We start from the raw sequence: 57,700 nt of genomic DNA on the forward strand, positions 1-57,700 counted from the left end.
CGCGAGCCCCTCGCTAGCGACGGGCGCTAACTGGAGGATAAGCGGCAGCTTTACGGCAAGCGACCACGAAGCAATATTGTGCTCAATTGGTAGCCCTCAAGAACGACCGAGGGAACCGAACAGAGGGAACCAAGGCTACAGAGTCGGTACGCTCCAGGCGAGGAACTTCACCGAGGCAGCACGTGACATCGGCAACGTCCCACCAAGCGGAGCCAACGAAATGGCTGACACCCTTGCAGCTAAGCTTGAGGCAGCGTGCATGGCGAGCATGCAGCGGAGAAGCCGCTACCGCAGAAACCACGCTCCTGTTTACTGGTGGAGCGAGGAGATTGGCTCCATCCGAGCTGAGTGCGTGAGAGCAAGGAGGCTTATGCAGCGAGCGAGAGGCAGCGACGCCTTTGAGGAGCGGCATCAAGCCTTCAAGGACCGGCGCAAAGCATTGAAGGTGGCCATCCGAGATAGTAAAAGGAAATGCTTCCTGGAGTTGTGTGACTCAGCGGAGGAAAATCCATGGGGCAACGCGTACCGGATAGTGGTGAATAGGCTGCGCGCAGGAAACCAGTCCCCCACGGACCCGAACGTGCTAAGGACCATAGTGCAAGCACTGTTTCCAGCCGGCAACCAGGTCACCCAGCTTCCCACCCCCCCAGCAGACAATGAAGCGACAGAGGAGGTAACGGAAGAGGAAGTACTGGCCATAGGGAGAGGCCTGGGCCCGAACAAAGCACCCGGCCCGGACTCGGTTCCTAACCGAGCCCTGAAGCTGGCTCTAGCTCTGCAGCCGGGCAGCTTTGCGGAGCTCTACAATAAATGTATCCGCGAAGGCACTTTTCCCACCAGGTGGAAGGTACAGAAGCTCCTGCTGCTCCTAAAACCAGGGAAACAAAGGGAGGAGGCGTCGTCCTATAGGCCAATCTGCCTGCTGGACACAACGGGCAAGGTCTTCGAGAGGGTGATCGCGGCGAGGCTCGAAGCTGCCATAGAGGAGGCGGGAGGGCTGTCCCCCAAGCAGTATGGGTTCCGGAAGGGAAGGTCAACGGTGGATGTCATAGCAGAGGTGGTCGGCATTGCTCGCAACGCAATAGCGGGAACCAGGTGGAAAGGTGGCTCCAAGCAATACTGCCTGATAGTCACCCTGGACATCAGGAACGCCTTCAACACGGCGGACTGGAGCAAAACACTGGCAGCCCTACGACGGTTCAACGTTCCCAGTGCCATAATGAACGTTGTCAGTAGCTACTTTAGCTGCAGAGTGCTACTGGTCGACACGGACGTTACGGCGGGTGTGCCCCAAGGATCGGTCCTAGGACCGCTGCTGTGGAACGCCATGTACGACGGAATCCTGAGGCTGCAGCTCCCAGCGGGATGCGACGTCGTCGGCTTCGCAGACGACGTAGCGTTGGTGATAGTGGCCAAGCACAGGGAGGAAGCGGAGAGAGCGGCGAACAAGGCTATCGAGACAATGGAGTTGTGGCTCCAAAATGCCGGTCTAAGCCTAGCCCCGCAAAAGACCGAAGCGGTGCTGGTCAGCAGCCGCAAGGTGCTGGAAACGGCGACAATCCGGGTTGGTGGTGTGGCCATAACCTCCCAGCGGGCCATAAAGTACCTGGGCGTGATGATCGACGCCCGGCTCTCCTTCCGCGAGCACCTTGATTATATCCAGGACAAGGCTGCAGCCACTACCAGAGGCCTTGCCAGGATCCTTCTAAACACCAGAGGCCCCAAGCAGAACAGGAGAAGGCTCCTCGTGAGCGTTGCCTCGGCGCAAATTTTGTATGCAGCACCCATCTGGGCTGAGGCGATGAATACGCCCAGCTACAGGAGAGGGGTAGATGCAGTGTACAGGCTGGGTGCTATAAGAGTCGCGTCCGGCTTCAGGACAGTCTCCGACGACGCCATTCTGGTCATTGCGGGGATGGTCCCGCTGAAGGAGCGCGCTCGTGAGCTCAAGGAGCTAAAGGAAACCCGTGCTCGCAATGAGGGTGCCGGCGGCACCCCCAATACAGCTGCAAAGGAGGACGCCAAGGAGAGGTCGCTCACAGCCTGGCAGGATTGCTGGGACGCGTCGACGAAGGGACGATGGACACACACCCTCATTCCTAACCTTAGAAGGTGGGTGCTGCGAAGCCACGGGCAGGTCGACTTTTACCTGACCCAGGTCCTGAGTGGACATGGCTGCTTCCGGCAATACCTGAAGCGTTTTGGCCACACGGAGGATGACTGGTGCCCGGAGTGCGGGAGTTCGATAATCGAGGACGCCAGGCACGTTGTCTTTGAGTGCCGCCGGTTTGCACGAGAGCGCCACCGACTGGAGACGACGGCGGGCCGATCAATCCACCCGGGAAACCTAGTGGAGGTAATGCTGGAGAACCAGATGCTGTGGGACGCAGTAGCAACTTTTGCTGCAGCTTTAATGCAGAGGCTCAGGAGCATCGAGCAGGAGAGGCGGTAGGGTGGAGAGTTGGGGCCTGTGGCGGGCGAAGCAATGCCTAGCGGTCGTCCCGCCCGCTCTCAAGCCCTCACTATCCATCATCCATGAACAACCACCTTTCCCCCCCCCCCCTTATTATTATTATTATGGTTATATTAAGTATGTTAATTGTTGTTGAGATTAATAAAACAAAGTATATAAAAAAATACTCACGTTCGGCACAGTAACCTTACCAAAAAGATTATGGATAGGCTACGAGAGCGTACAAGTATGACCATACATCCCCCCCTCCATATGACCATACAATACAGATAACACAAGCACAGACGAAGATTTAGAGCTATAAATTTTACCCACTCCTTATTCAATCATCACCATGCTCAAAATAATTCAGTGAAACATGGACGGATACATAAACAATTATAGCCAATTACAAATCCTCATTAAAAATCACTGTCCCAAGATAATATCTATTCAAGAAACACACCTATACTGCACTAAAACTAAACCTATACCGATCAACTATACGCTATATCACGAAAACACTTCCACCAACAGTTTTGGGGGTGTCTCTCTCCTCATCCACAACTCACTGCAACAACAAAATGAACCAATTAACTCCTTTTACTTTGACTCAATAGCAGTATCAATTCAGTCCAAAATAGGGTTGTTGGTTTTTGAAAAAATATCGTATTGATGATATTTGCTTTGAAAAAAATATCAATCGATAATATTCAGAAATATCACCCAAAAAAATCGATATATCGAGTATTTTCGATATTTTTTATAGTCAGCTAAATTTGAAAAAAGGTTATTTTTAAATTTAAAAAAAGGTTTTAATATGTGTTTTCATCCGCCATGAACTGCAAATAAGACATATTTTTTTATTTAAAAAGTGAATTGAAAAAACAACAAATATTTATACCCACTCTCAAGCAACTTTTATTTAAGTTCTTTGAAATAAAAAATAACAAAATTATTAAGGACATTGTATTCAAATTTTTTTTTAAAAAAAAACTTAATACAAAAAAAAATGTTTCATGGAATTCATGGAATATGTACTTAATAATTCTAATTACTTAATTCTCTTATTTAATACTCTTAATTACTCTTAATTACAAAATAAATCTTTCTTCAATGATTTAAAAAAAACTCTTTCGGTTATATGCTGGTCTGTCATTCGACTACGGGAGTCACAGACAATACATTTAATGGCAGAAGCCAACCGTTCAGATGGAACCGAACTTCCAGGCGTGATAAGAAAACTTAAAGCAACCTTCGCTAGCATCGGCATCGTTGAAATTTGTGAGTTCCAGAATTCCAACGGATTTGTCTCCCAACTACAAAATGGCATACTCAAGTAAACCTGCATTTCCTTTCTTTCGCAACAAATATCGGAGAACACCAACTCAAAAATATTATTATCGACTATTTTTGCTCAAAAAATATCACGATAATAATATTTTTTTAAGAGAAAATATATCGATATATCGATATTTTGATATATTTCCGACATCCCTAGTCCAAAACTAAATTCACGATAGTATCTTCATACATACCACCCAACAAAAACTACAAAATACAAAACCTAAGAAACATATACGACAATTTAAGATCTCCCCTACTTATTACTGGCGACTTTAATAGCTTGCACAGAAGCTGGGGCGCACCAACCAACAATAAAAGGGGTAAAATTTTATTTGAATACATCAATCAATCTTCGCTCACAACTCTAAACAATGGCTCAGCCACCCACTTCACCACCCATCACATATTCACGCACATAGATCTCTCAATTGCATCTCCACCTTTTAATCTGAGCTCCAAATGGTATACGGATGATATACCTCCCTATCAGGCAGCGACCATTATCCAATCCATATCGAAATGTTTAACGAACATAGAGTAAACAACCCCACTGAAAGAGCAAGATTCAATCTAAAAAAGACAAACCGGCCACTCTTCCAGGAAATCGCAGATAAACTATCCGCCGAAAAACCCCCCAGCGCTAATATAAACAAAGAAACCGCCAATATAACCAAGATAATAATCCAATCTGCCAACGAATCCATTCCCCAATCACACCCTTCTAACAAAAAGAGGAACGTACCATGGTGGGACCAAACTCTCAAAAAACAACAAAATGAAAAACAAATTGCTTGGACAAATCTAAACAGATACATTGAAACCACAAACATACTAATTTACAAAAAAGCCAACGCTAAATTCAAACGGGAAATAAAAATTAGAAAAAAGAAATCCATGGAAAACCTCACTGCGCAAATCAACCCAAATTCTCCAATCGGAGAAATATGGTCCAATATCAACCGTTTCTGCGGCCTGAAAACCAGACACACCATCCACTGCCTTACCAATCCCATTGACACAAAAAGCATTCTAGACAATAATGAAATAGCCAATAACCTCTGCACACACTGGTCAAATGCATCACTCGACAGCAACTTCCACGAAAATTTCATTCAACGAAAAAAAACCCAACCCAAAAAAACCTAACACACACATTCCGTCACCCACAGCACTTGAGATCGAAAAAGAAATAACGCTTATAGAACTACAGGCTGCACTCAACCAACTCAAGGGAAAAACTCCTGGCAGAGACCGCATAAGCTATCCAATGCTGAAGTACTCACCCACTAATCTAAAAATTAGACTTCTTAATCTCTTCAACAACATCCTCCGATCAAATATCCCCCAGCAATTTAAAGTAAGCAGTGTAATTCCCATACTCAAACCAAATAATGACAAAACCAACATTAACTCATACCGACCCATCTCGCTTAACCCCTGCATTTCACTCGATAAAATAATAGCAAAACGGCTATGGTGGCTAGCTCTAAATGGCAAGCTTCTTGATAACCGTCAAATAGGATTTAGAAAGGGAAAATCGGTTTCTGACCCTCTAGCTCTGCTATATTATCAGATAACTACGGCCCTTTCCAGAAAAAACCACATTTCGATCATCTCATTAGATTTCGCCAAAGCTTTTGACAGAATAGGCCTCCACAGCATCGTCGACGAACTTCACACCTGGAAAATAGGACCAACTATCCTAAACTACATAATAATCTTCCTCACCAACAGAAAAATCACAGTCCTAGCAAACAAATCGTACTCCAATCCGAAACCACTACACAACGGAATACCGCAAGGATCTCCCTTATCTGTGATACTCTTTGCAATCGACTTTAACCAACTAAATAAAATAATAGCTAAACATAAAAAAATTGAATTCACTGGATACGCTGACGACTTCACGTTAACCTACATGAATGTGCTCATTTGTGACATAACAGATCTGTACAGTAGTGTTGTGCTTTAAAAACACTGCACTCATTCTATACTGTACAGTGTACTCTATAGGTCGGAACAAAGTAGCACAACATTTTTAGTATACTCACTTGGAGTGAGTACAGTATATCGTTGTACTTGTCGTTACCTGTACTCATTAATAGCTGTACAACTATAGAATGAGTGTGAAAACTGTCAAATAAAACAAAAAATACTACCCTACTCATTCACACCCAAATATACTGTGCTGAAAAAAAGTGTGCCAACTTTTAGAATAATGCCCACTAATAGAAGAATTTGTCATTTTGGATACATTCAAGCAGAAGTCTAATACAGATCAACGAATTAAATAAAGTAATTGATGCAATTAATAAAGGAATAGAAAAAGTCAATCGTTTAACTAAAAACCAAAGGTTAGCAATCCTTATTTTCAATTTACAAGAATTTACAGAATACATAGAAGACATTGAATTAGGAATGCAATGTACAAGATTAGGCATATTCAACCCAAAGCTCCTAAAACATGACCCGCTTAAACATATTAATTCAGAAAAATTGTTAAATATCAAAACATCTACTTGATTACAAGCTAATACTAACGAAATATTCATAATTTCCCATATTCCTCGTACTATTATTAAAACCCCCATTTATAAAATCTTACCGTATCCGGATCAGAATCAGAAAATAATAATCGAAACATTGCATGATGAATATTAAATAAAAAATCAGCAAGTCTTTAAAGTAAAAATAAAAGAAATAGTAAATAATAAATGTATAAAAGGTCTCTTGAGACAAACAAATACAGAATGTAGATATACAAAAATTTAATAGAACTTCGAATTAAATTATATTGAACCCAACATTATAATAACATGGAATTTGACAAAAACTTTGTTAAATCAGAATTGTATAAATAAAGATCTAATAGCAGAAGGAAACATTATAATAAAACATTCAACTGTTCTATACAAATAGAAGATGTAATAATAACAAATACTATGCTTGATTACACCCGAACTATTTATGTAAACAACAACATGACTAAACTCGAACCTTTAACCTATATCGTAGCCAAAGAAATATTCCACAACCATTCAAAACAATATTTTACAACCCAAACAATTTTATTAATACTACTAGCAATAATAATTATTATTATAATCATATATTTGATTTATAAATTTAAGAAAAACCCAAAATGGATAATAATTAATTGTAAAAAACAAAAGGTTATTAGTCCCGAAGAAAAAACTAAAAGTTCAGAAAATAAAGAACATGACCTACAGTTATACCCCAAACTAACCGCCTGGGGTCACTATCGAAGTGACTAAGAGTCACTTCAGATTGAAAACCAAAACCATATTTGGGTAAACAGGAATCCCGACTCAAATCTTTCTCACTCCTTTTAAGTGAATTAAAACTAAACAGCTCAAACCATTCTTAAATGGGAATCCACTTCACAGGAAATTTCACATTTTCTTGTCACCTCGATTAATTGAGACCCAAAGCCTTCCAAGTCAACTGACACCTCATGTAAAAGTTCCGACTCAATCTATTTTCTTCAGAAAACAAAGCCTTTCAAACAAAGGTTCAGCAAGGGTAGCTATAAAAAGGACTTAGAGCCCCAAAGATAAGTTGGTTCTGAAATTCTAACATTTTAAACAGTTGTTCTGAAATTCTAAGCAGTTTTAAAGAATCACACTGTATCAAAACCGGAACTCAATTAAAAATATATTTTTTCAAACTATTTTGAAGAAGGTATTTAATTATATATATATTTAACAATATTCAAATGAAAATAATTACTAGTTTAACCACTGCTGTTTATATATATAAGTGAATCTCGTTAATTTACGTTTTTGATTGATCTGATTGGGTTTTACTGGGTTTTCCCAATTCTTTGCAGCAAATGCTGGATCAGAAAAGAAAAAGACCCCAGACAAGAAAAAGAAAAGAAAAATAAAAGAAAAAGAAAAAAAAAACTATAACCAGTTGAATATGCAAGTTAAATTGTTTGTAGTTCGGTGAATTAAAAAAATGAAAATTTTTTTTTTTAATTTCACAACTTGGTGTTAAACCTTTATTTATTAAACGCAAAAATTACAAGACACTTTTGATTTTTCTTAAATATTTTTGTCAACCATTCGCGGTCTCGGTCAAAATAGGACTGACTTCTTAATTCTAAATCTGATCCAAAGAACCTCGGCCATCAGTTGTGTTTAGATTAGAGGCTTAAGATGAAACTGTCGCATCTTATTGTGAAATTCGATTAAGCTGATCGATGCAATTTGGTGGGTACTTGAAACGCAAAAGGCGTAATTGATTGGGCTTCGGAGGGAAGCTGATGTTTACTTTTGATTTTGATTTGTTTATGGGGAACCGAGATCGGACCTCAGAGCCAAAGACAAAGCCGAAGGCAAATACAGAGTTTGAAAATATTGTTTATAAAATTCATAAGTGGAAAGCCATAAGTGGCCTGGATTTATGGGTTGGATAATTGAGCCAAAGGTCAAGCCAAAGGCAAATGCAGAGATTGAAAATATTGTTTATAAAAGCCATAAGTGGCCTGTATTTAGGGGTTGGATAACTCTCCCCCTTCTAAAATGGATCGTCCCGATTCAATATGAAATTCGTTTAAATGATCTCTTAATTCTTAATTCTAAAAAAATTTCTTGGTTAATAGATTTTTCTGGTTCAGGCCGATGTTTTTTGGTTACAAATAATATAGCATTTTTGTATTTTATAATAAGTGAAAGAATCAAATATATAATGATTAAAATTAATAATATAAAAGTAAGTGATATTTTAGTTTTCTTAATTTTAACGAATGGGTTTAAAATGTTTATATTATCTAAAGAAAGATCAGAGTTATTTGATAATATGTAATCGGATATTTCATAATTTTTAAAGTGGTTCGTAGTTACGTATTCAAGAATTTTATTTTCCAAATTGGTATATGAGATATTATTAATTTTAGTTGTACCATTAAATGTTATTAAAAACGAACCGTTTAAATGGGAGTTGTTAACAATATTGTTCCCATTTATAAGAATGGCACCATCTTGTAAGATGTCTATTTTTTATTTTTTTCTCTTATTTTTTTACAGGTTGATTTCTCACCATTTAATAATCGGGTAAAACAAGTTTTTTTGTTACTTAGAGTGCAATAATTATTAAAAAGTTCGTTCTTAAAATTAGACATTTCGTAAAAAATATTTTCGCATTTTGCGACTTGATTGCTTAATACTAGTTTTCCATCGATTTGGGAAATCGCTCTAGCGTGATATATTTCACATCTGTTTTTTATTATAGGGTATTTTATATAAATTATTAAAAGTTCTTTATGCAATGCGATTTTAAAAGAAGAGATGTCCATTAAATCAGCTATAATTACTGGTTTTTGTTTATGTTTGAATATTTCCAAGATGTCATCATTGTTTAAAATTTTGGTATTAAAAACGTCTATTTTTGCTAGAGTGATTGTGTCAATTAAATTTTGCAGATCAAATGTTAATAATCGCAAGCGATGTTTTCGAAGTGGTAGATCTTGATTAATAAATACTTTTTTAAAATCATCGGAAAGAGATTTCATTTCTTTGAATAATCGGGAATTGATAATAGACTGCTTATTATTGTTTTCAATTAATTCATTAATTTTATTCTGATCTGTAATAAAATCATCATGGTCCGGAGTTCCATCTAACTATTCCACACGGTGCCTAACTCATTTATCCCTCTTTTTGATCTAGTTGTAATATATTAATTGTGATAAACAATATTAATTGTGATAAAATTAGTTCTACTACTTTTATGTCATATTTAATTTCCCATTGTGACCTTTTATTAGTATCCCTTTTAATAATTTCTGAATGTAAATTTATTATTTTTTTATAAAAGCTTAAGTTAGTTACATGGAATAAATCTGCGTATGAATCGTACGTCAATACGTCTTTATTGTCCTTAAATAGAAGATATTCGTGACTTGTATAGTCAATTATTTCTGATTTTGTTAATAAAATAAGGTGTAGTATGAGCACCTGATAAAACATTTTCTGGGAAAGGAAAGAAAAAAAGGATAATATATAAATACTTAGAATTTTATATTATCTTTGTAAATAGTTATATTTCTATTGTTGATTATTATTTTGTTGGGTAAATTTTCCTTAACTATTTGTTTTTTATATCTGGTTTTAAGTTTATTTCTTTCCCCGTGTTTCTTTTCATAGACTACCTGTCCTACATGATATTCTTTTCTGTTTTCATTATGTGTTTCCAACATTTTCTCTTGAGTATTTTTCAAAAGTTCAGGAATGTTATCGTGCTCTATTTTATTATATAATACGTCAAAAGGTTTTTGGTTCGTTGTAGAATGAATGCTCTGATTATATTCTTGAGCGGCTCTTATTATTATTTCGGAATAGTCAGTTAAATTAAATGCATCGAGCTAATTCTGTTAATGTAGAATGTGCCCTTTCAACCTGTCCGTTTGACGTGCTGTGCCTCGGGTCTGCGTAATGTAAAGTTAAATTGCACCTTTGTGCGAAAGATTTAAATTGGGCCGAGGTAAAGCTCGGTTCATTATCGGTCATTATTACTTTTGCTTGTGGAAAATGCTGAAGAAGTTCCATTACTTTATTTTCGATATTTAATTTATTTTGGATTTCTTTTACTACTAGAAATTTTGAGTAAGCGTCAATACAAGTTATGAAAGTAAGACCTTGCGCGTAATATATATCAATGTGTAAATTTTCTCCTTCTTTACTTGGAATTGGGGCTTCCCCAATTGGAATTTTTATTGGGTGCCTGTTATATTTATTTTCGTTACAAATCACGCAATTTTTAATATATTCTTTTAATTTTTTAAAACAGTTTGGCCAATAATATAATTTACTGATCTGTTTGTAATTCTCTTCTAGCCCCCTATGAGCACGGCTGTGCTTTTCTTCTATTATTATAGCTTTATCTTCCTCGTTTTCCACGTCTTGTAGAAAGATTCTTGTAAAAAGGAATGTGTTTGTGAAATTATTTTTTAAAGGTAATTGAATTTGAAATAAGTCCTCTAAGGTACAATAAATTCCTACCGTAATGTTAGGTGGAATATACTCTCTTAATATAGTTATTAAATTTTCTGGAGTGTCATATTCAATTAAATGTCGTGTCCTGTCAAAAATTTTCAGTAACTTATGTATTGTATACCTCCCCGTTGTTAATAACAGTTGTTGTTTAAATTGATTTAACGGTTTACGGGTCTCTTGTATTACATTTTCAAAACTACTTTCAGCTGAATGCTGTGTGTTCTGATCTGAGTCTGACTGGTCTGTTTGTTCTATATCGCTGTCAGTAATATTATTTATCTGAATTCGAGATAATGCGTCTGCAACTACATTTGTTGCACCGGGCTTAAATGTTATTTTCGGTGTAAAACTTTGTATGAAAGAATACCATCCTTTCATATCTACATTGGGATTTTTGTCCGAAATTGTGTAAGATAAAGTTTGATGGTCGGTTTGAATTTCAATTCCAATTACTGCGTATAAGTAATTTCTTAGATTTTTAAGAGCCCATACTATCGCTAAAAGTTCCTTCTTATTAGTCGCATAAGCTTGTTCTGTTTTAGACAAGGTTTTTGAAATAAAAGTAATTGGTTTTCCTTCTTGAGATAATACTGCACCAATTGCGACGTCTGAAGCGTCGGTGGTCAAGGTAAATTTTTTTATTATAGTCCGGTTGAACTAGTTCTACTTGAGCAATGAGATTTTCTTTCAGCTCGTTAAAAGCTTTAATTGCTGGTTCATCCAGCTGAATCAATATTTTTGTTGACATTCTTTTTGAGATTTTGCCATTATGACCTCCAAGATATTTTGTTAGAGGTTTGGCTATGTAGGCGTAGTTTGAAACAAATTTTCTATAATAGCCCGTAAAACCTAGGAAACTTCTTAGTTCCCGAATATTTTCTGGAAGCGGATATTTTCTAATGGTTTAAATTTTCTCTGGGTCTGTCTTGATGACGTTATAGGATACCATGTATCCTAGAAAACGGGTTTCGCGTTTAAAAAACTTAGATTTTTCTAAAAAGATTTTCATGTTTGCCCTTAATAATATATTTATAATTTTGTTTAGATCTGTATAGTGTTGTTCAATTGAGTTTGAGAATATTATAATGTCGTCCATATAGACATGACATGTTTTCCGTATTTGTTCTCTTAGAATATCGTCCATTGCTCTCTGAAAGATTCTTGGTGCATTTGTTAATCCGAATGGCATTCTTAAAAATTCGTATTTTCCATTATTTATTGAAAAGGCTGCTTTTTCGACATTAGATTCTTTCATTAGTATCTGATGAAATCCTGACTCTAAATCTATTGTTGAAAATTATCTTGCTTTTCCCAAATTTGATAGAATTACTGATGGGTTTTGCATTGGGTACCTGTCAGGTATAGTACTTTCATTTAATTTTTTATAATCAATGACGAGTCTTAATTTACGGCTTCCGTCTTGATTCTCTCCTTTCTTTGGGACTACCAGAAGTGGGGAATTGTAAAAGCTTCTGCTAGGCCTTATTATTTTTTCTGATAACATTCTTTTGATTTCGCTATTCACGAAGTCGTTGACAGATAGAGCATACGGATACTGCTTCCCGTATATTGGCCTATCGTGGATAAGATTTATTTCCCCCTTTATGTCTGTTCTAAAAGGAATTTGCATATTTATCTTTGAATGCTCCTTTTCAATATAGTGAACTATCTTTTCCCTCAATCCGCCTAATTGGTCAGTACCTATATTATTTATTTGATTTTTGACGGTATTTACTTCGTCGGCACTCTCAGGATTTTTAATTCCCAAGATATTTTTATTTTTATTGACGGATATTTCTACGTCGGCGTTCTCAGGATTTTTAATTCCCAAGATATTTTTATTTTTATTGACGGATATTTCTACGTCGGCGTTCTCAGGATTTTTAATTCCCAAGATATTTTTATTTTTATTGACGGATATTTCTACGTCGGCGTTCTCAGGATTTTTAATTCCCAAGATATTTTTATTTTTGTTGACGGATATTTCTACTTCGGCGTTCTCGGGATTTTTTGTTCCCAAGATATTTGTATTTTTGTTGACGGATATTTCTACGTCGGCGTTCTCGGGATTTTTAATTCCCAAGCTTTTCTCACTATTTTCAACAAATAATGAATCTGTGTTTTCGCTACCATTATCATCAAAATACTTTTTTATAATAAATTCTTTTAACGGAAGAATATTATTTTCTCAATTAAACGTATTTCATTTTTCTCCTCATTATCATAATATTTTAACTTCTCCTGTTTCCCATTATATTCCAAGATTCCCTTTTCTATATTTATTATAGCTCCAATTTTTCTTAATAAATTGAATCCAATTATAATATCAGATTCTAAACCTTCGATTTCATAAAATAATTGTTTTGTTTCAAATATATTTATAATATGGTAATACCTAATAGTTGAGTAGCCATGAACTGTTGTTACCTTTTTGTATATTGGTAGCTCGTTTTTCATTTTCAAAAATTCCCCTTTTTATGTAACAAGCAGTGGCTCCTGTATCTATTAAAACTTTTAGCTGCTTCTTGGTTTTTCGATCTATCCTATTTAAATAAGGCATTCCTCTGTAGGGGTCTGGTCTAAAAAATGGTCTTCATTAATATTGAAGACTGAGTCTGACTGGTCTGTTTGTTCTATATCGCTGTCAGTAATATTATTTATCTGAATTCGAGATAAGAAATTCTACTTGAGCAATGAGATTTTCTTTCAGCTCGTTAAAAGCTTTAATTGCTGGTTCATCCAGCTGAATCAATATATTTGTTGACATTCTTTTTGAGATTTTGCCATTATGACCTCCAAGATATTTTGTTAGAGGTTTGGCTATGTAGGCGTAGTTTGAAACAAATTTTCTATAATAGCCCGTAAAACCTAGGAAACTTCTTAGTTCCCGAATATTTTCTGGAAGCGGATATTTTCTAATGGTTTCAATTTTTTCTGGGTCTGTCTTGATGACGTTATAGGATACCATGTATCCTAGAAAACGGGTTTCGCGTTTGAAAAACTTAGATTTTTCTATAGTGTTGTTCAATTGAGTTTGAGAATATTATAATGTCGTCCATATAGACATGACACGTTTTCCCTATTTGTTCTCTTAGAATATCGTCCATTGCTCTCTGAAAGATTCTTGGCGCATTTGTTAATCCGAATGGCATTCTTAAAAATTCGTATTTTCCATTATTTATTGAAAAGGCTGTTTTTTTTGACATCAGATTCTTTCATTAGTATCTGATGAAATCCTGACTCTAAATCTATTGTTGAAAATTATCTTGCTTTTCCCAAATTTGATAGAATTACTGATGGGTCTTGCATTGGGTTCCTGTCAGGTATAGTACTTTCATTAAATTTTTTGTAATCAATGACAAGTCTTAATTTACGGCTTCCGTCTTGATTCTCTACTTTCTTTGGGACTACCAGAAGTGGTGAATTGTAAGGGCTTCTGCTAGGCCTTATTATTTTTTCTGATAACATTCGTTTGATTTCGCTATTCACGAAGTCGTTGACAGACAGAGCATACGGATATTGCTTCCCGTATATTGGCCTATCATGGATTAGATTTATTTCCCCCTTTATGTCTGTTCTAATAGGAATTTGCATATTTATCTTTGAATGCTCCTTGTCAATATAGTGAACTATCTTTTCCCTCAGTCCGCCTAATTGGTCGGTACCTATATTATTTATTTGATTTTTGACGGTATTTACTTCGTCGGCACTCTCAGGATTTTTAATTCCCACAATATTTTTATTTTTATTGACGGATATTTCTACGTCGGCGTTCTCAGGATTTTTAATTCCCAAGATATTTTTATTTTTGTTGACGGATATTTCTACGTCGGCGTTCTCGGGATTTTTTGTTCCCAAGACATTTGTATTTTTGTTGACGGATATTTCTACGTCGGCGTTCTCGGGATTTTTTGTTCCCAAGATATTTGTATTTTTGTTGACGGATATTTCTACGTCGGCGTTCTCGGGATTTTTAACTCCCAAGCTTTTCTCACTATTTTCAACAAATAATGAATCTGTCTTTTCGCTACCATTATCATCAAAATACTTTTTTATAATAAATTCTTTTAACGGAAGAATATTATTTTCTTCAATTAAACGTATTTCATTTTTCACCTCATTATCATAATATTTTAACTTCTCCTGTTTCCCATTGTATTCCAAGATTCCCTTATCTATATTTATTATAGCTCCAATTTTTCTTAATAAATTGAATCCAATTAGAATATCAGATTCTAAACCTTCGATTTCATAAAATAATTGTTTTGTTTCAAATATATGTATAATATGGTAATACCTAATAATTGAGTAGCCATGAACTGTTGTTACCTTTTTGTATATTGGTAGCTCGTTTTGATTTTCAAAAATTCCCCTTTTTATGTAACAAGCAGTGGCTCCTGTATCTATTAAAACTTTTAGCTGCTTCTTGGTTTTTCGATCTATCCTATTTAAATAAGGCATTCCTCTGTAGGGGTCTGGTCTAAAAAAAGGTCTTCATTAATATTATTTAATCTGGTTACTTTAATAGCTGGCTGACTTTCTGTTCCATCTGATTCCCTTTTTTAAGCTTGAGTTTGGTCTCTATTTTGATTTGTGTTATAAAAATTTGAACGATTTTTATTTTGATGATAATTATAATTATATCTACCTTGATTATCGTTTGCCTGCCAATTATTATATCTTCCCTGGTTACTATTTGACTGCCAATTTTGGCTCGGCTGCCGATTGTTATTAGATTTATTCTGGAGTTGAATCGGTGGATCAACATCCATTGGCTCGATAGCTTGTTGCTTATGATTATTATTTTGATTATTATTTTGCCAAAAATTTCCCTTTTGTGGCCAATTGTAATTTTGGTTATGATTAAAATTATTTCCCATTTTAGTGGTATTATTATTTTGCCGTAATTAATCAAATCGTAAGTTGATTCCCCGATATTTACTTTCATTTTTAAATCCATTAAACCTATTTGCGAATTGAGCACGGAAGTTGTTTGATTCTAATTCTTGGACCTTTGCCAAAGCATTGGGCAAATCTGGTGGATTTAATGAGAAAAGAGTTTCTGAAATAGATCCATTAAGTCCGGATATAAATACTCGTAGAGCATTTCTCCTTATTGAATTGTTTGTTTCTTTGGTAATTACACTGTCCTTTCCGTACGTCATTATGGTTTTGTTTATTAGTAAGGTCATTTTTTTATTGACTTCGTTATAGTACTCAGTAACTGTCATTCGTCCTTGCCTGAGGATACTTAGTTCTGACTCGAGAACATGTATTGGTCGTTTGTCACTATATATAAAGTCCAATCGGGATAGGACTGCTTTAAAGTTTGTAACGTCCTGGTTCTGATCGGGAGCACGCACAGTCTGTTGCCGGCCTAGCTCAGGGCCAGAGGGAGGGTTCTTGTGCTTCCCAAAATGAGGGTTACCAAATAAAAGAAATCGACAGTGCTTAAGGGAAGGGAGTGGCTAAAGTGGTGGGGGAGAGAGAGAGAATGAGGATCTTAGCTTGGAGAACTCAGGTGTTATAGATCTCCTCTTTACCCGCCCTACCTTGTTGCACCATTATCATTGGGCAACCCATTTTACGTTAGCTTGTCTCGGGAAACCCCACAGAAATATTTAGACGCGGTTCATTATAATTTCATTACTCCATTATATTCAATATTTTTTTTAAGTAGTTGGTTCATTATTTCTACTATAACAAATTCTAATCCTAATCCAACATCATTATTCAAAGGGCTTAACCTAACCTTAACATAAAATGATTTAGTATGATTTAAGTTTTATGATTTACTTAATGTATGTTGATTTGAATTTAGAAAATTAGGAAAATTACTCTACTTTTATTTAAATGACTTCACTTCATCCCAAATATTCATATACATATTTACATCTCTTTTCTATGTCATTCTAACAAATATTCGTTAGGTTGTTGCGGCTATGCCGTACTTACAGCTCGTCCCTCGAGGTCAGCAGGCCTGTCGACTTGCGATGCAGCTATGTATTTATATGTATTTTCTAAAGTTTACTTCATAATAATGTAGATATATATATATATAGATATTAAAGGATGTAGTACGTAATTAGTTTAAAATAAGGCAAAATCTTTCAAGAAAAACTTATTCATTCTAGAAGTTAACAAATATGATTCAAACTTCTTTACGGTTTTACATTCCCTACAGTGGCAGATCAGCCATGCATCTAAAACTGTGGAGGTTACATGGTATTCGTTTTTCTGTTAATTCTCTTGGGGAAATAACGGCTGCAGCGTGGTAGAAAGCAGAACACAAATCCGCGAGAGCTACTTTTATAGTAGGCGAGAGGAGAGGGGGTTGATTCCACGCCTCATGGAAACCTCGTGGTCCTTATGTAATGTCAGGGAACAGCGGAGGGGGTTTCATGAAGCTCCGTTACTTTTCCTCCAAAACGATCCTCGATAGCTCTAATTCCTCATCTCGGATTCCTGCGTTTCTGGCTTATACATATTTTATATATGTGCTCGGCCAAAATACCAGGCCACCATGGCTCTGCGAAATACATGGCCATTAGAACTTCCACACGAATTTCAGTTTCTTTTTCTCACCTGATATTGGCCGACCCACAGGGAAAATTAAACAGCAACTCTCAATTGCACTTGAAACTCGCACTTGTTTGGTTGCAACTAGTTTCATAAATTCACTTTAATTCAAATATATGGATTGCGGAACACGTGTAATTAGGTATTTCCACGTGTTTTATTCTTAAAAAGGTGAAATCTTAGGTCAATCCGCTTGAGTCAAAGAACGATTTGAAAGTGAAACTGGGCTTATCTTTGCAGCGAAAACGAACCTACTTGCACATGCCAGGGAGCTTTAACGGTTCTAAAAAAGGCATAGGAAAGAAGGGGACGGCAAGTGTGCACTTTTGGAGACTACTGCAATCTGCACAATGGGACACAACTGAAATTGTTTGTCTTAAAATTTGCTCGTGAAAATCACCCTCACAGTTTATATACTTTATTAAACATATTTAAAGCCCTTTCAGCCTTTGTAACAAAGCACAGTGATTCGGCTTGTATAGGGAGAACGGACAAAAATACTTTTAGTTAAGGTAGGAACTTGAAACTTGGCCAAACATTTTTTATATTTATTATAACAATACTTTGGAAATTTTCGTATATTACATGGGAAACTTCGGTAAATATCTGGATACTATAGGTTATAGCTGCCATAGGAACAATCAGTGTTAAACGAGTTTTTTTCCGGGAAACTCGCCTTAAAATAATAATGACAGAAATTAGAAATGTATTTAACAAAAGTAACCATTAAATAAATAATTTTTTTTTTAAATTTACAACAACACACAGCAGAAGAACATGCTTTTTTTTAGAAGCCTTCTCTTTTTATACCCTTGCAGAGGGTATTATAATTTTTGTCAAAAGTGTGCAACGCAGTGAAGGAGACATCTCCGACCCTATAAAGTATATATATTCTTGATCAGGATCACCTCCTGAGTTTGGTGGTTGATAGTTGATAAATGGATAGAGAATGTCCTGTCTTCCTTCCTTAGTTTTTTTTGTTGGAGCGAGTTGTCGTTTTTATTTGAGAATGTCCGTTTATTTTGTTGTCGTTTTATTTGTTTTTGTTGTTCTTGTTTGTTTTTTTTGCGCGTTGATTATTTTTAGTTTTTGTGTTCTTGTAATTGTTTGGTTTAAAATTTCGGTCCACCTTTGTTTTAATTCACTCTTTATGGATTATTTCATTAATTAATTTCCATTTACTTTATTGTTAACGATCACTGTCACTTGGTAGTGTCGTTTGGTGGATGTTTTAATTTTTCCACTAAAAATGTTGAGTTGTTGACCGCGCGAGTTCCGTTTATGTTTAACTTATTTTTCATTAAACTATTTTTTGGAGCTTTATGTGACGCGGCCCCTTGAGTTGGGCGCCAGTTAAATTGTTTGTAGTTCGGTGAATTAAAAAAATGAAAATTTTATTTTTTAATTTCACAACTTGGTGTTAAACCTTTATTTATTAAACGCAAAAATTACAAGACACTTTTGATTTTTCTTAAATATTTTTGTCAACCATTCGCGGTCTCGGCATAAATAGGACTGACTTCTTCATTCTAAATCTGATCCAAAGAACCTCGGCCATCAGTTGTGTTTAGATTAGAGATTATATCTTATATAAATCTCATAATTTTATTGTAATATTGCTCTATTGTGGAATCTATTCTACATAATTTTAGGGTATCCATCAATACATCGCTACTTTCTTTTTCCCCAAAATGTTTTATCAAAATCTCTTTTGATTGGTTCCAGGATCTACCATAATGTTGCCGTATCTATGCAAAACGGGTCTTACTAATCCAATGCATTTTTTTTAAAGTAATTAAGTAAAAGGGGTTTTCATTGTTCATCAAAACTTTCAAAGTTTGGAATAAGGTCATTTATTTGATTTATGAAATCTGGAAGCTGGTTTTTATCTGATCCATCGAAATCTTTCATATTTTTTATACAATTTAAATATAGATTAAACGATGCAGTTATTTCGGTATTTATTTTTTTTGCAGCAGTCTTTTTGAATAGTACAGCTCCCGCAAAATATAATGCAGTACGATGATTGATTTTATGTTCCAACCTAGCAGTCTCTGTAGGGTAAGATAAGCAACGGCGGCGATGATGATTGCCAAAGCTCGGTCTCAACAAGAAATGGTGAACCGATCAGACGAGGGTAGAGCCGTTATCTTATGTGCTGATTAGTCTGGCTTTATTGATCATGTCTGGCTTGAGCCGCTATTCACGGATTTCTCTGGTCGTATTTCGTATGTTTAATACGCGTGCGTGTTAGTGATTATGTTTTTGGAATTTAATTCCGAACGGGTGGTTTAATTTTTTTGTAAATCCTCGTCGCCAGATATGTCGATGCTTGGACCCAGTTTAGTAGAGGTTCCACACGTGCCAGATCTTCTTCGATCTCCGTGTCTTTTTGGACCCGGAGATCGTTATTATAGTTATAACCCGGAGTTATAGTTATAGTTATAGCAAAGATTATAAAGTACATAGATGGGACATCAGGGCCCAAAACGGTCAACTTTTTGCGTCGAGCTTGTTGGTGAGGGGGGAAACGCACATGCATACGATTCTATTTTTCCCTTCAGTACCATACCTCAAAGATTCCTTAAGGAATCGTCTAGGTACTAGTATTGCCACCCGAGGAATCCTCTAGGTATGTTTCATACAAACCATCAAGGAATTTCCATAGACAAGTTCCTTACATCGAGGAATTCGAACAACTCAAGGAATACTGCAGGATTCCTGCAGGTATTTGAAGAGCATTTCGAACAAAATCCCTGAGGTATACTCTGAGGAATCGTTGAGGAAATACCCCAGGGAATCCCTGAGGTATACTCTGAGGAATCGTTGAGGAAATACCCCAAGGAATCCCTGAGGTATACTTTGAGGATCCGTTGAGGAAATACCCCAAGGAATCTCTGAGGTATACTCTAAGGAATCGTTGAGGAAATACCCCAAGGAATCCCTGAGGTATACTCTGAGGAATCGTTGAGGAAATACCCCAAGGAATCCCTGAGGTATTCTCTGAGGAATCGTTGATGAAATACCCCAGGGAATCCCTGAGGTATACTCTGAGGAATCGTTGAGAAAATACCCCAAGGAATCCCTGAGGTATACTCTGAGGAATCGTTGAGGAAATACCCCAAGGAATCCCTGAGGTATACTCTGAGGAATCGTTGAGGAAATACCCCAAGGAATCCCTGAGGTATTCTCTGAGGAATCGTTTATGAAATACCCCAGGGAATCCCTGAGGTATACTCTGAGGAATCGTTGAGGAAATACCCCAAGGAATCCCTGAAGTATACTCTGAGGAATCGTTGAGGAAATACCCCAAGGAATCCCTGAGGTATACTCAAAGGAATCGTTGAGGAAATACCCCAGGGAATCCCTTAGGTATACTCTGAGGAATCGTTGAGGAAATACCCCACGGAATCCCTGAGGTATACTCTGAGGAATCGTTGAGGAAATACCCCAAGGAATCCCTGAGGTATACTCAAAGGAATCGTTGAGGAAATACCCCAAGGAATCCCTGGGGTATTCTTTGAGGAATCTTTGAGGAAATACCCCAAGGAATCTCTGAGGTATACTCTGAGGAATCGTTGAGGAAATACCCGAAGGAATCCCTGAAGTATACTCTGAGGAATCGTTGAGGAAATACCCCAAGGAATCCCTGGGGTATTCTTTTAGGAATCTTTGAGGAAATACCCCACGGAATCCCTGCGGTATTCTTTGAGGAATACCCTGAGGTATTCCCCCCCCCCCCCCCTTCCAACCAAAATTATTATTTTATTTGAAATTTTATTATTATTAATATTATTTATTATTATAGAAATTATTAATTGTTATAATCTATAAATACAATTTATGTATTCTAAAGATTTATTTATTAAAGATCTACTTATTTTATTTATTTATTTATTTTAATTTTTTTTTTTTATTATTATTATTTTTGATGGCCGTCAAACCGTGCCCCAACATTTTCTCAGCCGAGGTCCCCGGAACCACTTTGGATATACTATCTGTAAATAAAATAAATAGAAATTAGATATTGCTTACATTATTTGTAATTAAAATACATACCGATCAAAACTCCATAAAAATTTGGGAAACCCTTCAATCTTTTTTTCCCACTAACACCGTCGATGTTATATTGCACGATGAGGTCCTCAACGACAACATATTTTAACGTTTTTGTTAATTGTCCTCGCTTTAGTAAATTTGTCACTGCGGTGGTCTGCAAAAATTAATAGGTATTAAAAATTTTTTTATATTTAATTTATAAATATTATACTTACACATTCTTCCTTCATGCCGCGGCCTAAGGCGAAATCTAAGGCAGCCAATGCCTCGTCGGTGCTGGTGGCCTTGCTAATAGGGTTGTTGGTTTTTAAAAAAATATCGTATTGACGATATTTGCAGTGAAAAAAATATCAATCGATAATATTAAGAAATATCACATAAAAAAATCGATATATCGAGTATTTTTGATATTTTTTATGGTCAGCTAAAATTGAAAAAAGGTTATTTGTAAATTTAAAAAAGGTTTTAATATGTGTTTTCATCCGCCATGAACTGCAAATAAGAGCTATTTTTTATTTAAAAAGTGAATTTAAAAAACAACAAATATTTATACCCACTCTCAAGCAACTTTTATTTACGTTATTTGAAATAAAAAATAACAAAATTATTGAGGACATTGTATTCAAATTTAATTATAAAAAAACTTAATATAAAAAAAAAGTTTTTTAAAACTTAATTAATTTATGGAATATGTACTAAATAATGCTAATTACCTAATTATTGCTAATGCTTACCTGCTTACCTGCTTACCTATTACCTAATGCTCCTAATTACTCTTAATTACAAAACAAATCTTTCTTCAATGATTTAAAAAAACTCTTTCGGTTATATGCTGGTCTGTCATTCGACTACGGGAGTCACAGACAATACATTTAATGGCAGAAGCCAACCGTTCAGATGGAACCGTACTTCCAGGCGTGATAAGATAACTTAATGCCAATTTCTGGCTTAAGAGTGACCAAACATAAAATATCGGAAATACCAACTCAAAAATATTATTATCGACTATTTTTGCCCAAAAAATATTCCGATAATAATATTTTTTTAAGGGAAAATATATCGATATATTGATATTTTGATATATTTCCGACATCCTTACTTGCTAATAAATAAGTTCATTATATGCACTACTCACCAGAATTAGTTATTATCACCAGGTCACTTAAATGTTTTTTAAAAAATTTAACTTTAACAAACGCGTGTAACTTTTATGCAAATTGAACATCAAATGCAAAGAGAAGGGAAGAGGCAAGACGAAACCGAAAATTGACAACCGATAATTCTGGCGCGTGCCAGGGTATAGTCGACCAACGCATTGCCTTGTAATTAGAATCGCACAAGGAAAATTATCAAACATGAACATTTTGGCTTTGCCTAAAGCCAATTATTAATACATTTCAATATACCATATGATTAGATAAGAAAAATTTATTAAATATAATCTTAAATATATATAAATATTTCAACATATTTTAAAAAGGGTATTCTGACGTCGCTTCCATTCTTTTGGTTTTCGACACCGATTTTTTTTCTCTCCCTTCCCTCCATCTACATCTCTCTAATTGTCTCTGTCGCGTGCCGCTGCTCCGAAAATATGACGTAGAAGCTTCGAGAATCATCGTCGAAAACCGAAAGCAGGTAGAAGTTTCGTTTCCCCTTTCGTTTCGGACTTGAGTAAACGAAGCCCATGCAATTTGTTTCTGTTTTTCGAACATGTCGCCAGGAAACGTCGGGGAAGGAATTTTTGGTACTGAAGGGAGGCTTTGAGCATGACGTTTCACACATTTATACTGTGTGTGTGTGGCAGAGCTCGGGCAGAGAAATTTCCTATGCCCCCGAGATAGGGCCGTGCCGACCTCTGATTTAAATTATCCAATCTACCTTTCAATCTAAGCAATCCATCAGTGGATAACTGCAGTGGCAATGATTTTAGACGACTTGAATTCCCTATAGTTTTCCCTTTTTGTACACTTTGAATTTCAACTTAAAAGGAATCAGATTGTATCTTTTCATAAATTACGTCTTCGGCATTATTCAATTCCTTTGCTGTAAGTTCGCCACAAGCTCGATGTTCTTTATTGACATTGTTCACAAATCGTAGCAAAGATTATACAGTACATAGATGGGACATCTCATACAAAGAAAAATTTTCTATGGCGGGTTCCAGCAGTGGAACGCGCTGGAACGAGCGGGTTCCATTGCGCGACAAGTTAAGTTTGAGAAATTTTTCGCGAGACAACGAATGAGGAATAGCCGAGTGGTAGAGTGCTTGGCTGATGTGCAAAGTAAAATGAGTTCAAACCAGGCTCGGGACATCCATTTTTTTTAATTTTAAATCTATTTATATTATTTTAATGTATTTTTCTAAATTTATAATCCAATAAAAAAAAAATACAAAATTGTAAAATCACCTTAACATCGTCTCAGTTCGTAGTGGAACCCGCTGTAAAAATGTCTATAAGTGCGGGTTCTACGGCATTTTGGCAGGCCGCGTCGTGGAATCCGCTCTCAAATTTTTTCATTTTTTCCGTCGTGGAACCCGCTGTAAATGAAAACATTTGAGAGCGGGTTCCATGACAAACGGTTGGCAGATGAAAGAGGGAAAGAGACAATTCTATTTTTAGATCGTAACATCTTTGGAACGATGAAAGTTTGAAACGTTGTAATCGAACCAATGTAAGAGTAAAGAGATCAGGAATATCTTTTACTATCTTTACTCGTCAAATCTGTTTTTGGTATAGATTCTAGCGCCTCCTTTAACACCAATTTTAAGAATCATAAAATCAACTTCAAGGGTAGCCTAGATGGATAGTGCGCGGTCCTTATTCATGGGGTCCTGGGTTCGTCTTCATTAGCGGGCGGTTGTTTCAATTTTGATAAAGTTTTAGTTTTATGATTCTTTTCATATTGACTTTTATTTTTTTTTTTTTTTTTTTTTTATTTACTTTTAAATTTTACGTTATTATTATTCTATTACAATTGTTGTAAAAATAAGTGACGGACGTGTCAGATGACAAAATGCCGGAAGGACTCCCTTGAAATTTGTTTAGGTGAGGGGCCGTGGTGCCACTCACCTGAAGAGCGCATCCGCGCTGAAGAGCGCACCCGCGCTAAAGAGCGCACCCGCGCTAAAGAGCGCACCCGCGCTGAAGAGCGCGTCCACACTCGCCCCTCTGTGCCTCTCTTCTCGCTCGTTGGCTGTCGGCGATCTCTTTTTTTTTCCACTAGTTTTTAAGTTCAATCTCATGTAAGCAGCCGAATAAAGCTGACCGCGTTATAGCACCGAAAAAGACGCCCCCGACTTCTTATTTCATTCTAAACCTTTCTGGAATCTTTTTGCGGAACCACGCCCCCCTACACATTATGGTCCTTCGAGCCGGATACCAGGATATTCAGGATATTTTGGATCCACCAGCAGTTCAGGCATTGTTCCGCCCAAAAGATAAGTACGAAATTTTTTCCGTCTCCGTCTCTCTGCCGGTCTTCAGCAGTGGTCCGAACATAAAATTTCGTTCACACTGCGGCAAGATTGTTTTCCCTCCGTGTCAACTCCAAGTCCGAGTTTTCCGACACCACGGCAGCTTGAGACTTTTCTAAGACAAAAAATTACCAAATTTTCCATCCATCTGCGTTGTGTGTGCCTCGCCATATTCCTCGCCGTTTTTGGCTGTTCCGTTATCCGTTCGCTCGCCAACGGTCGAGGCATATGTACATGCATACACACATACATTGTGTTTCGTGCAATTAATCCGCAAAAAAAAAAAAAAAAAATCGGCAAGTGAACAGTGAAAGTGTGTGGTGAAGAAAAAAAAAATATAAAAATAAAAGGGCATAATTAATATTGGCCAGCCGGTGTAAAGTGGTTCCGGGAATCTCCAAGTTCACCGAACAGTCCGCCGCTGTCGTAATATTGGTTTTTCATCCCCAATTTTTTACACCACATAACTTTTCCGTTTCCGCCGTTACACATTATCGACGCTCCACTGTGCCAACATACATATGCCCACATGCCCTTACATACATATATCCGTACCTGCATGCATGTCCACATATCTCCAAATATTTTCTGCCTCCGATTTCAGGAAATATATAACCGATAAAATTTAACCATACAGTCCACTTATCGACGTTCCACTGTGCCATCATATGTCCCACATGCCCTTGCCCTACTTGCATGTATGCCCATATATTTCTCAATATTTTCTGCCTCCAATTTCAGGAAATATATAACCAAACAAATTTAAAAAAAAATATCAATTAATTATAAATTTATTTATTTATATTTACAACTACAAAAATTTATTTAATTCGTATTTTCCGTCCGAGCAAAGGGCCAGGTTTTTTGAATTCACCTTTCCGGCCACTCAATAATTAAATCGAAAATTTAATTTTCGAAAAAGAAATTATAATAAAATAATTTAATTGTCGATCTTTCTTCTGAACCTAGCCGCGGTTTCAATTCCACCGTTCCAGCTTCGGGTTCCTTAACCTCCATTGAGTAAGAATTGAAATTTTCAACTCCACCCGTCTGTTTCCATAATAATTAAATCCGCCAATTAGGAAAAAATTAATTATTTTTTTTTTTTCTCTGTGTTCAATCCAAGCCAAGGTCAGGTCCACCTTTCCGGCTCCGCAATTTCGAAAAATAGTCAGGAATTGAATATTTACGTACGAGCCATACTGGTCGAAATATACAGACATATCTATATAGACAGTCATCAATTATTTTTCCGAACGATCACGAATTTTCCGGGCCTTGTCCATTTTCCGTTCCGTCATTTCCCTACCGCTGCTTCTACTTCGCATCTGGCAAAATCCGCCTAGAATCTCAACGATCCTTGGCCCTTCTGGATTTTTCTTTTTGGCTTCCTGAAGTTTCTCCCACATCCGAATTGTGCCGCATCCGACGTTCCTCTCGACATCGGCGCTTCTAATTCCCACTTGGCCTTGCAATCGCAATTCGTCCGCGATCTCACCGGTCTCATCACATTAGTGACCGGCTACCGCTTCGTTCGAGGCACCCATTGCGCGCGTCAGTCGACAAGTTCTGACCAGCGAATTGGTGTCTGAGAATGCCCACGGGAGACGACCAAAAGCCACGTCCGATCCCAACCATCCGTCTGGACAGATCTCAATCCGCTTCTCCGCGGACGCCTCTTTTAAAGCCTAAGGCGTACAGTGCCATTCCAAGGGCAAAGAGTGACGAATCCGTCAATACAATCCCCGGTCCTTCACAGAGGCAGACTCGTTCCGTTGCAAAAATGGCTCAAAGTGCGGTCGACGTGGCGCTGAAAAAGTTCATCGCCACAACGGATCGAATTAGCCAATTTGAGGCTAACATAAATACTCCGGGCGCCAGAGAAACGGAAGGAGGCTCCCAGTACATTTGCGAGGTCCATCGGGACCAAATTCGGGCACTGTGGGAGAAGGTGGAGAAAAGCTATGAGAGCTGCTCCGATTTACTAGCCGTGTCAGACGACAATGTGGCCACCTCGACCGGGCTGGAATCGAAGTACAACTACTGCTACTCCGTCTATTCGAGATGTATTGCCCAGCTTCGGGAGAAAATATTGGCCCACCTTCAGAGACTTGTTTACGGCCATTTACATCCAAAACTCGCGGCTCACCCCGGTAGAGAGGTTGTTCCACTTACTGTCCAAAACAAGTGGAGACGCCCACGCCATTGTCTCTAAGGCTCCGCTTACCCATGAGGGGCTTGTCGTCGCTTGGCAAAGCCTCACAGACCGCTTTGAGAACCGGCGGCTACTGGTCAATAGCCAGTTGAAAATCCTTTTCAACCTCCAGGCTATTTCTCAAGAGTCCGGGGTCGCGCTGAAGGAGCTCCAAGCCACCATTCAGAGTTGTCTGACAGCCCTAGCAATGTCCGCCATCAATGTTGAGGCTTGGGACTGCCTCCTGGTGTTTATGATTTCGTCAAAGCTCCCCAAAGTCACACTTTCCATGTGGGAGCAATCCGTTCATAACAAGGCCGAAATTCCAACATGGAAGGAATTAGACAACTTCCTGACAGAGCGCCATCGCACTCTGGAAGCGATCGACGACGTCAGACCTAGTGGCTCCGGGCAACTTCCGCCAAGGTCGGGAACTCCTACTGCCCCTGCTCGAAGGCTCCACTCATACGAGACTCGAGTGGTTCCGGGCCCCAAGGGTTGCGATCTCTGTTCGAGGGAGAACCACCCCATTCGTTTATGTCCGCGGTTCTTGGAAATGGACGTAAATGGGCGCTCGGACTACATTAAAAGGAAGCAGCTATGTTTGAACTGTTTTGCCCGAGGGCACCAGCAACGAGATTGCACGAGCGCCCATACCTGCTTCACATGTCACAGCCGACACCACACCCTTTTGCACCGCGGCAATCCGTTCGCCACCGCTCCAAGTCCGCCTACGACAGCAAGGGCTCGACCCGCACAGACTGCCAGAAGCACAAACGGCTCAGAGGATCAGTCGGATGTTCAGGTGTGTTTCGCTTCCGGGTCAGGAGCCGTCCTACTAGGCACGGCCCTTATCAACGTGTGCCATTTGGGGTGCAGCTTCCAGGCACGAGCTCTGATAGACTCAGGGTCCGAAGCGACCTTCATAACGGAACGACTGTTCAACCTCGTCAAACCACCCTTCAAGACGATTCAAGCCCAAGTTTCCGGCCTTAATCAGACCATTTCCGCGCAGTCTACAAAATTGTGCCATTTCTCCATTCGGTCGCCGTCTAGACCCGGGCTACAATTAGAGACTGCGGCCTACGTTCTGCCGCAGTTGGCAGGAAATCTGCCATCATACCCGATTCCGCGAGATCGTCTCAAGGGGCTGCCCGACATTCCCCTGGCGGACCCCAACTTCTTTGAGAGCTCCCAAGTCGATGTACTAATAGGAGCTGACATTCTTCCGTCCATTCTCCTCGGTAATGCCAAGGCTAACATATGCGGGTCGCTTCTCGGTCAGGAGACCATTTTTGGATGGGTGCTGACAGGCCCATTATCTCCAGCCAATCCCCGCAGCGTGTCCGTTTTTTCCACACGAGTGGCCCCCAGCCTCGGTGACTCACTGGATCAGCTCCTCACCAAATTCTGGGAGGTGGAAGATGTGCCCACACCGATAAGCTCGGAATCGGATTCCGTTTGCGAGCACAATTTTGTCCAGACGACGAAAAGAGACGAGTGTGGCAAGTACGTTGTGACGCTCCCCTTACGCGACCCCGGGCAGAAGGGTTCCGAGCTAGCGGCTTCACGCTCCTTTGCCCTTGCTCAGTTTCTGCGTAACGAGCAGCGCCTGAAGAGGGACCCGCCCCTTAAGGCCCGCTATGACTCGGTAATTCAGGAGTACATCGACTTAGGCCACATGACCGAGGTCTCTCCCGCGAGCAATTCCGCTACCTACTATCTACCACATCATGCAGTCTTCAAGCCCGAAAGCACGACCACCAAGGTGCGAGTGGTCTTCAATGCTTCGAGCCCGTCCGCAAACGGGACCAGTCTGAACGACATTCTTTACGCGGGCCCGGTCTTACAATCCGACCTGACGATTCAAATCCTAAAGTGGCGGTACTTTAAGTTTGTCTTCAACGCCGACATCGAGAAGATGTATCGGCAAATTTGGGTAGACCCCAAGCATACTCCGCTCCAACGTATTTTGTTTCGCAATCCCGATGGGGATATCCGCGACTACGAGTTGAAAACGGTCACCTTCGGTGTCAATTGTGCGCCGTTCCTGGCGATCCGTGTGCTGCGACAGCTCGCTGACGACGAAGAGTCGAAGTATCCGCAGGCAAGTCAAATTATCCGGCAGTTTATGTACGTTGATGACGTTCTCGCGGGGGCAGACTCCAAAACTGAAGCCCAAGCTTCGATTCGGGAGCTGAAAGGGGCCCTAGAGTCAGCAGGGTTCCCACTTAGGAAATGGACGTCGAATAACAAGGCAATCCTGGCCGACATTCCGATCGATCACCGTCTCCGAGCTGACTTTCTCGACATCGATGCAGAGAGCACGGCCAAGACACTCGGCGTGCGGTGGAAAGCGACGACTGATGAATTCTTTTTTGTCCCGCCAGAATTGACTTCCGGCTCAGTTTTCACAAAGCGCCAAGTCCTCTCCCAAATTGCCAAATTGTTCGATCCAGCAGGTTGGCTCGCTCCTTTCATTGTTCGGGCAAAAATGTTCATGCAAGACATTTGGCTTCTGGATCTAGGGTGGGATGACGCCCTCCCTCAAGATTTCTGTCAGCGATGGGTTGACTTCCTAAAGAATTACTCGGTGCTCGATCAGATTCGTGTTCCTCGATGGGTCGCGTTCCGACCACACCTAAAGGTCGAACACCACGGGTTCTGCGACGCTTCACAGAAGGCGTACGGCGCAGCAATTTACGTTCGTGTCGAAATCGGGTCCACGGTAATAGTGACCCTGCTGACTGCAAAGACTCGAGTGGCCCCAGTTAAGACGGTTTCGCTCCCTCGACTAGAACTGTGCGGTGCCTTGTTGTTGTCCGAGATGGCCACCGCCGTTCTGCCACAAATGCCAGGGGCCGCGTCTGCCCTATACTGTTGGACCGACTCGACTATTGTCCTCGCGTGGCTGCATAAGCCAGCGTGCCAGTGGACAACGTTCGTGGCCAACCGGGTGACCAAGATCACCCAGTTCACCGACGTGCAGAAATGGGCACATGTCCGCTCCGAGCATAACCCTGCGGATCTCGCTAGCCGGGGCGTAGCTCTCCAAGATCTTGCAGATAACCAGTTGTGGTGGCACGGTCCTGACTGGCTGCAGAGGCCTCGCAGCGACTGGCCCACTCAAGGCTATGATACCCCCGTGACTGAACTCTAGAAGCGAGCAGTCAAGGTCCATGTCGCGAAAGTACCCCCCGAAGATCTCCTTGAGCGTTTTTCCACACTCGACAAGGCATTACGAGTCCTTTCCTATGTTAATCGCTTCATCCAGCGCGCGCGGAAGATTCGACTTTCGTTTGAAAAGCACCTGACCGCTAATGAGATAACGTCGGCTGAACGTCTTCTAGTTTCCGTCACTCAGCGCAGACACTTCGTCTCTGAGATGGGCTGCTTAAGCGAAAAGCGTCCAATATCGGCATCCAGTCCGATTCAGAATCTGAACCCCTTCGTGGATTCGCAAGGCCTTATGAGAGCCTGCGGCCGGGTCACGTCCTCTGAGCTTCTCCACTATGACGAACGGCACCCTATTATCCTTCCGTACGACTGTCAGCTGTCTCGACTCCTGGTTCATTTTACACATCGCATCACGCTGCACGGTGGCAGTCAGCTGATGATCCGTCTGAGCCGGGCCAAGTTCTGGATTCCAAGGGTGAGGAACTTGGTCAAGTCTGTTGTCCATTCTTGTAAGGTATGTGTCATCCACAAGAAGAAGTTGCAGACGCAACTCATGGGAGAGCTACCCAAGGAACGGACGTCCTTCTCGCGCCCGTTCACGCACACCGGTGTGGATTATGCCGGTCCCTTCGAGATAAAAAACTATACGGGGAGGGCCTGTCTCATCACAAAGGGTTATGTGTTGGTGTTTGTGTGTTTCTCCACTAAGGCCATCCATTTAGAGCCTACGTCGGACCTTACGACCGAGAAATTTCTGGCGGCTTTCGCACGGTTCGTGTCCCGGAGAGGATGCCCCCGTCAAGTGCAGTCCGACAACGGGAAGACCTTTGTGGGAGCAGCTGCTCTACTATCCCGCGATTTTCTCCAGAGCCTAAAGGGGGCTGTGACTGGTGCCTATAGTCACCAGCAGCTTCTCTGGCATTTCATTCCTCCGGGAGCTCCCCACATGGGGGGCCTTTGGGAAGCAGGGGTCAAGAGCTTCAAGACCTTGTTCTACAAGTCCGCCGCCACGCGAAAATACACCTTTGAGGAGCTGGCTACTCTCCTGGCGAAGATCGAGGCGTGTCTGAATTCGCGGCCACTCGCGCCAATGTCCGAAGACCCTGCTGACCTGCTAGCTCTTACACCCGGGCACTTTCTTGTGGGAGGACCACTTCTCGCCACGGTCGAGCCCGAGATAAAGGGGGACACCAGTTCCATCATCAATCGTTGGCAACACCTCAAGGCGCTTCAGCAGCAATTTCAGCTCCGGTGGAAGGAGGAGTATCTCAAGGAGCTCCATAAGAGAAACAAGTGGCGAGCCCCTACGAGGGACCTCCGCGTTGGGGATATGGTCGTCATCAAGGAAGACAACCTTCCGTCCAATGAGTGGCGTTTAGGCAGGGTTGACGCGGTGTATCCCGGCTTTGATGGCCATGTCCGCGTGATCGACATCCACACTGCGCGAGGGCTTGTAAAGCGGCCCGTTGTTAAGGTCGTGCTTCTTCCGTTGGACGCGTCCGCCTACCCACAGTGATCAACATTTCTTCCGCTCCAATGTTCCTGTCCAATTGTGCTGTCCCGTAGCTCTGCCCGTAGTTCCGAACCTTCATTTTACACCGATTCTGATCATGTTCTTTGTTCCTTTATCATATTTCCGTCAGCCATAGCCAACACGATGTCGCCACGTCCACGCAACACCCAAGCATCGCTGGAGAGCAGATGTACTCGTGGTATCCAATCCTACCGTTGCCGAGTGTGCAATGGAATCCACGCCTTAAAGAAGTGTCGGCGTTTCCTACGCCTTAGCGCCGAGAAGCGGCTCCGAGCGGTTCTTGTGAACCGGTACTGCTCGAGCTGCCTGGCCCACGAGCACTCCGACGGATCCTGTCGTCGGGGTGACGGTTGTAAGACGTGTGGACAGGATCACCACACGCTGCTGCATCTCGTGGAGAAGCCGCGGGCTCGGCGCAAGGCACGCCAAGAGGAGCACCGGTCACGGAGCGCGGGAGTCAGGACACAGAGTGTCACGTCTGGCGCCCGGCCGTCATCCGCCAACTCCCGGCGCGTTTCGGGTGCTCCTCGGCCTGGGTCCGCCATTTTCCGGCAATCCTAACCCGATCCACGGCCACCGACGTCCCGGCACTCGTCGATGCATCCTCGGCCTTCGTCCGCCACTCCTCGATTGCCAACCCCCGCTCATCCGCCCGCGTCATCCGCACCTAGGCAAAGTTCCGCCTCTCGTCGAGGGCCCCCGCTGGACGCGGTCGCTGCGCCCACCCTCTCATCGCTGTTGCAACGGAACAGCGTCAACGTGCTGCCGACTGCACTAGTGCGGATCGCCACCGGGACCCGGAGCTTCGATACGGGGGCCCTCATCGACCCATGCACGCCCTCGAGCTGCATCGACGCCTCGCTCGCTGCGTGTTTCCGGCTGCCCACTACCAGCGTGGGGGACGAACAGGTGTGTTCCGCCACCGTGGGGTCAACGACCGATGACAGCGTTCGGCTGGAGGTCATGTTCAAGATCGAGCCTCACGTGCGAGTTCGTACGCCGTCCCGGGAGCTGAGCGAGGCGGTGCGTGCCCACTTCCGAGGCGTGACCCTGGCGGATGAGCGATTCCATCTGCCAGCGACAATCTCCGTCGTCCTGGGTGCAGATATGTACCCACGGATTATTCAACCGGGCTTCCTGAAGATCCAGGACGGACTCCCAGTGGCCCAGAGCACCGTGTTTGGATGGGTCGTATCCGGAGCCTGCCACCAGCCATAACTTCGAGGGAGCTATTGCAACCCGAGTGATTGCAAGGGGGGCGGAATGTTTAGGTGAGGGGCCGTGGTGCCACTCACCTGAAGAGCGCATCCGCGCTGAAGAGCGCACCCGCGCTAAAGAGCGCACCCGCGCTGAAGAGCGCGTCCACACTCGCCCCTCTGTGCCTCTCTTCTCGCTCGTTGGCTGTCGGCGATCTCTTTTTTTTTTCCACTAGTTTTTAAGTTCAATCTCATGTAAGCAGCCGAATAAAGCTGACCGCGTTATAGCACCGAAAAAGACGCCCCCGACTTCTTATTTCATTCTAAACCTTTCTGGAATCTTTTTGCGGAACCACGCCCCCCTACACAAAATTCTATTAGCCGGACATAATGAAGAATTAAACAATTTTACAATTGTAAAATTAAAGAAAAATATTACAATTAAAGAAAAAAAAATAATAATAATTATAAAAGAAAGAAAAAGTTCAAAGTCCTTACGAGGATTTGAACACAGAAAAATTACACATAGAGTAGCTACTCTATGCATTACGCTACCATCCTGTCTAGATCTGCCGCGATCAAAAATACTATTTCTTCTACCAACTACCACATCGGCGCATCGAAAACAGAAACGAGAAATCGAAATTGAAATTTGGAAGCCAAAACATTTTTACTCCGTCGTGCGAGCAGTCACACATACACACATAGGTTCACATTTTTGTTGACGGATACATGTAAAGAGTTCTAAAAATAGAATTGTATGCATGTACGTTCCCCCCTCACCAACAAGCTCGACGCAAAAAGTTGACCGTTTTGGGCCCTGATGTCCCATCTATGTACTTTATAATCTTTGGTTATAGTTATAGTTATAGTTATAGTTATAGTTATAGTTATAGTTATAGTTATAGTTATAGTTATAGTTATAGTTATAGTTATAGTTATAGTTATAGTTATAGTTATAGTTATAGTTATAGTTATAGTTATAGTTATAGTTATAGTTATAGTTATAGTTATAGTTATAGTTATAGTTATAGTTATAGTTATAGTTATAGTTATAGTTATAGTTATAGTTATAGTTATAGTTATAGTTATAGTTATAGTTATAGTTATAGTTATAGTTATAGTTATAGTTATAGTTATAGTTATAGTTATAGTTATAGTTCGGTCTGTGCTTTGTGCTTGGTGACGAAAGATTCTGGACGTACCTCACCAGTGCATTTTCTTCCTGTTGGTGAAAAGCCTGGTCGAATGATCGGGTTGCTTCATTAAGGCATTTGCTGGTGATCTGCTGTTTTGCTAATCACGACTTTTCTCTCATGAGCTGTTCGATTTGCTGATTGGATTTCTAGTATTTTCGGTCTACTTCTTTCCCTTGAAGAGTATAGATTTCAACTGCCGCAACGAGTACTTCTTCCAGGGCGCTCGAAGTGTAGTTTATATCCGATTCCATGTAATGCTCCGGGGCGAGTTTGGTGTGGGCACTCATGTACCTTTTGTATTTAGGCCAGTTCGTTTTTGGCGTCGTCAGGCTGAAGTGGTTATTTCTGAAGGGGCTGAAGGGGTTTCAACCGAACGGTTATTTCTGGGCATTAAAGAAGCGTTAAAAGCACAGGCGAGTGCTCTGATGATAAGTCCGAGACTGCTTTGGCACTTATTAGATTGCGGGGTATGTTTTTTGTCACTGCAAAATCAATAAGGTCTGGGTGCTTGCGTTTGTCGGTTGGCCAGTATGTGGGACTTCCAGGGGAAACATAGTCCAGTTTATTTCTCACATTTACAATTGCATTGTACAATGGCGTTTATTTAACGATCCCGATATAAAAAGATGTGAAAATGGTATTTAATGCGTTCTCTGATTAGAACTCCAGTTCCGCCGTGGGCTTTCCCATCTGGATGATCTGTGCGGTAGATTGTGTAGCCTCTTATTTGATTTGACTACTTTTTTAGTTTTTTTTTTAGCCATCGTTTACTTTATGGAGTAAATTTGTTTTAAATCGATGAAATTAATATAAATGTTAATTTAAAACGTTTTCTTTTAATTTCAGTTTTGTTTATTTCCAAATAAAACGTATACAAATATTCTGTCCTACTCCTATAACAAATATTCGATGGAAATAACAAAAATGTAGGAAACCAAAAAAATTACTATTCCCTGGTAACAACATTTTCAGAAAATTATTTATTAATAGCTTAGTATTTAACGTATTCAAAAATAATTTTGATTTGGTTCTTTAGTATTTAGTTGGTCTTCCTTGAGTTTTTAATAAGGGTTAATTCTTGATACCATAAAATCTACCAAGAGTTCGTTAGTTTTCTTAATTATGTCTTTATAACAGAAACTTTCCACTATTAAATTAAATTCTCTTAATTTTTTTGGGTTTCTTTTTATGTATTTTAACTTTAAAAATAGGACAACGATATTGAATCGGATAGAAATCAGGACTTCTCCCTGGCCAGTCTAAGGTTGATAATCGATTTTTCTGCAAATAATTGATTACCTAAATTTAAGAAAAAAAAAAGAAAATATACTAGAAATTTAAAACTTTAATTATCGTTTAAACAAATCCTTAAAGAATTAAAAAAAAATTTATCCCTTTTTTTTGCACTATAGCAAGGACCTGAGTCGTCCTAAAAGATTATGTTTGGGGCACGAAAAAGATGCTCCTTCATTGAGGGTAGAAGGTGACGATTCAGAACACCTTAGAACAACATTCACAGTTCCATCAATTTATGCCAGATCACCAACGATATAGTAAGAAAAGCACCCCCGGACCATTCGGCATGCTCCTTGCCTCACCTTTCGCCGTAAGCAATTATTTTTGAAGCGTTTGTTGCGTTTGGGACGCACCTAGCTCATACTATTGTAAGCCAAATGGATTATTTTTGTCGTTACAAAAAATGAAGTTTCGCCAATCATGTACAGTCCAAGATTCGTGCATTTTGACCCACTGCAACCTTCTCTAGACCATTTTTGCGGTCAAGACAGGGTTTTTCGCTGTTCGCCGGCCATGAAGTCTCCTTAATGTTCCTTTGAACGGTTCGAGTGCTTATTTCGACTCCTTTCAACTGGAAGAACTTACTTCTTACATTTTTTGCTGATTTGAAACGATCAGTCATGCCTAATCTTGAAAGGATACGATCCTCGTGGTAGTTGGTCTTCTTTTTCTTTCCTGATCCTGGCAAATGCTTTAGAGTTCTTAAAAGAAGACTTAATAAATCCAACGTTAGAGCTTATTCCTCGGAAGCTTAAGATTTTCGATTGTAAGGCCAATATGACCCCTTGGAAATTTTCAGTCATTTTGGACATATTTGAAAAAAAATTTTTTTTAACATAAGAATAATAATAAAAAAATTTCTTTTAGATCATGAAAGCTAAATACCTTCCGGATATAACGAAAAAATTCAAGTTGATATAATAACACGCGCTCCTACCACACTAATGCAAAGTTCACATTTAGTGCAAGCACTTAGGTGTCCGGATTTCATTGTCCGCTATTGTAAGTCGGAATGGACGTCTTGTGCAGAAAAAAAAATACATAAGTATAAAGTATATATGTTCTTGATCAGGATCACCTTCTGAGTTGATAATTTCATGTCCGTCTGTCCTTCTGTCTTGTTCTACCAAACTAGTCTCTCAGTTTTAAAGCTATCGGCTTGGAACTTTGCCCACACCCTTCTTTCATTTGCACGCAGTATATAAGTCGGAACGGCCGGGATCGGCCGACTATATCCTATAGCTGTCATATAACTGATTGATCGGAAATGGTATAACTTCGGTGTTTTTGGGGTTAGAGAGTTCATTTTACATGAGAGCTATTTTTGGCAAAATAAAATGACATGCCAAATTTCATAAGGATCGGCGGTCTATATCCTATAGCTGCCATATAACTAAAAGATCGGAAACAATCCAACTTTCGTGTTTTTGAAGATAGAAAGCTGGCACTTGGTACACATTCTATTTTTGGTCAGTTAATCCGACCTACCAAATTTTATACCGATCGGCTGACTATATCTTATAGCTGCCATATAACTGAACGATCGGAAATGGTTTTTGGTAGATATACCAACTTTGGTATTTTTGAAGATAGAAGTTTGGGGCTTTTTTTAGATTTTTAATTATAATAAATTAGGTTATATTATCATATTCTCATAAGGATCGGCCAACTATATCCGATGTTTGCGATATATATCCGGTTTTAACTGCAAGGGTATATCAACTTCGGCTCAGCCCGAAGTTAGCTTTCCTTCCTTTATTATTTGATCTTAATTCAGTCAGATGTACAATCGCCAACCATGATTCCTGCAACATCATTAACAACGGGTGCATTTAGTCGGCGAATATGATCTCCAGCTGGTGTTTTATCAGGATTAATGACGATAGCGTAATTATCGCTTTGTAATTGGTGCATATGTGATTTGAATATTTTAAACAATTCATTGTGCTCGGTCAATAGAGCATCTAGTTCACTGACGATACGTCTGGCATTAAATGAATCAAGGTTATAATAATCACAACGTGCATTCGCGCGATTGGCAAGTGCGCTTCTGGAATCCTCGCCGCCCATAAAGTAGATTTGTAAGAATTTATGTGGTTCATTTGACATTGGCAGCAGTGAGCCCAATGCGGACATTTCTTGTCCATAGCACCAATTAGCATTTTTGAATGAGCATAATACTCAATATCAGGCTCATACTGGAATGCTAGACGCAGGAATGAATCACTACATTGCATTCTGACTACATTGCATTCAGCTCGTGTATATTCTGGCTCTTATTGATGCAATTGCGCTATTTTAATACGTTCATCAGTATATTGTTACTGGATTTGCTTCTCGGTTCTTTCTGATCTTTTATTTCGCATGATTCCAGATCTAGTTGTATCACGGCTCAAAAAACCTCCTTTGCGTTTTCTTGCATTGCTCAATGTACAAAACACTCATAAATATAATTAATGTATTTAATGATGAAGGATTTTTGCCCCAGCTTAAATTGAGTTAAAATGCTATGGTAGCGTGAGTTTGTTAGTGTGATGAGGTAGTATCAAACTTTATATGCGATTATTGGTATGTCGAACAGGATTTAAGAGGATGAAAAATAGATGTTGGCGGATTTTCAGACAAAACAAAAACTGTGACACGAAAATTTTATATATAAGATACATTAAAAATTGCTTATAATTTAAATTTTTACAAAGCGCCACACAGAAATACCATACTATCGAAGGTATCGAATTATTGTTCCCAAACCATCAAAAATATTGAATGGCACCATCATAGATAGTTTCCCAGCTCTACTTCAAAGAGTACAAGAAAACCACAAGCTCTATGGCAGAGAAAGAGAACCAAAAGAGGGAGCGAAAAAACTTAGTGACTTTTTATATAAAAGAAAGCTTTCTAGAAACAGTTCTTGTTGTAAAACTGAGCCTGTGAATTAATTGTTTAAAAAAAAACACTGTTTTATTAAGTTATTCAATTTGTAATAATTTTATTCTTTTCGTTTGCACACACAACCAGCCAGTTTCAAGTTTTACAAAGAAGAAGCGGTAACACACGTAAGTGTGACCGATCGATGATAGATTTGTAATACCGATTTTTGTAGACGTATGTATATAGATGTATTCGGTATATGCTAAGATATATTCAACACGCCCCCTCAAAAATTGAATTACAAATATTTTACTTAAATTATATATATTCAACTTGGCTTGTGTGCATCTGGGGAAGTTTACTATTTTCTGATTCAGCATTCGCTGCATGGATTGGGGAAAAACCCCGAAAAACCCAATCAAATCGCTTTTGATATCTTAAATAATAGTTACAGTTTCGTTTCTGTTGACAATTCAAAAATTTAAAAATATTGGTTACAGATTTAAGTTCATAAACATAATATTGACTTAAAATCATTTTCCTTCTTTTTTTTTTTTTATTTTTCTTTTAAAATTAAATGAAATTATTAATCAAATTAAAATTAAATCAAATTATTTTCATATTTTTTTTTGTTTTTTTTTTTTGTTTGAGTATGTAATCTAATAATAAGAAATTATATATGTAGTTAGCATTTAATTCAGTCTTTAAGGATACCAAGTTTCCCACGCAGTTGTAGAAATGTAGTTGCTGGCAACGGCTTTGTAAAAAGGTCTGCAAGTTGATTCTCTGTAGGAATATACTCAAGACAAATATCATTAGTTTCTATTCGTTCTCTTATAAAATGATATTTAATATCTATATGTTTCGACCTTTTATGGCATGATGGGTTGTTAGCTATACTAATGAAGCCTTGATTATCTTCATAAATTACTATAGGTTTTTCAATATCAATATGTATATTTTTTAATAGGGACATAATGATTCCCTGACTGCTTCAAATAAGGCCATGTATTCTGCTTCAGTCGACGAAGCAGCTACGGAATTTTGCCTTTTTGTATTCCAACAAATTAAATTAGAATTAAACATTCTAAAAATATAACCAGTGGTACTCTTTCTGTCACTTTCATTTCCACCCCAGTCAGAATCTGCATAACCCTTAAATATGTTTTCAGCATTTGGATCTTTCTCGAAAACCATTTTCATATCTATACTACCCTTTAGGTATCTAAGAATTCTTTTCAGACTTGTCCATAGCTCTGCATTATTTTTATTTGTATATCGACTAAGAATATTAACTGCAGTCGCTAAATCTGGACGTGTACATAGCATAACATACATTAAGCAACCTATTAAATTACGACAAGGAGCGTCAGATTGCTCATCTGAATTTAATAATTCGTAATTTAGCTTGCTTTGAAGAGGTGTATCAACTGATTTACAGTATTTCATCTTAAACTTATTTAAAATTGATTTAATATACGAACATTGACTAAGGTGTATTCTATCTTGACCTACTTCTACTTTTATGCCAATAAAATATCTAATTTCATCAAGGTCTGTCATTCTAAACTTTTTCATTAAATAACTTTTGAACCTTGTCATTCTTTCTATGTCTGCTGTTGCGATTACAAGATCATCTACGTACAGCAGTACATATATATTTTTCTCAATGGAACCAATATCAAGAATATATATGCAACGATCAACTTGTGAGTTTTCAAAACCACACTCTTTTATTGCTTTATCAAATACTTCAAACCAACATCTGGCTGCTTGTTTGAGTCCGTAAATTGATTTATTTAATTTGCATACCTTTAAATTATATTGAACTGACAAGGATAACATGACTCTAAAACTTGTAATCCTAGCAACAGGTGCAAATGTTTCTTCATAATCAATAAGATACTCTTGGGTGAATCCACGTGCTACTAATCTTGCTTTGTATCTTACCATATTTAAAAGAGAATACCCATTTATTATCTACTATATTTACATTTTCAGGCTTTTTCACAATAGTCCACGTATTGTTTAATTTGTGGGCATCTAATTCTGACATAATAGCTTCTTCCCAAAGGGATTTGTCACTTCTGTTCTCTATTTCATCAAATGATTTTGGGACATCATTCAGAAGTGTATGTGCATTTAAAACGAACGAGTTAAGATCTTTATATGATATTCGAGGCTTATTCTGTAGTCTAATACTCTTTCTAGTAGCCTCCTCGTCACCGGTCTTTACTAAGTCTTTGTTGCTTTGACTATTTACAATAACACTAGGCTTTTCAAATTCACTACTTTCCTTACTCTCATTCGGGAAATTTGTTGGCTCACTCTTCCTACTATCATTCAGAAGTTTGCCTTGACTTTTGTCCTTACTTTCATTCAGGATATTATTTTCATTGTTCTTCTTATTCTCATTCGGAAGATATATCTCATTATTTTCCTTACTATCATTCAGGAAATTATTTTCATTAGTCTTCTTACTCTCATTCGGAAGATATGTAATATTATTTTCCTTACTATCATTCAGGAGATCCATATTAGAATTTTTAGCTCTAGAATTTATCATATTTCGCTCATCTATAACTACATCTCTAGCAACAAAGAATTTTCTTTCAGCTACATTCCATAATTTATAGCCATTATTATCAAAACCAACAAGAATACCCTTTATTGACTTTTCGTCAAATTTCCTTTTTCTAGTTTTGTTGTGGACATACACAGTCGAACCAAAAACTCTTATAAACTTTAAGTTTGGCTTTCTTTCGTGCCACATTTCATACGATGTTTTTGTGCTATTTCCAAGTGCTCTAGTTGGAGTTCTATTTATTAAGAATGTTGCTGTCAATACAGCTTCACCCCAGAAATTTTTTTCAAGCTTAGCACCATTCACCATAGCACGAGCCTTTTCAGTAATGGTTCGAATCATTCTTTCAGATACACCATTCAATTGAGGTGTATGAGGCACAGTTAAATGATAACTGATACCCTTTTGAACACAGTATTCACGCATATCATTTGATAAATACTCTCTACCGTTGTCTATATAAAGATTAACTATTTTAAGATTGAAATGGGCCTCACTTTTTGCTACAAAATCTTTAAACATATTAAATACGTCTGATTTGTTTTTCATTAAATATGTTACACAATAGTGTGTATATTGATCGACAAAAATTACATAATAATTTTTATCATCAATTGTAGTCGGTGTTATTGGACCACACACATCCGAATGAACTACAAACAGTGGTCTCTTAATAAAATCTTTTATTTTACATTTTTCAAAAGGTAGCCTTGCTTGTTTTCCATTTACACAAGCCTCACAAATATCATCGACAGGGTATACTTTATCCAGAAGATTATTATTAATAAATAAATTATTTCTTTTTATTTCTAACATTTTCCCTTTACTAACATGCCCTAACCTTTCATGCCACAAACGATACATATTTTTATCTTGTGCATTTAATGTGTATGCTGTAAATTTTAAAACTGGTATATTGTACATACCTGTACTTTCGGCCACAATCATATCACCCTTGGTGATTTTTACTCCAGTTTTGTTGAACTCAACAGTCATACCTGACTCTTGAAGACGCTTTACAGATATCAAGTTGTCAGCAACCTCTTCACAGAATAGGACGTCTTCGAGCGTTATTTGATGGCCATTGTATAATTGGACGATTCCCCGCTTGGTTGCAAATATATATTGTCCATGCTTAGCCACAGCAATTCTTATTGGAGATTCCAATTCCACATAATCAGCAAACATTGCCACATTATTGATTAAATGGTCAGTGGCTCTAGAATCCAGGATGAAGTTCCAATTTTTGCTCGAATTTGTATTTGGTTCACTATTCACCATAAATGCGAAACCTGACTGGATTGTTGCCGTTTGTGCTTGCTTGTTATTATTGTTATTTTCTTTATTTTGTTCATTTATTATTCTTTTATACGCATAGCAATCCTTTTTTATACGCCCATCCTTTTTGCAATGATAGCATTTTATATTAGGTTTAACTTTTCCTTTATATGGTTTGCGGTCAACATTGCCTTTATTATATTTATATTTATTGTATTTATAGTTGTTATTATTTTTGTAATTATAATTATGTTTATTATTATTATTAACAGTTGCTTTCATAATTTCTTGCTAGTATCAATGCTTTCATTTTTAAGTCTAATCTCATGATCTAACAATCTGTTTTTGACAAACGCTAGAGTTAAATTTTCTTAAGACAATGTTTCTATAGCTGTAATTACACCATCATATGTATTTGGCAAAGTAAGCAATAAGTGAGACACCCTGTCCATCTCTTCGAGTTTTGCACCAGAAGCAGCTAACTCACTCATTAACTCATCAAACACATTGAAGTGGCTCACTAGTGCTGTCTCACTCCCTAACTTTAGTTATAAAAGACGCTTGCGGACGGACAACTGAGATGCAAGACTTTTGCGCTCATATATCGCATCTAAATTCTTAAAAATTTGACTCGCCGTCTTTCCGGCGCCTATGGCGAAATTAAGAAACGCGTCACCGAGATACTTGATTAAAGTGCTCTTTGCACATCTTTCTGCTTTATTCCAATCTTCATCTAATTCCGTTGGTTCCTGCTCATCAATTACTTTTAACACATTTAATTCGGCAAGAAGTGCACGAATTCTAAATTTCCACATAGCATATTTTTCGCCATCAAAATGTTTTATGTTACGCTTTGCTCTGTCGGCCATATTTTATTTCGGAATTTCACAATAATGTATAAGGGAACAAAAAAAAATTTTATAATTCTTATTAAGGGGGGAAATACAATTAAAAGGCCTAAAATGAGGCCTATCTTTGGGAGTAAATTGCAAGTAGGGAATTGAATGAATCTTAGCGATTCTTTTTGCATGTTATTAGGAAATTATTGGGCAATGAAAATCAGTCAAGTTTTTCGAAAAATATTGTAATTAAGCCCATTTATGATCAATAATATGGAGTCGTGTTTTGGGGGATAAACTTTGCGCCGTGCAGTCTCCAGGCCCAGGATCACGTCTAAAACAAAAAACAGCCACTGGGCATTAAACTTAGAGGTACAGCGCACAACATGAATTATTTCATATGCAAAAAAATGGTTTTTCCATGAAAAAATTTGAAATTGAAAAAAATGTTTAAAAAAAAACACACTTTTTTTCGACTTTGTTCGTCAAAAAAAAATATGTTATAACAAATAAATATGAAAAATCCTTTAATTCATGTTGTGGAGAATTGCATTTCAAACATAAAGCAAAAAACCGCATTAGATTGAAATTAAATCTCTGACCTGTGACTGCACGGCGATTTTGAAAACACGACTTTTCAGTAGAAGCGTTTAAAGTTTACCACTCACTAAAGTTTACCACTGACACGCACTCACTAAATTGCGTATTACTTTGAAAATTAGTACCGGACAGCTTTATGCTTTTAAAGGCTTATTCCCAGACATATTTAGAGTACATTAAGACAAAAAAAAAATTTTCGAAAAAAAATAAATTTTTAATTGTATTTCCCCCCTTAAACTTTGAAATATATGATTTTTGTGAACTGGGCCCATAACCTGTTGTAAAACTGAGCCTGTGAATTAATTGTTTAAATAAAAACACTGTTTTATTAAGTTATTCAATTTGTAATAATTTTATTCTTTTCGTTTGCACACACAACCAGCCAGTTTCAAGTTTTACAAAGAAGAAGCGGTAACACACGTAAGTGTGACCGATCGATGATAGATTTGTAATACCGATTTTTGTAGACGTATGTATATACCAGATGTATTCGGTATATGCTAAGATATATTCAACAGCTCTTAAACAAATGAAAATATACGCTTTCCTATCTACATTTTCTATGAAAAAAAATTGTTCCAAGAAAATTTCTTAAAAAATGTTCCTGTGATCTCTCCCTTCCAAGGGTCAACCGGAGTTGAAAGTTTTTCGGATTTTCATGGAATCATAGGGCGAATGGTCTTCAACGGTTTTGCTGATTTCTATGAATCGAAAATTTGACTTTTTCGAACATTTGTGGTCGTACATATTATCGGCAATAACACGGCGAATGTTGTCTTCCAAATGGTCAAGCGTTTGTGGCTTATCCGAATAGACCAATGACTTTACATAGCCCCAAACTAAGCTAATCAGATAGTTTTTCTGGATGTAACGGTGTTTTGACATACACTTGAGGGCTAGCTTCGCTCCAAATGCGGCAGTTTTGTTTGTTGACGTAGCCATAGAACCAGAAGTGCGCTTCATCGCTAAACAAAATTCGCTTATGAAAATCGGGAACAATGGAAATCTCATTTTGGCTTCATTCGACGAATCCACGCCTTGCTTGATGATCGGTTAGCTTTAATTCTTGCACGAGTCGGATTTTGAAGGCACCCAAACCAAGATCCTTCCGCAAAATACGATCGATGGCGGATGGACTCATTCGGGTCTTCCTCAATGCTGCGCTTTACAGTATCAATAGCTTCTTCTGTATGCACTGTACGCCGTCTCTGGGGGTGCAAGTTATCAATAAGAGTTGGCGTGGTGCGAAAACGTTCCATTGTTAATCGAATTAATTGCGCTGATGGACGATTTTGTCGACGATAAAAAGAAGATAGTCCGCGATACGTATTTCTCAAAGGACATACATATTCTGCACAGAACCATTATTTTCGAAATAAAATTGCACTATTTCAAAGCGTTGTTCAAGCGTGAGTCAATGTATCATTCTCTAAATTTACTCTAAGATAGCTTAGGGTGGAGCGGGAGCGAAAGCTCATATTCGTTCTTGTGTGAATTCCCCGCAATAGATAAGTTAGGCTTAAGATTAGAGAAAAATATAATCGAAATTATAACGTTGATGAGGCAAGATCATTTTTTCGTTCTCGTTTTTCGACTTTTTTAAATATTCGGCAGCCATCCTTTTTTGTTTTTTTTAGAGTGTGAGATAAATCAATCTCATCTCAATCTCATTTTGGCGCCCCTGGGTGGACTGTAGTGCTAAATATTTAAAAAATAAACATAAACATAAAGTGACAGTGACACTGTGTTACTACACACAAAAAAGAACAAAAATTCAAAGAGCTGCTCGCTTAAATCTACGTCTTGTGCTGGAATATGGCACCCTCCTTTTAATTCTTGGCGCATACGTACTTGAAATTAGTAGAGCTAACAATTTGAATAGTTGGTTAAAATAATTAACAATCATGGGTCAAAGGGCGACCAAGCGGAACATCCTTTCGGTGACATCGAAGCTGTTTGCTGGAATTTCACAATAATGTATAAGGGAACAAAAAAAACTTATAATTCTTATTAAGGGGGGAAATACAATTAAAAGGCCTAAAATGAGGCCTATCTTTGGGAGTAAATTGCAAGTAGGGAATTGAATGAATCTTAGCGATTCTTTTTGCATGTTATTAGGAAATTATTGGGCAATGAAAATCAGTCAAGTTTTTCGAAAAATATTGTAATTAAGCCCATTTATGATCAATAATATGGAGTCGTGTTTTGGGGGATAAACTTTGCGCCGTGCAGTCTCCAGGCCCAGGATCACGTCTAAAACAAAAAACAGCCACTGGGCATTAAACTTAGAGGTACAGCGCACAACATGAATTATTTCATATGCAAAAAAATGGTTTTTCCATGAAAAAATTTGAAATTGAAAAAAATGTTTAAAAAAAACACACTTTTTTTCGACTTTGTTCGTCAAAAAAAAATATTTATAACAAATAAATATGAAAAATCCTTTAATTCATGTTGTGGAGAATTGCATTTCAAACATAAAGCAAAAAACCGCATTAGATTGAAATTAAATCTCTGACCTGTGACTGCACGGCGATTTTGAAAACACGACTTTTCAGTAGAAGCGTTTAAAGTTTACCACTCACTAAAGTTTACCACTGACACGCACTCACTAAATTGCGTATTACTTTGAAAATAAGTACCGGACAGCTTTATGCTTTTAAAGGCTTATTCCCAGACATATTTAGAGTACATTAAGACAAAAAAAAAATTTTCGAAAAAAAATAAATTTTTAATTGTATTTCCCCCCTTAAACTTTGAAATATATGATTTTTGTGAACTGGGCCCATAACCTGTTGTAAAACTGAGCCTGTGAATTAATTGTTTAAATAAAAACACTGTTTTATTAAGTTATTCAATTTGTAATAATTTTATTCTTTTCGTTTGCACACACAACCAGCCAGTTTCAAGTTTTACAAAGAAGAAGCGGTAACACACGTAAGTGTGACCGATCGATGATAGATTTGTAATACCGATTTTTGTAGACGTATGTATATACCAGATGTATTCGGTATATGCTAAGATATATTCAACAGCTCTTAAACAAATGAAAATATACGCTTTCCTATCTACATTTTCTATGAAAAAAAATTGTTCCAAGAAAATTTCTTAAAAAATGTTCCTGTGATCTCTCCCTTCCAAGGGTCAACCGGAGTTGAAAGTTTTTCGGATTTTCATGGAATCATAGGGCGAATGGTCTTCAACGGTTTTGCTGATTTCTATGAATCGAAAATTTGACTTTTTCGAACATTTGTGGTCGTACATATTATCGGCAATAACACGGCGAATGTTGTCTTCCAAATGGTCAAGCGTTTGTGGCTTATCCGAATAGACCAATGACTTTACATAGCCCCAAACTAAGCTAATCAGATAGTTTTTCTGGATGTAACGGTGTTTTGACATACACTTGAGGGCTAGCTTCGCTCCAAATGCGGCAGTTTTGTTTGTTGACGTAGCCATAGAACCAGAAGTGCGCTTCATCGCTAAACAAAATTCGCTTATGAAAATCGGGAACAATAGAAATCTCATTTTGGCTTCATTCGACGAATCCACGCCTTGCTTGATGATCGGTTAGCTTTAATTCTTGCACGAGTCGGATTTTGAAGACACCCAAACCAAGATCCTTCCGCAAAATACGATCGATGGCGGATGGACTCATTCGGGTCTTCCTCAATGCTGCGCTTTACAGTATCAATAGCTTCTTCTGTATGCACTGTACGCCGTCTCTGGGGGTGCAAGTTATCAATAAGAGTTGGCGTGGTGCGAAAACGTTCCATTGTTAATCGAATTAATTGCGCTGATGGACGATTTTGTCGACGATAAAAAGAAGATAGTCCGCGATACGTATTTCTCAAAGGACATACATATTCTGCACAGAACCATTATTTTCGAAATAAAATTGCACTATTTCAAAGCGTTGTTCAAGCGTGAGTCAATGTATCATTCTCTAAATTTACTCTAAGATAGCTTAGGGTGGAGCGGGAGCGAAAGCTCATATTCGTTCTTGTGTGAATTCCCCGCAATAGATAAGTTAGGCTTAAGATTAGAGAAAAATATAATCGAAATTATAACGTTGATGAGGCAAGATCATTTTTTCGTTCTCGTTTTTCGACTTTTTTAAATATTCGGCAGCCATCCTTTTTTGTTATTTTTTTTAGAGTGTGAGATAAATCAATCTCATCTCAATCTCATTTTGGCGCCCCTGGGTGGACTGTAGTGCTAAATATTTAAAAAATAAACATAAACATAAAGTGACAGTGACACTGTGTTACTACACACAAAAAAGAACAAAAATTCAAAGAGCTGTTCGCTTAAATCTACGTCTTGTGCTGGAATATGGCACCCTCCTTTTAATTCTTGGCGCATACGTACTTGAAATTAGTAGAGCTAACAATTTGAATAGTTGGTTAAAATAATTAACAATCATGGGTCAAAGGGCGACCAAGCGGAACATCCTTTCGGTGACATCGAAGCTGTTTGCTGGAATTTCACAATAATGTATAAGGGAACAAAAAAAACTTATAATTCTTATTAAGGGGGGAAATACAATTAAAAGGCCTAAAATGAGGCCTATCTTTGGGAGTAAATTGCAAGTAGGGAATTGAATGAATCTTAGCGATTCTTTTTGCATGTTATTAGGAAATTATTGGGCAATGAAAATCAGTCAAGTTTTTCGAAAAATATTGTAATTAAGCCCATTTATGATCAATAATATGGAGTCGTGTTTTGGGGGATAAACTTTGCGCCGTGCAGTCTCCAGGCCCAGGATCACGTCTAAAACAAAAAACAGCCACTGAGAATTAAACTTAGAGGTACAGCGCACAACATGAATTATTTCATATGCAAAAAAATGGTTTTTTCCATGAAAAAATTTGAAATTGAAAAAAATGTTTAAAAAAAAACACACTTTTTTTCGACTTTGTTCGTCAAAAAAAAATATGTTATAACAAATAAATATGAAAAATCCTTTAATTCATGTTGTGGAGAATTGCATTTCAAACATAAAGCAAAAAACCGCATTAGATTGAAATTAAATCTCTGACCTGTGACTGCACGGCGATTTTGAAAACACGACTTTTCAGTAGAAGCGTTTAAAGTTTACCACTCACTAAAGTTTACCACTGACACGCACTCACTAAATTGCGTATTACTTTGAAAATAAGTACCGGACAGCTTTATGCTTTTAAAGGCTTATTCCCAGACATATTTAGAGTACATTAAGACAAAAAAAAAATTTTCGAAAAAAAATAAATTTTTAATTGTATTTCCCCCCTTAAACTTTGAAATATATGATTTTTGTGAACTGGGCCCATAACCTGTTGTAAAACTGAGCCTGTGAATTAATTGTTTAAATAAAAACACTGTTTTATTAAGTTATTCAATTTGTAATAATTTTATTCTTTTCGTTTGCACACACAACCAGCCAGTTTCAAGTTTTACAAAGAAGAAGCGGTAACACACGTAAGTGTGACCGATCGATGATAGATTTGTAATACCGATTTTTGTAGACGTATGTATATACCAGATGTATTCGGTATATGCTAAGATATATTCAACAGCTCTTAAACAAATGAAAATATACGCTTTCCTATCTACATTTTCTATGAAAAAAAATTGTTCCAAGAAAATTTCTTAAAAAATGTTCCTGTGATCTCTCCCTTCCAAGGGTCAACCGGAGTTGAAAGTTTTTCGGATTTTCATGGATTCATAGGGCGAATGGTCTTCAACGGTTTTGCTGATTTCTATGAATCGAAAATTTGACTTTTTCGAACATTTGTGGTCGTACATATTATCGGCAATAACACGGCGAATGTTGTCTTCCAAATGGTCAAGCGTTTGTGGCTTATCCGAATAGACCAATGACTTTACATAGCCCCAAACTAAGCTAATCAGATAGTTTTTCTGGATGTAACGGTGTTTTGACATACACTTGAGGGCTAGCTTCGCTCCAAATGCGGCAGTTTTGTTTGTTGACGTAGCCATAGAACCAGAAGTGCGCTTCATCGCTAAACAAAATTCGCTTATGAAAATCGGGAACAATGGAAATCTCATTTTGGCTTCATTCGACGAATCCACGCCTTGCTTGATGATCGGTTAGCTTTAATTCTTGCACGAGTCGGATTTTGAAGGCACCCAAACCAAGATCCTTCCGCAAAATACGATCGATGGCGGATGGACTCATTCGGGTCTTCCTCAATGCTGCGCTTTACAGTATCAATAGCTTCTTCTGTATGCACTGTACGCCGTCTCTGGGGGTGCAAGTTATCAATAAGAGTTGGCGTGGTGCGAAAACGTTCCATTGTTAATCGAATTAATTGCGCTGATGGACGATTTTGTCGACGATAAAAAGAAGATAGTCCGCGATACGTATTTCTCAAAGGACATACATATTCTGCACAGAACCATTATTTTCGAAATAAAATTGCACTATTTCAAAGCGTTGTTCAAGCGTGAGTCAATGTATCATTCTCTAAATTTACTCTAAGATAGCTTAGGGTGGAGCGGGAGCGAAAGCTCATATTCGTTCTTGTGTGAATTCCCCGCAATAGATAAGTTAGGCTTAAGATTAGAGAAAAATATAATCGAAATTATAACGTTGATGAGGCAAGATCATTTTTTCGTTCTCGTTTTTCGACTTTTTTAAATATTCGGCAGCCATCCTTTTTTGTTATTTTTTTTAGAGTGTGAGATAAATCAATCTCATCTCAATCTCATTTTGGCGCCCCTGGGTGGACTGTAGTGCTAAATATTTAAAAAATAAACATAAACATAAAGTGACAGTGACACTGTGTTACTACACACAAAAAAGAACAAAAATTCAAAGAGCTGCTCGCTTAAATCTACGTCTTGTGCTGGAATATGGCACCCTCCTTTTAATTCTTGGCGCATACGTACTTGAAATTAGTAGAGCTAACAATTTGAATAGTTGGTTAAAATAATTAACAATCATGGGTCAAAGGGCGACCAAGCGGAACATCCTTTCGGTGACATCGAAGCTGTTTGCTGGAATTTCACAATAATGTATAAGGGAACAAAAAAAACTTATAATTCTTATTAAGGGGGGAAATACAATTAAAAGGCCTAAAATGAGGCCTATCTTTGGGAGTAAATTGCAAGTAGGGAATTGAATGAATCTTAGCGATTCTTTTTGCATGTTATTAGGAAATTATTGGGCAATGAAAATCAGTCAAGTTTTTCGAAAAATATTGTAATTAAGCCCATTTATGATCAATAATATGGAGTCGTGTTTTGGGGGATAAACTTTGCGCCGTGCAGTCTCCAGGCCCAGGATCACGTCTAAAACAAAAAACAGCCACTGGGCATTAAACTTAGAGGTACAGCGCACAACATGAATTATTTCATATGCAAAAAAATGGTTTTTCCATGAAAAAATTTGAAATTGAAAAAAATGTTTAAAAAAAACACACTTTTTTTCGACTTTGTTCGTCAAAAAAAAATATGTTATAACAAATAAATATGAAAAATCCTTTAATTCATGTTATGGAGAATTGCATTTCAAACATAAAGCAAAAAACCGCATTAGATTGAAATTAAATCTCTGACCTGTGACTGCACGGCGATTTTGAAAACACGACTTTTCAGTAGAAGCGTTTAAAGTTTACCACTCACTAAAGTTTACCACTGACACGCACTCCCTAAATTGCGTATTACTTTGAAAATAAGTACCGGACAGCTTTATGCTTTTAAAGGCTTATTCCCAGACATATTTAGAGTACATTAAGACAAAAAAAAAATTTTCGAAAAAAAATAAATTTTTAATTGTATTTCCCCCCTTAAACTTTGAAATATATGATTTTTGTGAACTGGGCCCATAACCTGTTGTAAAACTGAGCCTGTGAATTAATTGTTTAAATAAAAACACTGTTTTATTAAGTTATTCAATTTGTAATAATTTTATTCTTTTCGTTTGCACACACAACCAGCCAGTTTCAAGTTTTACAAAGAAGAAGCGGTAACACACGTAAGTGTGACCGATCGATGATAGATTTGTAATACCGATTTTTGTAGACGTATGTATATACCAGATGTATTCGGTATATGCTAAGATATATTCAACAGCTCTTAAACAAATGAAAATATACGCTTTCCTATCTACATTTTCTATGAAAAAAAATTGTTCCAAGAAAATTTCTTAAAAAATGTTCCTGTGATCTCTCCCTTCCAAGGGTCAACCGGAGTTGAAAGTTTTTCGGATTTTCATGGATTCATAGGGCGAATGGTCTTCAACGGTTTTGCTGATTTCTATGAATCGAAAATTTGACTTTTTCGAACATTTGTGGTCGTACATATTATCGGCAATAACACGGCGAATGTTGTCTTCCAAATGGTCAAGCGTTTGTGGCTTATCCGAATAGACCAATGACTTTACATAGCCCCAAACTAAGCTAATCAGATAGTTTTTCTGGATGTAACGGTGTTTTGACATACACTTGAGGGCTAGCTTCGCTCCAAATGCGGCAGTTTTGTTTGTTGACGTAGCCATAGAACCAGAAGTGCGCTTCATCGCTAAACAAAATTCGCTTATGAAAATCGGGAACAATGGAAATCTCATTTTGGCTTCATTCGACGAATCTACGCCTTGCTTGATGATCGGTTAGCTTTAATTCTTGCACGAGTCGGATTTTGAAGACACCCAAACCAAGATCCTTCCGCAAAATACGATCGATGGCGGATGGACTCATTCGGGTCTTCCTCAATGCTGCGCTTTACAGTATCAATAGCTTCTTCTGTATGCACTGTACGCCGTCTCTGGGGGTGCAAGTTATCAATAAGAGTTGGCGTGGTGCGAAAACGTTCCATTGTTAATCGAATTAATTGCGCTGATGGACGATTTTGTCGACGATAAAAAGAAGATAGTCCGCGATACGTATTTCTCAAAGGACATACATATTCTGCACAGAACCATTATTTTCGAAATAAAATTGCACTATTTCAAAGCGTTGTTCAAGCGTGAGTCAATGTATCATTCTCTAAATTTACTCTAAGATAGCTTAGGGTGGAGCGGGAGCGAAAGCTCATATTCGTTCTTGTGTGAATTCCCCGCAATAGATAAGTTAGGCTTAAGATTAGAGAAAAATATAATCGAAATTATAACGTTGATGAGGCAAGATCATTTTTTCGTTCTCGTTTTTCGACTTTTTTAAATATTCGGCAGCCATCCTTTTTTGTTATTTTTTTTAGAGTGTGAGATAAATCAATCTCATCTCAATCTCATTTTGGCGCCCCTGGGTGGACTGTAGTGCTAAATATTTAAAAAATAAACATAAACATAAAGTGACAGTGACACTGTGTTACTACACACAAAAAAGAACAAAAATTCAAAGAGCTGTTCGCTTAAATCTACGTCTTGTGCTGGAATATGGCACCCTCCTTTTAATTCTTGGCGCATACGTACTTGAAATTAGTAGAGCTAACAATTTGAATAGTTGGTTAAAATAATTAACAATCATGGGTCAAAGGGCGACCAAGCGGAACATCCTTTCGGTGACATCGAAGCTGTTTGCTGGAATTTCACAATAATGTATAAGGGAACAAAAAAAACTTATAATTCTTATTAAGGGGGGAAATACAATTAAAAGGCCTAAAATGAGGCCTATCTTTGGGAGTAAATTGCAAGTAGGGAATTGAATGAATCTTAGCGATTCTTTTTGCATGTTATTAGGAAATTATTGGGCAATGAAAATCAGTCAAGTTTTTCGAAAAATATTGTAATTAAGCCCATTTATGATCAATAATATGGAGTCGTGTTTTGGGGGATAAACTTTGCGCCGTGCAGTCTCCAGGCCCAGGATCACGTCTAAAACAAAAAACAGCCACTGAGAATTAAACTTAGAGGTACAGCGCACAACATGAATTATTTCATATGCAAAAAAATGGTTTTTCCATGAAAAAATTTGAAATTGAAAAAAATGTTTAAAAAAAAACACACTTTTTTTCGACTTTGTTCGTCAAAAAAAAATATGTTATAACAAATAAATATGAAAAATCCTTTAATTCATGTTGTGGAGAATTGCATTTCAAACATAAAGCAAAAAACCGCATTAGATTGAAATTAAATCTCTGACCTGTGACTGCACGGCGATTTTGAAAACACGACTTTTCAGTAGAAGCGTTTAAAGTTTACCACTCACTAAAGTTTACCACTGACACGCACTCACTAAATTGCGTATTACTTTGAAAATAAGTACCGGACAGCTTTATGCTTTTAAAGGCTTATTCCCAGACATATTTAGAGTACATTAAGACAAAAAAAAAATTTTCGAAAAAAAATAAATTTTTAATTGTATTTCCCCCCTTAAACTTTGAAATATATGATTTTTGTGAACTGGGCCCATAACCTGTTGTAAAACTGAGCCTGTGAATTAATTGTTTAAATAAAAACACTGTTTTATTAAGTTATTCAATTTGTAATAATTTTATTCTTTTCGTTTGCACACACAACCAGCCAGTTTCAAGTTTTACAAAGAAGAAGCGGTAACACACGTAAGTGTGACCGATCGATGATAGATTTGTAATACCGATTTTTGTAGACGTATGTATATACCAGATGTATTCGGTATATGCTAAGATATATTCAACAGCTCTTAAACAAATGAAAATATACGCTTTCCTATCTACATTTTCTATGAAAAAAAATTGTTCCAAGAAAATTTCTTAAAAAATGTTCCTGTGATCTCTCCCTTCCAAGGGTCAACCGGAGTTGAAAGTTTTTCGGATTTTCATGGATTCATAGGGCGAATGGTCTTCAACGGTTTTGCTGATTTCTATGAATCGAAAATTTGACTTTTTCGAACATTTGTGGTCGTACATATTATCGGCAATAACACGGCGAATGTTGTCTTCCAAATGGTCAAGCGTTTGTGGCTTATCCGAATAGACCAATGACTTTACATAGCCCCAAACTAAGCTAATCAGATAGTTTTTCTGGATGTAACGGTGTTTTGACATACACTTGAGGGCTAGCTTCGCTCCAAATGCGGCAGTTTTGTTTGTTGACGTAGCCATAGAACCAGAAGTGCGCTTCATCGCTAAACAAAATTCGCTTATGAAAATCGGGAACAATGGAAATCTCATTTTGGCTTCATTCGACGAATCCACGCCTTGCTTGATGATCGGTTAGCTTTAATTCTTGCACGAGTCGGATTTTGAAGGCACCCAAACCAAGATCCTTCCGCAAAATACGATCGATGGCGGATGGACTCATTCGGGTCTTCCTCAATGCTGCGCTTTACAGTATCAATAGCTTCTTCTGTATGCACTGTACGCCGTCTCTGGGGGTGCAAGTTATCAATAAGAGTTGGCGTGGTGCGAAAACGTTCCATTGTTAATCGAATTAATTGCGCTGATGGACGATTTTGTCGACGATAAAAAGAAGATAGTCCGCGATACGTATTTCTCAAAGGACATACATATTCTGCACAGAACCATTATTTTCGAAATAAAATTGCACTATTTCAAAGCGTTGTTCAAGCGTGAGTCAATGTATCATTCTCTAAATTTACTCTAAGATAGCTTAGGGTGGAGCGGGAGCGAAAGCTCATATTCGTTCTTGTGTGAATTCCCCGCAATAGATAAGTTAGGCTTAAGATTAGAGAAAAATATAATCGAAATTATAACGTTGATGAGGCAAGATCATTTTTTCGTTCTCGTTTTTCGACTTTTTTAAATATTCGGCAGCCATCCTTTTTTGTTATTTTTTTTAGAGTGTGAGATAAATCAATCTCATCTCAATCTCATTTTGGCGCCCCTGGGTGGACTGTAGTGCTAAATATTTAAAAAATAAACATAAACATAAAGTGACAGTGACACTGTGTTACTACACACAAAAAAGAACAAAAATTCAAAGAGCTGCTCGCTTAAATCTACGTCTTGTGCTGGAATATGGCACCCTCCTTTTAATTCTTGGCGCATACGTACTTGAAATTAGTAGAGCTAACAATTTGAATAGTTGGTTAAAATAATTAACAATCATGGGTCAAAGGGCGACCAAGCGGAACATCCTTTCGGTGACATCGAAGCTGTTTGCTGGAATTTCACAATAATGTATAAGGGAACAAAAAAAACTTATAATTCTTATTAAGGGGGGAAATACAATTAAAAGGCCTAAAATGAGGCCTATCTTTGGGAGTAAATTGCAAGTAGGGAATTGAATGAATCTTAGCGATTCTTTTTGCATGTTATTAGGAAATTATTGGGCAATGAAAATCAGTCAAGTTTTTCGAAAAATATTGTAATTAAGCCCATTTATGATCAATAATATGGAGTCGTGTTTTGGGGGATAAACTTTGCGCCGTGCAGTCTCCAGGCCCAGGATCACGTCTAAAACAAAAAACAGCCACTGGGCATTAAACTTAGAGGTACAGCGCACAACATGAATTATTTCATATGCAAAAAAATGGTTTTTCCATGAAAAAATTTGAAATTGAAAAAAATGTTTAAAAAAAACACACTTTTTTTCGACTTTGTTCGTCAAAAAAAAAATATGTTATAACAAATAAATATGAAAAATCCTTTAATTCATGTTATGGAGAATTGCATTTCAAACATAAAGCAAAAAACCGCATTAGATTGAAATTAAATCTCTGACCTGTGACTGCACGGCGATTTTGAAAACACGACTTTTCAGTAGAAGCGTTTAAAGTTTACCACTCACTAAAGTTTACCACTGACACGCACTCACTAAATTGCGTATTACTTTGAAAATAAGTACCGGACAGCTTTATGCTTTTAAAGGCTTATTCCCAGACATATTTAGAGTACATTAAGACAAAAAAAAAATTTTCGAAAAAAAATAAATTTTTAATTGTATTTCCCCCCTTAAACTTTGAAATATATGATTTTTGTGAACTGGGCCCATAACCTGTTGTAAAACTGAGCCTGTGAATTAATTGTTTAAATAAAAACACTGTTTTATTAAGTTATTCAATTTGTAATAATTTTATTCTTTTCGTTTGCACACACAACCAGCCAGTTTCAAGTTTTACAAAGAAGAAGCGGTAACACACGTAAGTGTGACCGATCGATGATAGATTTGTAATACCGATTTTTGTAGACGTATGTATATACCAGATGTATTCGGTATATGCTAAGATATATTCAACAGCTCTTAAACAAATGAAAATATACGCTTTCCTATCTACATTTTCTATGAAAAAAAATTGTTCCAAGAAAATTTCTTAAAAAATGTTCCTGTGATCTCTCCCTTCCAAGGGTCAACCGGAGTTGAAAGTTTTTCGGATTTTCATGGATTCATAGGGCGAATGGTCTTCAACGGTTTTGCTGATTTCTATGAATCGAAAATTTGACTTTTTCGAACATTTGTGGTCGTACATATTATCGGCAATAACACGGCGAATGTTGTCTTCCAAATGGTCAAGCGTTTGTGGCTTATCCGAATAGACCAATGACTTTACATAGCCCCAAACTAAGCTAATCAGATAGTTTTTCTGGATGTAACGGTGTTTTGACATACACTTGAGGGCTAGCTTCGCTCCAAATGCGGCAGTTTTGTTTGTTGACGTAGCCATAGAACCAGAAGTGCGCTTCATCGCTAAACAAAATTCGCTTATGAAAATCGGGAACAATGGAAATCTCATTTTGGCTTCATTCGACGAATCTACGCCTTGCTTGATGATCGGTTAGCTTTAATTCTTGCACGAGTCGGATTTTGAAGGCACCCAAACCAAGATCCTTCCGCGAAATACGATCGATGGCGGATGGACTCATTCGGGTCTTCCTCAATGCTGCGCTTTACAGTATCAATAGCTTCTTCTGTATGCACTGTACGCCGTCTCTGGGGGTGCAAGTTATCAATAAGAGTTGGCGTGGTGCGAAAACGTTCCATTGTTAATCGAATTAATTGCGCTGATGGACGATTTTGTCGACGATAAAAAGAAGATAGTCCGCGATACGTATTTCTCAAAGGACATACATATTCTGCACAGAACCATTATTTTCGAAATAAAATTGCACTATTTC

At 38.1% G+C, this 57,700-nt stretch overlaps 1 protein-coding gene and 1 long non-coding RNA gene across 4 annotated transcripts; one reads left to right on the forward strand and one right to left on the reverse strand.

The window, feature by feature from the left end:
- The first annotated feature begins 28,809 nt into the window (after positions 1-28,809).
- On the forward strand, positions 28,810-31,821 carry LOC138926884 (uncharacterized). Its single transcript, XM_070282490.1, has 2 exons — positions 28,810-29,095; positions 31,685-31,821. The coding sequence occupies exons 1-2, from the start codon at positions 28,810-28,812 to the stop codon at positions 31,819-31,821; spliced, it is 423 nt and encodes a 140-aa protein (XP_070138591.1).
- Positions 31,822-47,324: 15,503 nt separating this feature from the next.
- Positions 47,325-56,211, reverse strand: LOC138926868 (uncharacterized). Of its 3 annotated transcripts, XR_011443555.1 has the most exons (5): positions 53,788-56,211; positions 53,118-53,519; positions 48,745-52,964; positions 48,074-48,475; positions 47,325-47,920 (listed from the first exon to the last, which is right to left on the reverse strand). It is a non-coding gene; the product is annotated as an uncharacterized lncRNA (long non-coding RNA). The 3 variants fall into 3 exon arrangements; XR_011443556.1 differs by lacking the exons at positions 47,325-47,920; positions 48,074-48,475 and having other exon boundaries at positions 48,572-50,443; positions 50,597-52,964; XR_011443557.1 differs by lacking the exons at positions 47,325-47,920; positions 48,074-48,475 and having other exon boundaries at positions 48,572-52,964; positions 53,788-55,486; positions 55,640-56,210.
- Between the last annotated feature and the right edge of the window lie 1,489 nt (positions 56,212-57,700).

The sequence above is a fragment of the Drosophila bipectinata genome, chromosome 4, assembly GCF_030179905.1.
Source record: "Drosophila bipectinata strain 14024-0381.07 chromosome 4, DbipHiC1v2, whole genome shotgun sequence".
NCBI lineage: Eukaryota > Metazoa > Arthropoda > Insecta > Diptera > Drosophilidae > Drosophila > Drosophila bipectinata.

Bases quoted from the DNA above. Each gene is read 5' to 3' on its own strand.
- LOC138926884 (XM_070282490.1), top strand. From the start codon at position 28,810: ATGACCGAGGTCTCTCCCGCGAGCAATTCCGCTACCTACTATCTACCA. The intron at 29,096-31,684 runs GTATTTTGTTTC...AGTGGCGTTTAG, and splicing joins CAAGCATACTCCGCTCCAAC to GCAGGGTTGACGCGGTGTAT.